General features: G+C 40.7%; 1 protein-coding gene across 2 annotated transcripts; it reads right to left on the bottom strand.

The window, feature by feature from the left end:
- Positions 1 to 23,642: 23,642 nt before the first annotated feature.
- On the bottom strand, positions 23,643 to 43,612 carry mapk6 (mitogen-activated protein kinase 6). 2 transcript variants are annotated; one of them, XM_063065977.1, is made up of 6 exons: positions 43,376 to 43,612; positions 36,901 to 38,122; positions 28,971 to 29,115; positions 28,479 to 28,643; positions 27,330 to 27,531; positions 23,643 to 26,102 (listed from the first exon to the last, which is right to left on the bottom strand). In XM_063065977.1, the coding sequence occupies exons 2-6, from the start codon at positions 37,453 to 37,455 to the stop codon at positions 24,983 to 24,985; spliced, it is 2,187 nt and encodes a 728-aa protein (XP_062922047.1). In that variant the 5' UTR covers positions 37,456 to 38,122; positions 43,376 to 43,612; the 3' UTR covers positions 23,643 to 24,982. The 2 variants fall into 2 exon arrangements, with proteins under 2 accessions (XP_062922047.1, XP_062922048.1); XM_063065978.1 differs by lacking the exon at positions 43,376 to 43,612 and adding an exon at positions 41,665 to 41,802.
- Between the last annotated feature and the right edge of the window lie 28,477 nt (positions 43,613 to 72,089).

Genomic DNA, 72,089 nt, shown 5'->3' on the forward strand with positions numbered 1-72,089 from the left:
AGGGTCTGCAGGTCACAGTAGAAAACACAGTCTACTGAGGGCAAACGTCACCTGTGATGGGGTGGGGGTGGTGGGGAGGAACTGTCAAGGGCCCGTGTCAGGACTGTGTGTGGAAAGGGAAGATAGACTATGAGGATAGAGAGGCCTGTGAGGGGATGGGAAGTGGAGGTGAAATGAAATGCAACTGGAAGCTCAGGATAGCCATTGGGGACAAAGCACAGATTCTCACTGATGTAGAGCAGGCACAATTGGGAGAACCGAACGCAGAGATGAGACAAGAGGAAAGGCAGTATCAGGTGCAACCAGAAGTGTGTTCAACCTCTGTCTTCTTCACTGCAGGTGTGAGGCCCAGTGTAATCTATAAAGAGCAACACCTCATATTCCATCTGGATAGTCATTAGCCCAATGGTATGAACATTAATCTTTCCAGTTTGAGAGAACTTTCTCCCAACCTTAGAGGGAACATTGACCACCAGCATCTATCCCACCGTTAAGAAACTCTTCAAGGGACCACTTGTATACTAAGACAGACTCTTGGCCTCACAATCTGCATCGTTATGGTATTGCACTTTATATGGCTTTTCGGTATTTTTCCGTAGCTTTTGCACATTACTTTGTATTGTTATCATTTTGCCTTGTTCTAGCTCGATGCGGTGTGTAATGATTTGATCTGTATGAGAAGTACGCAAGACAATCTTTTCACTGTATCTTGGTACATCTGGCAATAGTAAACCAATAAATAAGATGGTAGTTGGTCCCAACTCTCCCATTAAGACTCTTCTGCAAAATAATATCAAGATAAGCACTCAACATTGCTGGAAACGTTGTGGATGAATGAGGTTCTGATGTTATTTCCAGCAATGTGCTTCTACTGAACACAAGAAGGTTTGTTAAACTGTGTAATTGCATAGAGCAGTGGTGCTTCACACCATCGGGAAACATAAAGACATAAAGCAAAACAGTGTAGACCTAGGCTCTTCGAGCACAGTCAGTGTCAACACGGTGCCCACCCCTCTAGTCCCAATTGCTTGCATTCCATCAGTATCCCTCTGAGTATATGATGGCACAGTTACTCTTGATCAGCCCTGGGTTCCCTTGGTGGGGTACCTCCTCAAACCACAGCAAACTGTGTAGTGAACCCTAACCCACTGTGATGTAGAGAAGGGAGTCCTAGCAACTTAACCCATCAACAATAAAAAATGTGGCCGTATACATATAAGTCAAGTGATTTAAAGGAGCCCGCGGAGTCACTGGCATTCTCAAGGAACCTACATTTTTTACTCTTCCAGATATTAGGGACCACTCATTGGGAAGTGAAGCTGAAGAGCCCTTACTGAGTTGCCGCAGTACCATACGTCTTGCAGTGTTTATTTCTGTATCGTATTAGATGCAACAAATTCATAGCTTCACTGACACATTTGCATCTGTAGCATTCTCCTCTGCTTCAACTCATTCGCACCTTGGTTGCATCTCAATTTGACAGTTCCAACACGTGTCCTCCAGCTTTCCTCACTCTATTCCCCCTTGCCTTGTGGTCATCAAAAATTTCCCTGCTCACATCCTTATTCACAAATACTCCAGCAGGTTTTACAGATGAACTGTAGAGAGCGTTCCGACTGGTGTGGAGGCTTGAATTGACAAGTTCATAAAAGGCTGCAGTCTCAGCCAGCTCCATCGCGGGCACTAGGCTCCCCATCACTGAGGACTTCTTCAAAAGGCGGTGCATCAAGAAGGGACCCTCATCATCCAGGACACACCCTCTTCTCAGTGCTACAACCAGGGAGGAGGTACAGGAGCCTGAAGATGCACATTTGAGGAGCAGCTTTTTCCCCTCCACGGTCAGATTTCAAAATGATCCCCATGAACACTACCTCACTATTCTGATCTCTTTTTGCACTATGTTCGTTAACGTTTCATCTTGCAACCTATGGTATTTTTTAATGTATTGCACCGTGCTGCTGATGCGAAAGGATAAATTCCATGAGACATGCCAGTGATAATAAACCCGATTCTGAATTCTGATACTGACTCCTGTTCATCCATTCCTTTGCTTTCTAATTTACATTGGCTTCCTGTTGAACAATGACTGTTCATATTTTTCGCTGTCACATTTCCTCTCCCTGTTCCAGTAATTGCCCCCAGCTCCAGAATTTCTGAGATATCTGCCTCTTTCCAAATCTGGCTTATAGTCATTCCAGAATTTAATCAGTTCAATGCGGCAGCTATGCTCTGTGTTATGGAAATTCTACTTTTAACCTCTTTGTCTCTCAAATGCTCTTTAAAAATATTTTTAAATTAGGCATTTAGACGTCTCCCTTAATAACCCATCATATTATTTAGTGTCATCTTTCTTAGATGATGCACTTGTGAAGCGGCTGGAGCTGCAGGTCCATAAGCATGAAGACACACACCCGATGATTCAGGAACAGCTTCTTCTCCTCTGCCATCCGATTTCTGAATGGACACTACCTCACTACTTTTTACATTTCAATTTTGCACTATTTATTTAATTTAATTATTACATAGTAATTTAAATTTATTAATAATTAATATATAAACTGACTGTAATTCAGTTTTTTTTCTATTATTACATATTCCATTGTACTGTTCCTGTAAAGTCAATGAATTTCATAACATATGCCAGTGATATTAAACCTGATTCTATGTAATAATGGAGAAGCTTCATTAATATGTTTTGGACTTGTCCATGTCTTGAAAAATAATGGAAGGAAGTTTTTCAAACCTTTACTTTTCAAAGTCAATTTTAAGCCTAATCCTCTGACGGCCCTATTCGGCATTGTTGCTGGACAAGATATCAAGCTGAAGACATCAGATTTACATATTTTGGCCTTTGGCTCTCGTATAGCTAGGAGGGCGCTTTTGTTTAAATGGAAAGATGTTTCTCCTCTTACTCATGCTCAGTGGTTATGCGACGTTATATCGTGCTGAGATTTAGAGAAGATTTGTTGTTCAATTTCTGAATCTCCTCAAGACTTTCAAACATTGTGGGGACCTTTTCTGAATTATCTTCAAAACTTTCAAAACTCTCAATTCGTTGTTTAAATTTAGATGCTGGCTATTATTAATTTTTATGATACAAGAAGGTATTTTACCTTTTTCTCTCCTTAATAAACAGCTTCGGTCTTGGTAGGGATTAGACTTTTTTTTTGTAATAAATTAGTATATTTCAATATAACTTTGACTATCCTACATGAATACGGGGTAATGACATTGTTATTATGAATAGATATAATGTAATTGGTAGTTTTTTTTACCTTTACATATACTTTCTTGTACTCTGTATTCTTCTATGTAGAAACAAATAAAAATAATGAAAGAAACCTGATTCTGACTCTGATTCTGAAGCAGCCAGGGGTACTTTGCTACACTCAAGGTTCTACAGAAGGACTAGCTGTCAGAAGTCCACACTGCAGCCAAGGTGAACCTGAGGTGGAGGGAGTGAATGTTTAATTTGGAATTGGAATTGAAATTCATTTATTATTGTCACATGCACCGAAACATAGTGAAAAGCCTTTCTTGCATGCTGTTCTTACAGTTTAGATCATTACACAGCGCACTGAGGTAGAACAAGGTAAAACAATAACAGTGCAGAATAAAGTGTGACCACTACTGAGAAAGTGCAATGCATGTAAACAATAAGGTGCAAGATCATAACAAGACAGATCGTGAGGTTAATGCCCAAGCCTTGTTGTTGACATTTCAAGCTTCCTCAATGGTCTTAGAGCTGTACTTCCATGAGGAAGCCGAGATCATTCCATTTGAACGAGGCTTGTGCATGGTGTAAAGTCCGGAGTTGAGCAATTTGCTGCAGAACATCCAACCTTTGCAGGCAGAATGCTCATACAGCCAATGCATTTAAGTTTCTGGTCAATGGTGACTCTGAAGAAGTTAGATTAACCATATAACCAGTTACAGCACGGAAACAGGCCAACATGGCCCTTCTAGTCCGTGCTGAAAGATTAGATTAGATTCAACATTATTGTCATTATGCCAAGTACAGATACAAAGCCAATGAAATGCAATTAGCATCTGACCAGAAGTGCAAAAGAATAGTATTATTTACAAAATAACTGCGAATAAAAAGTAAGTGCTACAGCACACAAATATAAAATTACTGAGACAATCCAATATGGGTGCAATACTGCTCAGCGCTGTGATGTGAGTTTCAGCGGGGTCACAGCCTCAGGGAAGAAGCTCTTCCTGTGCCTGCTGGTGTGGGAGCGGAGGTTCATGTAGCGCCTACCGGATGGGAGGAAAGTAAGAAGTCCACAGTTAGGGTGAGACGTATCCTTGATAATGCTTTTCGCCCTGCCCAGGCAGTGTTTATGCTAGACATTCTCAATGGTGGGCAATTGGGTGTTGATAAACTGCTGGGCAGTTTTCACCACACGCTGGAGTGCTTTGCGGTCCGATACGAGACAATTGCCATACCACACTGAGATACAGTTGGTGAGTATGCTCTCAGTGGTACAGTGGTAAAAGTCCGTCAGTATCCTGGGACAGAGGTGAGCCTTCTTGATGCTTCGCAGGAAATAAAGGCGCTGTTGTGCCTTCTTGATCAGGATGGAGGAGTTCAGGGACCAGGTAAGATCATTGGAAATGTGGAGACCAAGGAATTTGAAGCTTGATACACGCTCCACTACAGCTGCGTTGATATAGTTGGGGACGTGAGTGTGGCTCCTAGCATGCCTGAAGTCCACAATGATCTCCTTGGTCCTCTGGGTGTTAAAGGCCACAGGTTGTTATCAGCACACCACGCGGCCAGGTGCTGGACCTCATCCCTGTAGGCTGTCTCGTCATCCCCTCTGATCAGGCCAACCACTGTGGTTTCGTCTGTGAACTTGATTATGGAGATAGAACCGTGTACAGGAATGCAGTCATAGGTGAAAAGGGAGTACAGAAGAGGGCTCAGCACACAGCCTTGAGGCACGCCGGTGTTCAGGGTGAGAGTGGAGGAGGAGAGGTTGTCTAACTTAACTGATTGGGGTCTGTTAGTCAGAAAGTCCAAGGTCCAATTGCAGAGGGATGAGCTGATACCAAGCTGACAAAGTTTGGCGATCAGCTTGGAGGGGATCACAGTATTGAATGCTGAACTAAAGTCAATGAACAGCATTCTGATATAAGAGTTGGGGCTGTCCAGGTGGGTCAGGGCAGAGTGAAGTGCAGTGGAGAGTTAACGGTGGGGAGACCCAGTGCTGGCAATCCTGCTGCATTTCGAGAGGAGGTCATTAAGTTCTGTCTTGTTGAAGCACTTATAGATACTACCTGTCACTTGTCAGTCTACAGCAACGTGCTGAACAGGTCTTGCTACATCTGCCTGTCATCAAGAACTGAAAGCACCTCAACAGTCAATGTCAGCAAAAATGCTAATTCCTGACCTTATCACTGAAGGAAGATCAGAGATAAATAACCTGAGGGCGGATGGACCCAGCTCACATCTCTGACAGCCACCTGCAGCAATTTCGTGGCTGGGGTGATTGGACTCGTACATCAGAACCTTTAGTGAGCGCTGCCATGTCTTTCTTCTGGATTCCATTGGCTTTTACTTTATCATTCCATACTCGTGCAGTAAACGGCAGCAGGGATGCCATGGGAGCATCCATTATGCTTTGCTGCATCCAGTGAACTTTGTCGTCCCACACCATGAATAATCAGAGTCAGGTTTATTTTCATCGATGTATGTCATAAAATTTGTTGCTATATGGCAGCAGTACAGTGTAATATATATAAAAAATACATAAGTACATAAATAAGAAATATATTCAAAATAAATAAATATTGTGAACGCGAGCGAGATGGTGACATTTATGGTTTCATGGATCATTCAGAAATCTGATGGCGGAGGGGAAGAAGCAGTTCCTAAAACATCGAGTGTGCGTCTTCAGGCTCCTGTACCTCTTTCTTGATGGTAGTAATGAGAAGAGGGTATGTCCTGGGTGATGGGGGTCCTTAATGATGGATGCTGCCTTCTTGAGGCAATGCCTTTTGAAGATGTCCTCATTGGTGAGGAAGTTATTGTCTATGATGGAGCAGGCTGAGTTTACGACCCTCTGCAGCTTTTTTTCGATTCCGTGCACTGGAACCTCCACACTGCACGGTGATACGACTAGTCAGAATGCTCCCTACGGTGTATTTGCAGATATTTGCTAAGGTCCTTGGAGACATACCAAATCTCCTCAGACTCACAATGAAGAAAGCCACTAGTGCGCCCTCTTCGTAATTTCATCAATACGTTGAGCCCAGGATGAATCCTCTGAGATTTTGACACCCTGTACCCTGAACCTCAGGCTCCTGTACCTTCTTCCTAATGGTAGTAATTAGAGAAAGGCATGCCGTGGATGGTGAGGGTCTTAGTGTCCATCTACCAGGCAGTGCTGGTCAAGGGTGGATCAAAATGTTCTGGCCTTTCCTTTTGCAAGTCTGCGTCGGATACTAAAAAACAAGGAGGAACTCAATGGGTCGGTGAGGACCCTGTGGAGGGAAATGAATAATTAATGTTTCAGGTCGAGATCTTTCATCTGCCTATTTCCCTCCACAGATGCTGTCTAACACACTGAGTTTGTTTTATATGCTTCGAATTCCAGAGGCTGCAGTCTCCTGTGTCTCTCCGTGATGAATGATGCCAATTTTTTAAAGATGGTGATGTTCTTCAGGCCTTCAGTTATTGTTTATCTGCTCTCCAGCACCTTCTGTTTCTATTTCATCTCCGAAATCCTCTGGTGTGGCAGCTCCTAACAATTCTGTCAGGGACAGACACATCAACGATAGATAAAGTGTTAACAACGATTTGTGATCTACTGAGTCTGGTATTTACTCATAACTACGAGAGATGACTGGCGTCCCATCCAGTAACTGATACCTTCTGGCTGCCAGAACCTGGAAAAATTAATATCAGAAGATAGAACATATCAGCACAGTACAGGCCCTTCGGCCCACAATGTTGCTGCCAACCTTTTAACCTACTTAATGATCAATCTAACCCTTCCCTCTTACATAGCCCTCTGTGGCCACCTAAGAGTTTCTCAAATAGTGAAAAAAAGTCTTTAGAAAAACCACACACACACACATTCCATATAAAGCATCCTAATCATTTTTACAGCAACTATCATATACAATTCAACCACCACCCCTACCCTAGTGGGCATTCCACACACCCACCACTCTCTGTGTAAAAAACCTACTTCTGTCATCTCTCCTAATTCTTTCTTCCAATCGCCGTAAAATAATGCCCCCTTGTATTAACCATTTCTGCCCTGGGGAGGTGTTTCTGGCCTTCACTCGATCTATGCCTCTTATCATCTTTTACGCTTCTATCAAGTCACCTCTCAGCTGCCTTCATTCCAAAGAGTAAAGCCCTAGCTTGCTCAATCCATCCTCACACGACATGCTCTCTAATCCAGGCATCTTCCCGGTAAATCTCCTCTGCAAACATGTTGCCGTACACAGGAGAGAACTAACAGCATGGATTTCAATAACTCCATCCGCCCCTCCATTAACTCTGTCTAGACATCCTACTGCCTCAGGAAAGCAACCTAGATGATCAAGGGAATGACTCGTCCCACCCCAGTCATTCCCTCTTCTCTCTCCTTCCATTGGGCACAAGCTTGAGAACACATACCACTGGCAACATTGAGGAGAGTACTTTGCAGACCAAAAGAATGCATCAAGCTATAAAGCAAGACCGAAGTCATCTACAAAAACCAATGCGGGCACTGCAGCAAATATTACGTTTGCCATACATGGAGAAAACTATCCACAAGGATCCACTGACATCAACTGGCTGAAAAGTGGCGTGACAACTCTCCCTAGTCTCCGTGAAAATCGAGAGGGGCACAAATTCGACCGAGCATCGGTGAAAGTCACAGCGCAAGCATACATGCAGCATGCAAATGAATTCCCAGAAGTGTGGTTTTCCGCGGAGAATTCCGTCAACAAACGCATCCTATTTATGAGCTGATGCGGACAAAATTCCCGACTACAACATACGACGTTCGGCACACGGCCAATCAGCAATGAGATTTCCTCCCCACATCACAACTGACCTTCTGAAATGACGTCCAGTCAGCTGATTGGAAAGTACATAAAAGCCCAACATTCAGAGGGCACACCACAATCAACAGTGCACTGATGATGTCTCCTTGCATGCTGATGAAACATTTGCAAGTAAATTGCCAAGATAGGAAAATAGCTCAACCTAAACACATACCGACAAGCTTAAGGTCAGGTTTTCTAACCCGCTCAAGTGCACCTCTTACACAATTATCGATCTCCCATAACTTCAACGTGCCCCTTGCACTTTTCTAATATCTTCTTTTCCCTTTTATTCTACTTCGATATGGAATGATCTGTCTGTGTGGCATGCAAACGGAAGCTTTTCACTGTATCCAAGTACATGTGACAATAACAAATTACCCAGAATTCCATGTTTTCAATGCAGTCGCAAGTAACACGCAATAGAGTCACAGAGTCATAGAAAAGTACAGCACAGAAACAGGCCCTTCAGCCCATCTAGTCCATGCTGAACCACTTAAACTGCCTACTCCTATCGACCTGCACCGGGACCATAGCCCTCCACACCCCCAACCATCCATGTGCCTATCTTGACTTTGCTAAGTGTTGACATCGAGCTTGCGTGCACCACTTGTGCTAGGAGCTCGTTCCACACTCTCACGACCCTATGAGTGAAAGAGCTTCCCCTCATGTTCCCCTTAAACTTTTAATCTTTCACCCTCAACCATGAAACCATAGAAACCATAGAAACTACAGCACAGAAACAGGCCTTTTGGCCCTTCTTGGCTGTGCCGAACCATTTTCTGCCTAATCCCACTGACCTGCACACGGACCATATCCCTCCATACACCTCCCATCCATGTATCTGTCCAACTTATTCTTAAATGTTAAAAAAGAACCTGTATTTACCACCTCGTCTGGCAGCTCATTCCATACTCCCACCACTCTCTGTGTGAAGAAGCCCCCCCCTAATGTTCCCTTTAAACTTTCCCCCCCTCATCCTTAACCCATGTCCTCTGGTTTTTTTCTCCCCTTGCCTCAGTGGAAAAAGCCTGCTTGCATTCACTCTATCTATACCCATCATAATTTTATATACCTCTATCAAATCTCCCCTCATTCTTCTACGCTCCAGGGAATAAAGTCCTAACCTATTCAACCTTTCTCTGTAACTGAGTTTCTCAAGTCCTGGCAACATCCTTGTAAACCTTCTCTGCACTCTTTCAACCTTATTTATATCCTTCCTGTAATTTGGTGACCAAAACCAGCACAATACTCCAGATTCGGCCTCACCAATGCCTTATACAACCTCATCATAACATTCCAGCTCTTATACTCAATACTTTGATTAATAAAGGCCGATGACTTCTGGTTGTAGTCCTCAGTGGAAAAAGCCCGCCCTCATAGCTTTGTATACCTCTATCAAATCTCCTCTCAGTTTTCTATTTCCATGGAGTAAAGACCTAACCTATTCAACGTTTCCTTATAACTCACGTCCTCCAGAGTCTTAGACTGAAACGTCGACTGCTTGTTCTCCTCCAAAGAGGCTGTCTGACTTGCTGAGTTCCTCCAACAATTTTTGTGTGTTGCTCAAGATTTCCTGTATCCCCTGTGCTGATGAAGGCTACTTTTTGTTTTCTGCTATAAGTAACAAAGCTGGACTTTAGGCTGTTATCAGCATCACTCTTTCTAAATATTGGGAATGAAAACATTCTGACATCTGCAAACTGTCTATGGATGCCTTAAGGAGTTCTCTGGGTAATTACTCTCATGTGAGTGAAGGGTATTATTTGTTTCCTTAAAAATCATGCAGCTATTTGTGGCACGTAAGGACAGCACATTGGAAAACAGACAAGGGTCGGGACTCGTAGCTTTCCTGATATGTTGGTATGAAATGTATCAGACTTGCAGAATTATCTGAAGAGATAACAGTTTGCTCAATTTCTCCCTCTCTAGTCTTGTACACCATAGTGCCAGAATGGCCACACAGTCTTACATTCAGCAGAAGATCAATGCAGAAAAGAAGATGTTAGAAATGACTTTCACTTTAAAATGACTGTGACCCATGACATTAGAAATGCATTTTTAAAGTCAGCTGCTTCCTATTGGTTCTACAACAGACTGAGTCAGAACATCCTTTTGACCCAATGTTCAGGATTGAACATTTCCTGTATCTATCTCCCTATAGCTTATAGTTTCACATTTCTTCATGGACCTACACTAAACGGACATCACCAGCAATGGAAGAAGTGGGAAGGACAGAAGCAGGATTGTCCTCCAAGATGATTAATATTATTGATACAAAAATTATATCCTTAACATTAATCATTCATTGTGCAATAGGTGTAATAGCAACGTGCCCCAGATGTATCTTCTAACTTAAATAAATAGATGATATGGAAATTGTACGTCATGGTTGAGTTCCTGTTACTATCTAATGAATGAGATAAATGCAGTTCGAAAAGTGTCCTTATTAGCCAATTCCATCTCTGTGGCGGTATCATTTTATACATCCTCTGTTACAACTGAATACTGAAAGTACAGAGTCACAAAACAGTACATCTCTGTGTGCGAGCTGTCTGAGGTAACATAGTGGTGATGTTTTACCAATTATGGGGTTTAGCAACAGATAAGTTACAGAAACATTGAGTTCTCTTTCCCAATAGCTTTTGGAAAGGAAGCAGTTTAAGCTCACTCTGTACTCCAGAGCTCTGACTTAAAACCAGACTCTCTAAATATAGTTGGGATTGCAGTTAAGTACAGAACTAATTTTAAATGGTTTAACTGATGATCTAAAGTCATTTGTAAATTTCCACCATCACTAAGACTGTAACTGCTTTATGGAGTTGGCCAGTGTTCAGCCTGGGGTCCACGCTCTGCACTTGCTCCCTCGAGTTTTGGTAATCCAATCTTTGAAACCTAGGCAACCTACACTCGCTTGTATTCACAATTGTTATTAGTAGATTTGTGTGTAACATTTCACAGCCTGGAGATTTGGAAATGTACCCTCAGTGGCCACTTTATTAGGTACACCTGTACACCAGCTCGTTAATGCAAATATATAATCAGCTGATCATGTGGCAGCAACTCAATGCATAAAAGCATGCAGACACGGTCAAGAGGCTCAGTTGTTCTGAGCAAACATCAGAATGGGGAAGAAATGTGATCTAGTGGCTTTGACCATGGAATGACTGTTGGTGCCAGGCAGGTGGTTTGAGTATCTCAGAAACTGCCGATCACCTAGGATTTTCATGCACAACAGTCCCTAGAGCTTACAGTGAATGGCATGAAAAACCAAGAAACTACGCAGCAAGCACAGTTTTGTGGGTGAAAATGCCTTGTTAATGAGAGAGGTCAGAGGAGAATGGCCAGAATGGTTCAAGCTGACAGGCTTGTTTGAAACTACTGTGCTTGGAGAAGTTACTTGGCTGGGTCCGTAAACCCCTCTGGCATCGATTGCCATACAGAAGTGGTTCCATTGACAGTGCAGGGGACTGGTTGATGGAAATGTCCACCTGAAGCTGGCATCCCCGTGGCGACGTAATCCAGTGCACGGATTGAAGCTGCTCCGTGACTTTTATCCCATTCAATTGAGCCTGACTAGAGTTCATTCCACGTTAAACGAATTTAGGAAGCCAATTCAGAAAACGGAAGTAAAAAAGTTGGGAGGCTCATAGTTCACCAATACATTTCCGATTTGCAACAATGAATGACTGTAATAATGAAGTAATCGTTTACTATTTGTGCAGCTCACAATAAAAATAATTCAATTGGCTGGAGCTATTAAGAATGAAGAAAATGTCAACTGCGCACATCTTACAGATGAAAAATACAAAATTAAACCCCAGTGGTTAAATAAGTTCATTCAGACAGCTGAGGCCCTGTATTATGAGAACTATTTATCTTGGTACATGCACAGACATATGGTACAGTCCATGTGAACACTGCAGTTCTTTAAAACTGCGTTGTGTTCCAACATTATTTTGCAATTTAATGCTCAAATTCTATTTCAGCTCGTAAAAAAGATTGAATTTTGTTGCTTACCTCTGAGTCTCACATGCTATATCAAGGAAAAACATTTCATACTTTCCAAAACTCTATTATAGTTTTCCATTAAACTGAAGCATCACAATATAATATTTGTCAAGGTGCATGACGGAGGGATAGTGGTGTTGTCAAATCACAAAATATTTCCATTTTGCTAATCCTTAAAAGATTTAAAAAAATGTAATTTATCTGCCTCAAACCATTAAAATCAATCAATGTTAAAACAACATAAAAATAAATCACAGTAATTTCAAGACAAAATAATTAGAATATTAATCATAAAACAACTTGGCTGTTCAGATCATTGGAATTAAATTTCAAATTCCCACTTTTCTAATACTTAAAAGATTTTTTCTACAAATACCACTTATCTGCCACAGGTAATTACAATCAACCACTATCAAAACAAAATAAAAATGAAATAACCTGATAATTTCAAAGAAAAAAATGAGGTATGAATCCTAAAATGACTTGCATGTTCAGATCATTGGAATTAAAATTCAGATTTCCACTTTTCTAATACTTAAAAGATTTCATAAAAATGCAGCTTTTCTGCCACAGATAATTACAATCAGCCACTGTCAAATCAAAATAAAAATGAAATAACCAGATAATTTCAAAGAAAAAAATGAGATATTGATCCTAAAATGATTTGGATGTTCTGATAACACACATCAAAGTTGCTGGTGAACGCAGCAGGCCAGGCAGCATCTCTAGGAAGAGGTACAGTCGACGTTTCAGGCCGAGACCCTTCGTCAGGACTAACTGAAGGAAGAGTTAGTAAGAGATTTGAAAGTAGCTGTGAGAGTCAGTAGGCTTATAGTAGACATCAGTGGATAAGCTGACTCCAGAGACAGAGACAGAAAGATCTAGAAAGGGGAGGGAGGTGTCGGAAATGGACCAAGTAAACTTGAGGACAGGGTGAAAGTTGGAGGCAAAGTTAATAAAGTCAACGAGCTCTGCATGCGTGCAGGAAGCAGCGCCAATGCAGTCATCGATGTAGCGAAGGAAAAGTGGGGGACAGATACCAGAATAGGCACGGAGCATAGATTGTTCCACAAAGCCAACAAAAAGGCAGGCATAGCTAGGACCCATACAGGTGCCTATAGCTACACCTTTAGTTTGGAGGAAGTGGGAGGAGCCAAAGGAGAAATTATTAAGAGTAAAGCTGTGAGAGTCAGTAGGCTTATAGTAGACGTCAGTGGATAAGCTGTCTGCAGAGACTTTCAAATCTCTTACTAACTCCTCCTTCAGTTAGTCCTGACGAAGGGTCTCGGCCTGAAACGTCGACTGTACCTCTTCCTAGAGATGCTGCCTGGCCTGCTGCATTCACCAGCAACTTTGATGTGTGTTGCTTGAATTTCCAGCATCTGCAGAATTCCTGTTGATTGGATGTTCTGATCATTGGAATTATGTAATTGTGGGTCAGAATGACAGTGGATTTAAATCATTTGGGACTGAGTTTTTTATTAAGTGAGGGTGGTTTGGACGGTGGTTTGGACTGTGGTGAAAGTGAAGGGAAAGCAGTTGATTTTCATGTCAAAACATCTTGGTAGTGGTAATTCTGTCAATTCTTCAGTACAATGGTTTATGCAATGAGTAACATGTGAAGCAGGAACCTGAGAGAAAGTGATATGGCCCATTTTTCCAATAATCTAAAAACAACTAATTTGGGTTAAAGGAGAGTCACAAATGCAAATTCAGAAAATAATTGAAAACATGACTTATTATAAACACAAGAAAGTCTGCAGATGCTGGAAATCCAAAGCAACACACACACACACAAAATGCTGGAGGAACTCAGCAGGTCAGGCAGCATCTATGGAAAAGAATAAACAGTCAACGTCTCTTCAAAAGATCCTTCTTTAGGACTGAGAGTAAAAAGTTTGGGGGGGAGGGGAAAGAGTCTAGCTGGAAGCTGATAGGTGAAACCAGGGAGTGGGAAAGGTGACGGGCTGGAGAAGAAAGAATCTGATACAGAATGGACCATAGAAAAGGAAAGAGGAGGGGACCCAGGAAGAAGTAATAGGTAGGTGAGAAGAAGTAAAAGGTTAGAGTGGGGAATAGAGGAGGAAGGGGGTGGATTTGTCTTCCAGAAAGAGAAATCGATATTCATGCCATCAGGTTGGAAGGCACCCAGCTTGCATCCTGAGGGTGGCCTTAACTTGGAACAAAAGGAGGCCTTGGACTGACACATTGGAATGGGAATGGGAATGGGAATTAAAATGTTTGGCCACTGGGAAGTCCCACTTGTGGTGGATAGTGTGGAGGTGCTTGGCGAGGTGGTCCCCCCAATTTATGATGGGTCTCATCAATGTAGAGAAGACCATATCTGGAGCACTGGACACAATAGGTGACCCCAGTAAAGTCGCGGGTGAAGTGGGGCCCTGAATTGAGGTGAGGGAGGAGGCACATTGGCAGATGTAACCCTTAGGCCACTCGCAGGGATAAGTGCCCGGAGAGAGATTAGCTGGGAAGGATGAATGGACAAGGGAATCACAGATCCCTATGGAAAGCCGAGGAGGGGAGAGGTAAAGATATGTTTACTGGTAGGATCCCTTTGAAGAAGGCAGAAGTTGCGAAGGATAACGTATTGGATGTAGAGGCTGATGGAGTGGTAAGTAAGGACAAGCTGGACTCTATCATTATTAAGGCGGCGGGAAGATGTGGTGAGCGTAGGAAATGGAGGAGATGTGGGTGAGGGCAGCATCAATAGTAGAGGGATGGAAATGCTGTTCTTTAAAGGAGGACATCTCTGATGTCCTGGAACAGAAAGCCATATCCTGGGAACAAATGCGGCTAAGGCACCGGAACTGAGAAAAGGGAATAGCGTTTTTACAGGTGATAGGGTGGGAAGAGGTACGGTCGAAATAACTGTGGGAATCAGTAGGTTTATAAAAGAAGTTGGTTGACAGTTTGTCTCCAGAGATGGAGACAGATATCGAGAAAGGGGAGGGAGGTGTCAGAGATGAACCAAGTGAACTTAAGGGCAGGGTGGAAGTTCGAGGCGAGGTTGATAAAATTGACGAGCTCAGCATAGGTGCATGAAGCAGCGCCAATACAGTCACCAATGTAGCGGAGGAAGACCCTCTCAACCCCATTCTCTTGCCTTCTCCCCATAATCTTTGACACCCTTTCTGATTTAGAAGGTTAGCATGATGCTATTACAGCTCAGGGCAATCAGGAGTTCAGAGTTCAATTCTGGTGCCTTCTGTAAGGAGTTTGTGTCTTCTCCCCGTGAACCTCATGGATTTCCTCCAGAAGCTTCAGTTTCCTCCCAGTCCAAAGACATACCAGTTAGTAGATTAGTTGTTCATTGTAAATTGTCTTGTGATTAGGCTAGTGTTAAATAGATGGGTTGCTGGGCAGTGTGGCTCATTTGCTTGAAAGGGCTGATCCGTGATGTATTTACAGTATAAATAAAAATAAAAAAAGAAACTATTTACCTCCACTTTAAATATACCCAATGACTTGGCCTTCACAGCCATATGTGGCAATGAATTCCACAGACTCACCATCCTTTGGCTGACAAAATTCCTCCTCATCTCTGTTCTAAATGGGTATGCTTCTATTTTGAGGCTGTGCCCTCCAGTCCTAGCCTCCCAACAACAGGGAACATCTTCTCCACATCCACTCTATCTAGGCCTAATTCTGCTCCTATACCTTATGGTCTTAAGTTCTAAAACAGGGATGGAATTACGAAAGGTTTGGTGAAATAACTAGGTTTTAAGGAGTGTCTCAAGAGGAGTGAGGTAGCAATAAATGTGAGATCCAGGGAGAGATTTACAGAGCTTGGACCTAGGTTACTGAGCCTACATTTGTCAAAGGTGGAACAACAGAAGTGGAGGTGAGATAGATCAGAGATGATGAGTTTTAAGACTGGAGAAAGAAGAGAGGAATAAACCCATGTCTTAATTCCAGATATCATTATTTGATTGTGTGGAAGGTTCTCCATAAATTGCATACAGTATTCTAGTATTATTAAAAAAAAATTTCAGAGATAGAGCATAGCAACAGGTCCTTCCAGCCCAACGAGCCCAAGACCCACATTTACATACATATAACCAAGTAAACTACTGAACTGTTCGTCTTTGGAATGTGGGAGGAAACCAGAGCACCCGGAGGAAACCCACACAGTCATGGAGAGAATGTACAGTCTCCTTATAGACAGAGGCAGGAATGGAACCCCGGTCAACAGCGCTGTAAAGCATTACGATAACCACTACATTGCCGTATTTCCCCATTTTTATCAGATTCAAAAATGCACCAATATCTCCCTGTGGGCATAAAGCAAATATGATGTCAGTTTCAAATAATAAGAAACTCAGATTGTCTTTGTCCTTTTCCCTACCTCAGTCTCGATTCAAATCTTTGAAGATTTTCTACTTGGTTGCTGCTTTCAAATTTTGTCTTTGTCATGGTGATTTCTCAGTCTCTGGTTTAAATTCCTTCCCTTCTCAAGAATAAATAAAGTTCTTTGATCAAATTTGTGTTGAAATATCTAAATTGTTTTGTCAGTAGTTAAACTTTAATGACATAGGAAGTGAGTTTTAATGCACAGGCACAAGAAGCATCAACGTGATTGAGTCTCATTTGCAGTCTGAAATGGTCTCGCAAGCTTTTCAGTTTAGTGCCCAGTTGGGGAAAGATCAATTGATATGGATCTTGCTTGTAATGTTCATATCCCATGAGCAAATTAATTAAAACTAAGAGTAGTAAAAGAACTGGAAAGCTAAATATGATCCTTCAGGAAAAAAATGGCAATCTTTGTTAATCATAGGAGATTTTTGCAGATGCTGGAAATCTTGAGCAACCCACATAAAATGCTGGAGAAACTCAACTAGTCAGACAGCATCTATAGAGGGAAATAAACCATTGACATTTTGAGCCAAGACACTTGGTCAGTTCTGACCTGCTAAGTTCCTCCACCATTTTGTGTGTGTTGACAATATTCATTAAACTAATCCAAACTATGAACGTTTGTAATTGAACATTACTAATCTCATTTAATTCCTCACCTGCATGAGATTACCTGGTTAAAAGGAGGTTACAGGTGGCGGAACATGAAACCTGGGACTCTGTACCTCCTTCTGCAACAGCACCTTTGATTTCCTTATAGGGAGGCCACAATCAGAGCGGATTGGTAATGACATTTCCTCCTGGCAGACGTTCAACACAAGGATGTGTGTTTAGCCTACTGCTCTCTCTACACTCGCGTGTGGTTAGGCACAGCTCAAACACCATCCATAAATTCCCCGATGACACCACTGCTTTTTGGCAGAGTCTCAGCTGGCAGTGAGGGGCTGTACAGGAGTGAGATAGATCGGCTGGTCGAGTGGAGATACGACAACAACCTTGCACTCAACATCAGCATCAGCAAGAACAGGGAACTGATTCCTGTGGACTTCAGGAAAGGGAAGTCAGGAGGACAAACACCAATCCTCATTACGGTGTCAGAGGTAGAAAGGGTGAGCAGCTTCAAGTTCCCAAGTGTTAACGTCTATCCTAGGCTAAACGCACGACGCAATCACAAGAAGGCATGCCAGTGGCTCTACTTTCAATGGAAATTGAAGGAGATCTGGTATGTCACCCAAAACTATAACAAATTTCTATAGAGGTACATTGGAGAACGTTCTGACTGTTTGCATCACAGCCTGCTTTGGAGCCTCTGATGTAAGAGGATCGTAAGAGGCTGCAAATGATTGTGGACTCAGTCAGCTGCATCACCAGCCATCCTCCCATCCATCGAGGACATCTTAAGGAGGCAGTGTGTCAGGAAGGTGGTATCATTCGTTAAAGATGCTCACAATCCAGGACATGTTCACTTCACATTACTACCAAAAAGTAAGAGGTGTAAGAGCCTGAAGACCCCTTCTCAATATTTTAAGGACATCGTCTTCACTTCCGCCATCAGATTTCTGAACAGTCCGTGAACGGATAAACAATATTTGTCATTCGCACTGTTTGTTTTATAACTTATATCACTGCTTACATGTATCTTGCACTGTACTACCGTTGTAAAGCAACAAATTTCATGTCATATGTCAGTGGTAGTGGTAATAAACCTGTATCCAATCATGAGTGTTTTCCTAAATGCTATTTTCAATTGCTGACTTGCAAAGGGCTCACGGTTAGAGCTGTCTTTAAGTAGGACAACAATTTGAATAATCATTTCAACTTTACGACTGTTCTAATATACACAGATCAGACAGGGTTCACTTGGCTTCCTTACATTAAGAAAGGTGCTCTAAGGCAGGGGTTCCCAACCTTTTTTTTATGCCATGGACCCCTAGCATTAACCAAAGGGTCCGCGGACCCCCGCTCTGTGGAGATTAACTGCACATTTATAGGTCATGCAATTAAATATGAGCAAGTTACCATTTTTTTTGTTTACTTGGTATCTCATTTATCAATTGCAAAATCAGGAGCAAACATGTTGCAGATTAAATGATGCATCAGTAAAGGGAGACATCTGCCCGTGAATCATCGGTTGCTTTGATTCAATTACATTTTCATCTTCTGATAAGACAGAACAAACTTTAATTTGCGTAGGTGAATGCATAACCAGCAGCCATCTGTTGATTTAGTCGGACTGCTAGTCAAACAAAATAGTGAACAACAGTGAAGGAAATTTAGTACAATTGAAAGATAAGCCAAAGTATGAAAACAAGGTCATTTACCAATGCTAGAGAGTGTCACCACTTGTTTACTGATTGCATTAATATTAGTAAGATAAAAAAAGTGGCATTTCAGTTTGAAAACATTACTTTCATTTCATCATTGCTGACAAACCACAAATACTTTTTGACATTACCAGCCACTGTTTAAATAACAGTAAAATCCAAGGCCATCACATAACATTTCTGAAAGTCTCATAAAAACTTTCTAATATAATAGAATGTGTTTTAATCAATTTTATATTTTTTCTCTGTGGATTCTCACCTTGTTATGATGAAGAGACTTGAGAGTTCCTGAGATCACGTGCGAGATATGGTCCAGAACTTAGCTCCTGGTAGGGTCACCAATTGCAGCAAGGTCCAGACAAACAGCAATCCAACCAAGACCTCAATGGTGGAGCTGGCTGAAGACGATGATATATCACAATGGCAGCAAAGGCTGCAGCAGTCAAGGGTTTAAAACTGCCTTGCATGTCATGCCACTGGACCCTGACCTCCAACTGTCTCCGACCATGTGGTGACTGCCTGTGCGTCAGCCTCCCCACTTTAAAAAAAGTCATGCACAGGCATTCTCCTTTAAGGAAATAACTCCTAAGGAGAACATTATACTGGACTTGAATGATTGCACTACTGTATTTTTTATATAGAGAACACTTTATCTGGGGGAGCAAATCATAAACACAAGAGATTGTGCAGATGCTGATGAAGAGTCTTGACCTGAGACTTAGCTGATCATTCATTTCCATGGCTGCTGCCTGACCTGCTGAGGTCCTCCAGCTTCGTGTGTGTGTCACTTTAATTGGGGGGAGTGGAATTGTCCCATTACTTTCCAACATATTAAATGAACCCCAGGCAGCTACAACAGAAGTACTTCATCAAAAAAAGCTGATGTAAAAGATTTAGAATTTCTGTACTGCAAAGTTAGGCGCTTCATACCATTAAAAATGTGCAGCCAACTTTGCTTGGAGCTGGGAGGCATCTTTCACCATACTGAATCTAGGGTTTATCAGAAATATGTTTAATTGTAACAGGGTTTTAATTTTAACACACGGAAATAAGGGAATTATTTGTTTTAAAATATTCTTGACGTACACTCTGTAGCTACTTTATTAGGTACCTCCTGAATGTTTGTATGTCTGTTACTGTTGTACACCCACTTCAACGTTTGATGTATTGTGCATTCAGAGATACTCTTCTACACACCACTGTTGCAACACATGGTTATTTGAGTTCTGTCACCCTCCTGTCAGCTTGAACCGGCCTGGCTATTCTCCTCTGACCTCTCTCATTAACAAGGCATTTTTGTGCACAGAACTGCCATTCACTGGATGTTTTTTTTTGTTTTCAGCACCATTCTCTGTAAACTCTGTGCATGAAAATCCCAGGAGATTAGCAGTTTCTGAGATACTCAAACCACTCCATCCAGCATCACCAATCATTCCATGATCAAAGTCACTTGATCACTGGTATACCTCAGCGACTTCTGACATGTTGGTGGCCAACAAAACTTTGCTAATCACTTTTTCTGGCAAACGACCGTTGCAAGTAAAGTCTGTAACTCCCCTTTAGACTTGGAAGCAATTCAACGTGGCAGAACCAAGGCAAGGAGAGGTGGCAGGCCCATCATCAAGTGTGGAAGAGTGTGTTAATCTTCTTTATATATATATTTGGTGTCTTTGTTTCATGGCTGCCTGTTAGATGAATCTCAAGGTTGTATAATGTATACATACTTTGATAATAAATACTTTGAACTTGAAATTTGAAAGTTACTTTGATCACATTTCTTCCCCATTCTCATGGCTGATCCGAACAAAAACTGAACCTCTTGACCATGTCTGCATGCTTTCATGCAAAGTTTACTGCCACATGACTGGCTGATTAGATGCTTACATTAACAAGCAGGTTAACAGCTGTGCTTAATAAAGTGGCCACTGAGTGTATGTTTAATTGTAACAGATCTTTAATTTCAATATGTACTTTCATCTTGGAGCTAAGGGAACAGAATTACTGTCACAAGCTGTGCTATTTCTGTTTTAAAATGTTCTTGATTTACATTGCAGCTTTCAAAGTCATGTTAAAAACAATTCCCATACATTCTAGGAATCACAGAATATTACTTCACAGAAATGAATCATCTGGCTCGTCTGTGCCAGTGACTTTCACCGCATGACATACCTAACAGTTTTGTTCTTCTTTTAGTGAACTAGTACTCGGAATGCTCAAGTTGTAGATTGTAATAAATTAACAAGAATTTCAGGAGATGCTCTTCAGTTCTAAAGCAGACTTCACTGCAAGTGTTTAATGTTCCACCTGGTCTGCTACTTCCTGGTATAAACATAGAATTCTCCAACTTCCGGTAATTCCCTCCCCCTATCCCTATTTCACCCCGCCCCCTCCCCCAGCTGCCTACCACCTCCCTCTACTACCCATTGTGTTTCCCCTATTCTTTCTTCACCTTTCCTGCCCATCACCTCCCTGCCTCTCTTCCCCCACCCCTTTATCTTTCCCCTTACTGGTTCTTCACCTAGAACCTACCAGCCTTCTCCTTCCCACCCTCGCCCCACCTTCTTTATAGGGCCTCTGCCCCTTCCCCCTACAGTCCTGACCAAGCGTTCCGGCCCGAAACGTCAACCGATCTTTTCCACGGATGCTGCCTGACCTGCTGAGTTCCTCCTGCGTGTTGTGAGCGCTGCTACTTTCCTGGTAAGTGCAATCACATTGAAGGGATCCAGCAAAATGCCAGTTATAGTAGCTGTGTGTGACACCTGATTATACTGGCATTTACATTACATTGCCAGTGGATGAACTCCATTAGCAAATGCATTAGTAGCTCATTGTCTAATGCCTTAATCCTTAAGCATGTTTTCTTTTAAAAAGGCAGAACCCCAAACTCCTCTTTGTCTTCCTCACCATGCCAGTGCATCTGTCATTTACCAATTGCAATCCTTTTCAGTTGTAAATCACTAAGGAAGGTTCGGGTGTATGAAAGCAAGCTCCAGAGGCTGGCATTGCTAAAGGCCAAGAAAAACTGGCCACGAGAGCAAAGTTCACTTAATGCTTAGTTGGTTGTGATGCTGGGTTGCATGAAATGGGGGCTGTTTATAGGAATGATACTGTATAAGAATACAGTTACTGTCATAGAATAGCCTCTCTCATAATTGGAGGCCAGTTCATGTAATTAAATTGCACTTCCAAATATATCACACACCACAGACAAGCAAGATGATTTCTACTATTTGAGTCAATAGTTGGCACCTGTTGGTCAAAATTGGCTGTTGTCCTTATGCAAAGGTAGGATAACCAAAATAAAATCTTACCTAGGTCCTCCCATATCATCCCCAATACCATAATAAGTATTCTATTCCCAGAATTCATCATTTCATAAGGAGCATTTTAATTCAGTCCTCATGAAAAATGAACACAGCTTCCATCAAATCTTTAATGTGGCCGATTTTATGTCACCACTGCAAGAAATTGAAATCACTGCAAGCAGTACACATACTTAGCCCAAAAATGCTATAGTGTAAACTTAAGGATGTTCAGCAGATTAAGGTTATTGAATTTTTTCCTTCTCCAAGGCCGGATACAAAAATCTGGAACTGACATCCCTCCACTTGTATTAAATTACTCTTATTACAATCTTCTACTCTACCTTCTCCTAGAGTACTTCATCCCTGCATGCATGCCCTTATGCCCTGGTGCTTCTCATCATTTGGCAACTTGTGTACAACTGCTTGCATCAGTATGAAGAACACCTCTCTGAACAAATTCGCAATCCAGTGTCTGCAGCAAGTCATCCCAGGGATGCTGTTCATTAGTCAACTGGGTGTCCCATCTCAGAATATCCAGTGCACAATATACACCTATTCTCAGAAGAAAGTAGATTGGGTCATTTACGGAATTTAACATTGTGCCCCAATACAAAATTACATCTCAGAATCAGGTTTAATATCTTCTGGTTTATGTAGTTAAATTTGTTGTTACACGGCAGCAGTAAGTATATTTGTTAAATTAAATAAGTCGTGCAAAAAAAGTGAAGTAGTGCTCATGGGTTCAATGTCCATTTAGAAATCTGAAGGCAGAGGGGAAGAAACTGTTCCTGAATCATTGAAAGATTATAAAATTCACCAGGTTAAAACAACCCAAAATCAACTTTAAAATCATGAAAGGCAATGCCAGACAATTCAGGGGAACATCAAAAAGAGAAAAAAATTACACAATTTGTATAAGGTAACCCCTTATACAAAGAAATTGGTGTAATGAGCTATTTTGTCAAGATTTGTTGGGCAAAGCATCCTCTTGTCATACAATTTAAGCAGCACTGTCTAATAGGCATACGTTAGTTCGTGAGACCATGGATTTGCGCCTTGCAAGGTTTCCAGGGCACAGACCTGGGCAAGGTTTTATGAAAGACCGGCAGTGGCCCCATGCTGCAAGTCTCCCCTCTCCGCGCTACCGATGTTGTCCAAGGGAAGGGCACTAAGGCCAATACAGCTTGGCACCAGTGTAATCACAGAGCAATGTGTGGTTAAGTGCCTTGCTCAAGAACACAACGCACTGAGGCTTGAACTAGAGACCTTCAAGTCACTAGACCCAACACCTTAACCACTTGGCCACGCACCAACACAAGCAGCACTGTAAATGGAACTTAAATGGCTATTCACTGAATGTTCAGTCACACACAAAGCTGTTAAGTTCAGCCTTTTACAGGATAACAGCAGAGCAGCCTCTTCCCAAAAACAAGTCTTCTAGTTGATTGTCATTTCTCACCAGTGAAATCATTTGTTCACTTAAATTTCTAAACAATTCAAAATATTTTCCGTATAACTTAATTCTTTGGTAGAAACCTTAGTGAACCTCAGGTAAGACAGCAAGTCACAAGTATTCAGGTTCTGGTTAATTTTATTTGTTCCATTTTTGGATTTGTTTGGGGGGGGAGGGAAGGGGCAAGAAACAGTTATACAGAAACTTGTATCTAAATTGGTAAAAGCAAATAAACTTTTCAGAAATAATTCTACATGCTATATTCTGAATCTATGGAAACCATGCTGGCTTGAGAAGTTACAAATTTAATAAAAATGTACAATAAAAAATAAACATGAGATTTCATTCATCTTACTGTAGTCTCTAGTATTAACTAACAGTAATGGCTGCAACTCAGGTATTTTCATGCTAGAATTCTAGCCTTTTAGGTTTTAACAAATTAAATATGGGATTTAAGACTTATTGGTGCATTTCCAAAACAATTTTGAAATGGTTTCTACATTGTTATTTGTTATCAAGCACCACTAAAATGTTCCAATTCCTATTTATGTAGTGAATGCTCTTTCCAAAACAAGCCAATTCTATAGATAGGAAAACTGAGAAAGTGTCAGGTTAAGATTTTAATTTTACACAATTAACCATAGTGCTAAACACAAAATTAGCTTCAAAATGCCTCAAATTCATTTTAAAGTCACAATGAAACTATAAAATTAAAATAAATACAGAAGAAATCTTACATCTGCTAAAATAAATAAAGTATCTGAACACTTTACTATGGAAAATGCATACCAGAAAGTTACAAGTACTGACAGCTTTTCAAACAGAATAACTGCTGGCTAAGTTCATGTGCATGCTGTGAAGCACTGTATGTGGCTCAAGGTCATCCACTCATTGCCGTTACCTTGAGGTAGATAACACATGCGTACCATGTTCTGCATTCATTGCTGGTTTTCCTGGCATCACATGTTTAAGAAACAATTAAGCTATCAGAAATCTTATATATTGCTGGGGAAAACAAATGCAATTTACTGCTTGGAATTTTAATTTTCAAATGAAATTTTAAAAAACTCATGCACGTATATTTTAACCGTGTGTTTGCCAAAATGGAAGCCATTCCATTTGTAAAACAAGTAGACTGTGCTTGGTGGTTTTTCTGTTTCACCAATAAAATGTACCCACTTGGCTTAGTGCATTTTCTCACCACTGTTTCAGTCACAATTTTCTGTGTTAGTCACCGTCTTTTTATGATGTACATTATTTTAAACTGTGCAAATGACATACAGGTTTACAAAAAATTAAAATGCAATGTTGCAATGTCAAAATAATTTGTCTTGTAAAAATGATACTATTCAAACCAAAAGCAAAAACAAAAGAAATTACAAAAATAAAAAAGATTCCAGACTTCATAAAACAAGACAAATGCACATAGTGAAGTATACAAAACAAATGTCTGCTGAGTGTTCTATTCAGTTCAAATGTTTCAAGATGCTACTATAGGTCTTATGAGGAATCTGAGGAGATGGTTTTGCAGCTGAAGGTGCTAAAGTATTCTGAATTGCTCTAGTTTTTAGCGGTGAATTGACAGGATTGTCAAATTGGGGAATACCAATGGACTCCAACTGCTTAGTAAATGGGATTTCCCCATTTCTGCTCATCTCTTCAGTAACCTTGTCCTCCTGTTTCCTGTCACTTGCTGGCTCAGATTCTGCTATTTCTACATCATCTTTTTTGTTGAATAATTTGTCTAAGTAGCTAGTAAATGTAGTTTTTTCCAGCTGTTCATCTTTCCTGCTATCCCAACAAACTTCTTCATCTTGAATTAGAAAACTTTCATCCCACCCACCATTTCCCTCAATTGAAAACTGGCATTCCCAAGGATTCTGGTTCCGGCACCCCAGTTGAGCCAAATTAGCCATCCCCTTCTCCTCTTTCTCCTGACTAACAGATTTGCAATTTGACAATGAACTTCTTAGATCCAACTGGGAAACTGAGCTGTTCAAGTCATTCAGCTTGTCTACATCAGGAGACTCTGGCTGCATACCCAATTTGATAGTGCTGGCCATAAAAGAATCAAAGTCAAACTCTCGAATTTTCTCTTTGTCCTTTTCAGCAATCTGCTGGGATGCCTCTACCAGTGCTAGCTGTGCTTTCACCAGTCCGTTCTTCTCACATTTTGACTTTCCTTTTTTATCTGGCTTCTCTCTGCTCTGCTCTTTCCAGTTAGATAGGTCCATAATAAGTTTGGGCTCATAATAATGGTTCACTTCACTCTCCCTCCACATCAAGTTATCCAAGTAGGATGGTGACCCCATTTTATAATTACAAGTATGACCACACTGCAGATCACAATATTTGTTTTCATGGTGATCTGGATGTGACCAAGAATGTTCAGTGGAAAAGTTCAAGTCAAATGCAGGATCTTCCAAATATTTTTCACGGTCTCCATCTAAATACTTGCGAGGGTCCACTTGCACTTCTTCCTCTTCAGTCATGTCAGACACTGCTCGCGGATCACGCTGAACATCATCTGCCTCAAAATTACTGTGCAAAGGCCAATCATGGTCTGATAATTCACTCTCATGGTATCTGAAATGAACAATTTAAGCAATGGCTCATTCAAGATGCAGAATATCTAAGATTGAAACATCATGTTGAAATATTACAGGCTGTTTTGTAATTGCAGCAAATGTTCCACAACTATTTTATAAAATCCATTAAAAACACAAGGTTAGACATTCACATGGAAAATTTTCATTGGTTTTAACTATCCACATATTTTAGAAGTGTCCTTATTTTGATAATTTAAAAATACCAAATTTCAGGTCAGTAGAGCAGATACATCTCGAAGACATGCTGGTAGGCTGATGCAAATGACTCTTAGTATAGATAGGTGGTAGGAGAATCAGGGCAGGTGGGGAGGTGAAAAGACTTTAGGGGGAGTTGATGACAGAGAGATAGAGAGACAGAGAGACAAATGGAGGAGTGATTGAAAATCCAGCATAGACTCAACGTGATGCTGTAAGGCAATATAAATATAACCACACAAAATTCAGTGTTAGTCGATCACAACGAAGACCTCATACTTCAAACATTTTCCTCAAGACAAGCTGAGATGTCAATGAAATAATGTTACCTCACTGAATGACAGCCTTTGAGGAACTTTAATAGAATACAAACCTAGTTTGCACTGAAACTACACTGCACATACTTAACTGATGGTCACAAAAAGTCAGGAGAAAGCCTTAACTAAACTCTTAACTACATCAGCTTGTCAGCTGAGCTGGCACAGATGTCAGAGATCCAAGTTACAGTGCAGTCATATCATTTTGTCTAATTTATGAAAGCATGTCACACTTCAAATACTAAACTCTTCATCACCCAGCTTTACATAGGCAACTGTTTTTCTTAATCAAAGCAAAGATTTTCCCTAAAAATTTTCTTTGTAAGGGTTCATCACTATGATTCAATAATACAGTGCCCATTATGAGCATAAAGGACAAAAACTTCAGTTAATTGTTGTAAACTTTACTGATATTTGATCCATAGTCATAAAGAAAATCACATGCAAATAATTCTGTAATACAAATTAGTCTGACTATAGAGTTAAATAAGGGGGAAAACTACTTTGCAATTTTGCATAAAGATAAAAGTTATTTTAATCCCAAGGGAATAATTTTTTTTTAAAAAAAGAGTAAGGATTCTGCAATTATGCGCTGGTCACACAGAAAACTTCTGGTTTAGCTATTGAATTAGGTTTCATAAAATAAAAAAAATTGAGAAATAGTACTTTATCACAAATAATCAAATCAGTACCTGTCCCAATTATAAGTATGGCTGTGACTCTCATCCATCAACAAAATGTCATCAACTTCATCCTCAATGTGAAAAGGATGGGTAGAGGTTGGTTCATCTGATGGGAAGGAATAAATACTCATGTATGGATGCGCCAAGGCTTCAGCTGCTGTCAGTCTGTCCATTGGATTAAAGGTCAAAATTCGCTCCAGAAAATCTAATGCTATTTTAAAAAGAAAAACAAATTGTAAGAGGATCATCAACTTTTCTTTCACCAGTTCACAAGCACACTCGCTCTGTTATTGTACAGATAACTACACTCACTGGCCACTTTATTAGGTACACCAGCTTGTTAGTGCAAATATCTAATCAGCCAATCATGTGGCAGCAACTCAATTCATGAAAGCATGCAGACGTGGTTGAGAGATTCACTTGCTGTTCAGACCAAATATCAAAATGGGAGAGAAATGTGAACTAAAGTACACCGACTGAGAAATAATTGTTGGTGCCAGATGGGGTGGTCTGAGTATCTCAAACTGGGATTTTCACACACAACAGTCTCTAGAGTTTACAGAGAATGGTGTGAAAAACAAAATAATATCCAGTGAGCAGTGATTCTTTGGGCGAAAACAGCTTGTTAATGAAAGAGGTCAGAGGAGAATGGCCAAACTGGTTCAAGATGACAGGAAGGTGTCAGTAACTCATATAACCATGTGTTACAACAGTGGTGTGCCGAAAAGCATTACTGAATGCACACCATGTCAAACCTTGAAGTGGATGGGCTACAACAGTAGAAGACCACACGGATTCCACTCCTGTACCTAATAAAATGGCCACTGCAACATAACTGTACAACAACTGCTGTGTTATTGTACTGATAAGATTAATTCCCTACACAGGAAACGGGAATTAAGTCTATCCCAAAGCTCCTGCAATGTCATTAATAACAAGAAGCTGCAAGCCAAAATTTACTCTTCAATTTCTTCCTTGTATTTCAGCCAAAATTAAATTAGCAGTTTGAGATTTAATTGCTAGGTTTCTAAATTATTTTAACAGAAAAATAATGGATACTTTAGATTTCCCTACAGTCTACAAAATAAGGCTAAATTAAAATAGGTTTAAATATAAAAAAATAAATAAGTTAATTATGAGAGCTTGTGGAGCACATACCTTCAGAACAGATGCCAGGGAGTAATTGTGGTAAGGGATTATGTGGTTCTGTCATATCCTTTTGTAAATAAACTGGGATGACACCCAAAAGCTCCTGATGGTCCTCTTCATGGATTACGGGGATGGAATTCAGAATCAACTGCATTTGCTCCAGCTCGTGAGCACCTAAACAGAGATTATGAAGCAATTTCAATATCTGAAGGGATAACATATGAAATTTTGTAAAACGCCTTTCAGAACTGTGCACAAGTAAGAGCAAGTGAGCTCAGAATTGTTCTATTAATTACTCCATTAATAGCATGAAATGTTTGGCTCCAAAATGTTATTCTGCTCACTTATTCATTTAGGATAAGTATCAGCTTCAATGAAACTTGTTTTATAAACAAATTAACAGCTTAGTTCAAAACAAAGTATTAAATGTAGACTAAAATATTACCTATAAAACTGGAATGCTCTTGCACTTTTAGCTCATTATCTTCCAGCAATACTGACCTGCAAAAAGCGTTTTCCCAGTCAGCATTTCTGCAAAGATGCAACCAGCAGCCCACATGTCGATGGCTTTGGTATAATTGTTAGGAGAGAGGAGAAGGCGTGGAGATCTGTACCACTTAGTAACCAATCCTTCAGAGAGATGGCCCTAGAAAAACAAAATGAACATTTTTTTCTGGCATGCTAAATTACCTACAAAGTGGAATATTAATAATCCATTCATGCAGCAGTGAAATTGGCTAATTTATAGGTGTGTACTATGCTTTCCCTACAAATTATATTACACAATCTATAGTGGAATCTAGAACTGCCATTTCTAAATTTTGGATACCACTTTCAGAAAACTGAATCTGTCTAGGAAATATGCAAACCTAAATCACTTACCACTTAATATTCTTAATGATCTTGGATATAAATAATGCCAATTGCTAGGGAGTTACTTATTTTCACACTGAATACAAACCTCTCTTCTATAATCATCTTGACAAGCTGTGTCTGCTAATACTAAAAATATGCTTGTAGTGTTCACTCATGGCTTATTTATGTTAAAGAAACATTTTCTTTCCATTTTGATGAACATACTATGCTTCTGTGGTTAGGGAAGTTAACTGTGGACTATTCTCGTCACTAAACCACGGCTTATAATTTTATGCAGCAATAATTCTGAAATATCAAAAGTAGACATATCACCATAGAAGAACACATCATAATTGGGTAGCACGGTAACATAGCGGTTAACAGAAGGCTATTACAGCACCAGTGACCCTGGTCCAATTCCCGCCACTGTCCGTGAGGAGTTTATACGCTCTCCCCGTGACAGTGTGGGTTTTCCTTCTGGTGCTCCAGCCCCACCCCGCATTACAAAGATGTTTGGGTCAGTTGGCTAATTGGTCACATGGGTATAATTGGGGGGCTCCGGTTAGTTGGTTTGGTCCAGAAGGGCCCACCATCATACTGTATCTTTAATTATTTTTTTGTATGAAGATTTTTTTAAAGAAACGTTTATTTTCTTTTACAAGGAAATTGCGATCAGTCTTTGCAAGAAATATTCCGAATTAGCTTCATGATCACTTGTGGATCATATACTGCTCATGCTGGCTGCAATTTTAAATAAGACCATCATGCATTTCTTCATTTCAAGCTATCAAATTAAATGTGCTTTGCCATGCAGCATCAGCATTACTCCAATTCATATTCCCCATAACTTTAAATTCATACATTTTCACTCTTCAAATTCACTTCAGGTTACACAATTATCCTCCTGCACAACAGATGACCAGTTAAAAAAAACTTAATGCAGCACTATTTCATCTTTTACAGCACATAACATAATATCTTGTGGCCGTGGGAAGTGCTGGAGGGAAAAGATCAATGATCTTTCATCCAGAACACTGAATTACTGAAAAGGAGTATATTATTCCTCCTGTTTTAGGAAGTTGTGTGGCAAGCATGAACACTCCTTCTCCTATGGTCTTAAGAATACATTTTTATCCCATTCATCAATCCTACCAACACTTTCTCCTTGCTAAAAATAGCCAACTGAAGTAACACATTTAGTGTTTTATGAATAAGAAATTCATCTCACATAGTTGCCACGACAGAAAGATCGAGGTAGATGGGTAAGACTTGTGAAGATTGGTGACATCTATCTACAACTAATTGAATTAATTAGCCAAATAGATTATTTTGCCATTTTTCTCTAAATACTCAATGACAGATATGGAACAATCAAGAGACAGGAGCTCAACATTACCCATTAAACCCTTGTTATATACAAAACCATAATAATTATGTTCTCTATACTTAGGTCAGAACAAAATTTTCCTGTATTTATCTCCCTTCCACATTTGCTCAGACACTTGCAAGGTGGACATGCAGATGGATCATAACCTGATCCTTACTAGTTTTCTTCAAATGAAAGGCATTGCAGAAAAATACCTACAAGAAGATCCTAAAATTTCCAATCAGCAAGTGCAGATGAAGAAGCAACCACAAGCAAAAGAGAAGTTCAAATCAAGACTTAAACAGTCTTTGGTAATTAACTTTACACCAGTCCTAAACAATGCCCAAAACTACATTAGACAAATATTGGATGACCTATTTTAGCTCAATTGTAATTGAGCACCTTTTACTCAGTGGGCTGTTGCATCAAGCCATACACAAAAAATGTAAATAATGTTTAAAAACTGCATTGCCAGAAATGAAACAAAAATAAAATTCTGGGAAACACTCAGCATATCAGATCAGCAGTTCCTGCTTGAAGTGAATGTCAAGTGAGAAAGGGCAGGGCTTGGCTGTGTATAGCAGAATTAGCACTCACCATCCAGGTTCACACATGAAGAATGGCCATTTCAGAAGTACTGGAGGGCCACTGCTTGTGGAACCATATCCTGGCACAAATTTCTGCCTTCAGGAGAGGAAGGGAAAGGTCTGGAGAAAACAAAGGGACCCTTGTACGTGGAATGTTTAGGAAAGACATTAGCCACATGTGCATTACCAACATTTAATGAAAACTTTACATTCAGGTATATATTTATATACTCACAGTATGTAATCATAAAATGTAACTAGGTGCATTTATATAGCTTATTTTTGGTGCCATGATGATGGTGGTGATTTGAGGTCATTATAAAATGGACTGATCTGACAATTGATTAGAAAAACTAAGTTAAGGAAGCCTATATCAAAAAAAATTACTTATAAAGAATACATTCAATCAATGATTTAACAAGGTTGCTGAGGAAATTACAGAATAAACTTGCATATTGCTGCAAGTTTCTCTCAGCAGGAACTAGAAATAAAAGTGTTTTAAATTTAACTTCTGCCTAATTCAAGATAAACAAAAAAAAGTCCAATTTCTCTTCAAGTGAGGACTGAAATCAGGCTCAGCTGTGATCTTGTCACTTACATTAAAACTCTAATCCAACAAGTTTGGAATTTTGCTGGTGCCACACAAGCAGATGATATAGACCATCAGATGTTACCCTTAATTCTCCAAATCATCTTTAATTTACTTTTTAAAAAATGTTACAACAATAAAATTTCAAAAGAACCAAGTAAGTTTAAAGGGAGCATGGAAAACAGAGCTGCAGTGTGTGGAAGGGAGCAGAGGAAATCAGCTTCTGGTGAGACAGATTCAAAAAGATTAGGATTTCCTAATAGCTGGCAGATATTAAGAGTTTTATGGTACTAAAGCTTAAATGGAAAGGTAACCATTAGAGGCAATATCTGAAGTGCATAAAATGTGAAAGAAATTTAGAAGTCAGGTGAATACAACAAGTAATCTCAACTTATTTTGCATAAATGTCAAAAACATTTCAGTGATATGCTTTTGGTTTTCAATAAGTTCAGCAAATAACAAAGAGCAGACCCCATTTTTAAATTATTACATTCAGGACCCAATTTAGAATTTCACTAAGAACTCTGCACTCCAAAAACTGAGAAATAAATAGCCAATCATATTCAGTCGTAAAAACTTCCACAGCAATAAAAACTCCATTAGCAGATCTGATACCTAAAACATCTCTTTCACACAAAACTTCACCTATAATCAGGACAAGCAAACATAAACCTAACCAATCTGGATATAACTAAGTTCGCAAGAAAACAGATGAAGAGACAATTAAATACAAGACAAAAATATCTGCACTGTTAACCAAATACAAATCATTCTATGAAAACTATTTCATAACTGCAGGATCAGTTTTAAGACTTAATACGTACTAAGTGCACAGTTACCATATTTAGGTAAAAACCTCCCAGTTTACACAAAATAGTGCTGGCTTTGAAATCATACTGTCAAATTCACTTCAACTCATAAAAATACCCCCTGCCACAAAATATAAATTCTAGGAATAGTTTCAATTCTTCTACAAATCCAAATACAAAGCAAACATGGACATTTTCTGACCTATGGGCACACACGTGGAGTAGATTCATCCCTGGAATATTTCCATAGATTAATCTCAAATTTTTACATATATTTATCACCTAAAGACAAAATTCCTGTATATTATCCTCCCACAAAGTTTCTTAATACCTGTAGTTACTATATAAAAATCTACTTAAATCTGTGGTTTATTAGGAAGAGGGAATAACTTCAAAGTTATGCAAATTTACCAGGATTAAAAGAATTACAAATACACAGGCCAGCTAAATTGTGATTTTCACACATCCAATTTATTCTGAAGGAAGAATGCCTGAAAACCAATGACATTATAGCGCAATTTCTTCATCTTATACCCTGAGTCAAAGACAGGCTGGTAATAATTAAAAGACAAAAGTTATCCTTTTATAATACTTATACAAAATAGTTTTAGAAAAGACTCCAGGTGAAAAAGCTCAGCTGGAAGAATGCCATCAGAACTTATGTCTGAAGTTAGAGTTCTGGGAAATTGATATTCAAAACTAATACTGAGAAAAAAAAAGAAAATTTGGAAGAGTCCACTGAATCTTGAAATAACACTTATTTAGGCAGATGTGTCCCCCCCCACCCGGCCCCAGCCATCTTAATGCCATACACTAAGTAAAAGTGACAGGGATTTAACTGTCATCCAAAAGACATTGAACTTAAACTTGAGAGACATCAAAACCTGTTACAAACTAGGCTGCATAGCATATCCCCAAATTAAACAGCAAATGACTGTCAATGAAAATATAATACCTCTTAACCTTTATTTACCCAAGGATGTATACAGAATAAGTCTTAGGTGCGCTGTTTTAGTTATCACTGCTTACCACTAAAGACTTCCCATAAGAAAAAAAAGTTTACATACTATGCAACTAAAGTAATATTTTATTCACTAATTAGAAGGAATATACATCACACAAAATGTCCATTTAGCCCAATTAGTACATGGAAAGTTTTATACTCCAATCCTCAAGCCTTTCCATATTTTGGTTCCATCAGAATTCTTCTTGCCTTGCACTGCTTAACTAGTTTTCTATGATGTTATTTATAGTTTTCCTTCAACATAGAAGATAGTTCCACTGATATTTTTTGTACTAGATAAATAAATTCTCATGAATTTCCTATGTGTTCTTTTCAATACAGAATTTTCAGGGTAACTAACTACAAGAGGCAGATTGCCCTCAGCAAAGACCACTTGAGAGACATCTAGGATACTTGCAGTCCTATCCTCTATCACTCAGTTGCTAAAACTTCATGCCACAAGATTGCCAATTGTTGTTTAGTGTATATTACAATCACATTCACACAAAGGAGAGAGCTTTGAACATTATGGCCCTGCTTCTTTGCTGCTAAACCAAGCACTGAATTTGAAATAAACAGAAGCTCCGTGAAGGCTGTTAAATTTATACAGTCTCCAAAATTAATACTTTAATATTGTTTTCCTAAATGAGCATAAGTAATGCAATAATTTTGGAATTATTACTTACAAATTCTCTTCCTAACATGTCAATGTACTAGCTATTCAGACTGAATGTTTTTGTTATTTTGATTTAAAAAACATTTATTTGGGTAAAGAAAAATTGACATTACCTAAAAGACTATAGACACTTGAAGAAAATAGTAAACGATATTGAAATGATAAGGGCCAAGCTTTATTGAATATAATAAAAAAGATATACTTTAAAAGGCTGACAGTGCTTAAAGTATAAAAGTCAATCTGTCCTCTTGGTGTGACCTGGTTTATTAAAAGGGTAGTGGAAGTTATAATCTCAGAACAATCTTCCAATCTCGATGAAAGTGGATTTAATGCCAGAGAAATGAAAGATTACTCGTTACATGCTCATTGAAAGAAATAAGCTTGACAAGTAGGTCAGTCACCCTAATGTTAATGAAAAGCAAACTTTTATACAGAAAAGGTCTGACACAAAATTGATTATTAACTCTTAGTTCACCAAATGACAGTCTGCAATAATTTACTAAAAGGCATTCATGCTTGACAAGCCTGATCAAATCCTTTAAAGTTTACTGCAGATACATGTTTGCGGTCAGAGCAATTAGTATTAAGTATGTGGACTTCTGAAAGTCAATTAGTAAACCAATACACAAGTCAATTTACAAAATTAAAACCCATAATACTAAATCAGCAGTAGCATTGTGCATCCAAAACTGGATGTAGGACAAAGTAGAAAATAGTGAAGTAATTTGCATACTATATTTGCTGCTGTTCCAGAGGTTATCAGGACCAGAGTTGCCCTTTCTCCCCAATACATTAATAGTTCCAGTTTGATTGCACACAGAATGCACTTCCAAAGGGCAAGTCAATGAATCAAGAAAACGCAAAGCAGATTTACGAAATCTGTTTATACAAATGAGGGGTGCTTAGTGATGAAGATGGAAACATGGCAATGACTCTCGGGCAAAAGTTAAGAAGTTCTGTTGATGTTTCAATTTCCTGAACGATTTTTACAGTGTTGATAACCAGAAGACACAGACATCAGGTGATTGAATGGCAACAGAATTGACACAAAGGATTGTTTTTTCTCCAAATATAAGTGGAGCAGTTGGGATCTGGAACCCATTCCTTGAAAAGGTCAGTTGATTCGGATTCTCATAGAAACACTCAATTGGATAAACACAAGGAGGGATTGTTCCTACATGGCTATATGGCAATGTCAGAGAATCAGATTTAATTGGACAGTTCTATAAAAAGTTAATATTAATATAATAGATTGAATAAGCTCTTTCTATCCTTATTAGCTGAAAGAAATCTAAAAGTCTGACTGAAGACTACTGCTAGCAGGGTGGTTTACATTTACAGATTACGCATTGCTTCATGATAAAATGGAATGACAACGGAAGAATTTAGATATTTCATTTACATATTTGGAACTGATACTAACTTTAGGTCAAATGCCAACATTTTCCAAGAGATGACAAATGGAATATCAACAAAGTCACGCAACATCCATTTAATTTTACATAATCCTTACTATAAAATACTGCTGCCAGAATACAATCCATTAGTTACATCCTAGAATATCTACAGCAGAAAATCCAATATCAAGACAATATTTATCATGTCAAAACTATAGATGAGAAGCAACAAATTAAGATTCTATGACCAGTGAAACTCTGACATCGGTTTTGGAACAACACTCCCAGTTTGTTCAAATATTAATTAGACTGGCTCTGCCATTTTTGAAAATAGATTTAAGAAGTATAGTAATCAAGATTAAATTATTTCAGGAAACTAATGTTTGTTTGTGTGATGCAACCGCATTTTTACTTCATTCACTTTATAAGATTTTAAACGAAAGCAAGAAAACATCTGGGAATTCAACTTCATACACATTGGAATACCTTGATTAAAAAGCAAAAACATTCTTAACTGTTAATAACAACCCAAGCTATGGGTTGGAGTATGGGGTTGGAGAAGACAGACTTCTCAGTGCAAGTGGAACCAATTAATTAGGATCTTATGCAAAAGGATTTTATTTACATTTCACTAATCCTAATTTTACTACAAAATTGTACAAAAGACAATAGCCGCCCTCTTCTTAAATCAAAAGTGGGATAAATCTTTCGTTAATACACAGCAGAATTCACAACTAAACTGGCAACTAAAAGCAAAATCACCTCATTCCCAATTTCCATTTTCTTAATGTCAAAAAGTACCTACTAGTTCTTTTAAAACCAAACCACAGTAATTTAACAATGGATTTTATTACAGATATTACCTCACTGCTCTAAAAACAATATTTTTGATGCACTAATGCTGAGAGCACAGGGAATAAACGCTGATTAGGACTGCCGCAAAGCTAAAGGGTTCTTTATGTAATTTCATCTTTAACTGTATTAGAAATTACAAAATGCTAGCATTTGCACTCAAGACAAATGACACACCACTTCTCCTTGAGCTATATTATGCACCCACTAAACATCATTTGCAAAACATCCAAACAAGGACAGCCAGCACTCTAACACACTATCTTATTCATTCATGGGAAATAAATTAAAACTTACTTTGTGAGAGTAATGGGGGTCCATGATGCGTGCCAGACCAAAATCCCCTATTTTCAGCACCAGATCCTCAGTGTTAATGAAGAGGTTAGCCGGTTTGAGATCTCTGTGCAGAACATTAGCTGAATGGATGTATTTTAGCCCACGAAGCAGCTGGTACATGAAGAGCCTAGCATGCTCTTCTGAGAATGGACTCTGTTCCAACAGCTTCGCTAGATCGGTCTCCATGTACTCTTGAACAATGTATACTGAATTCAGTTCTGTAATGGCACCCACATCATCAGACAACGGTATCCCACTTGGGCCCAAAATCTCAAACACCTTCACTATGTTATCATTGTCAAGTCGTCGGATGATTTTGATCTCTCGCAAGGCATGTTTGACACTCTGTGGGTCACTCAGGACAATTTTTTTGACAGCCACTCGCTTGTCGCAGTCATTATCCACAGCTGAGAAAACCAGGCCATTTCCACCATACCCTAGTGGCTTCAAGTCCATATACCGAGCACCCAAATCAAACCCATGAATGTTCATTAAACTTCCAAACTTTTCTGCCATGTTGGTAACCCTCAAACTTTCCTCTTCTATCAGATGGTTAATCCTATGTCAGAATTAGGCTATTTTAAAAAATTCACCTTCCACAATAAAAAAGTTCCCTATAGAGCAAGTCAACCCTAACCGATTCTGAGCTTCAAGGTCTTTTCTCTTTGAAATGCGTGCGCCATCCAGCCTAGCTGAGCAAGGTCAGCTCTGTTCCCATACAAATCCCTCCTTTAAAGAATGAACAGTTTGCAGAACAGAAATTCAGGTCTGACCTATGTCAGTAAAGGTTATGCTTCTAAATCAAATAAGGGCATCCCTGCAGACATTAAAATTAAACTAAAGTTTGATTGCAACGGAATGAACTTTGACAGACAGATGCATCCAAACTACTGTTGTAAACAGGTTAACATTTAACAGGGTGTGTGAGAATACATATATGTGTTATAAACCTCTATTGATATCCTCCTCATAGTGCAGATACATTCAGTGTAAGACTGGTCCTGAGCAGCGACATTCTACAGTGCTGATGAGCACTTTTTCTTTCCTTTATAATTATAACGTGGTCAAACAAAGAACTGGTGGCAGCTTTTCTAGCTCTAAAGATGACTCTTGTTAATGATCAGGTGGCTCCAGCTCACCGCAGTCACAATCAAAGCTATCATCCATTTTACACTTGGACAACCTACGAACAGAAACAGAAAAAGTGATTTAAGTAAAAGATCTCAACATTTTAGCAATAAACATTTATAAGCATGTTAAATAAGACTTAATTCTTTTTCTTTCAACTTTTCACTGCACTCACTTTTCAAAAATGAGAAAAGCAGTTTCAAATTAATGATATAGCATATGAGAGATTTTATGCATAGACAGCTCAGGAAGTGTCTTAGTACAGCAAAAGGCACCTATATACAATATTTTAAATTAATTCATGTCATTTTGTAATTATCACGCTTTATTATTTAGGTCAACAGTTTTGTCTACTATCAGGCATATTATGCTAACTGAATAAAGTTAAAATTGCTCCCGAAGTAAATCTCATAGCAATTGTGGGTTAAGTACCAAGCATAACAAATTCGCCAATTCAACACAGGTGTAATAATTGGAAGAATATAGAGTTTTTAGAAAACTGGTTTGTCAAATTTATTTTGAAGAAACAGAAATTATACTGAGTGAATTTCACATTATGCCTATTTTTACAAGTGTGCACTCTGAGTTGCAAAATAATTACACTTGTGAAATTAACTTCTACATATTAACTTTATATAAATCTTGAGTATCAACACATTTTTGGCTTATTACATGCCACAAAATAAATGGCACATAATGCTAATTCACAGCAAATTGCCTTTTGATAGCTCACTTTGATTATCCAATGTCACTCAGACATACAACTTTAAGTCTCTTCAGCAGGTGGAGTTCTACACTCAGTGTTGACTTTTAAATTCTCATCTCCCCATATTCCTCAATTGCAACTGGAGGTAGCGTCCATGCAATTGCCTGCATTATAACCACAACATTCATTTTCCAGATTTATGATTAACATACGAAGTTGACTGAGAACATCTTAAACACAGAAGGGTAGATTTCAGCAAATATTGCAAATTCTCAGATTATAATCTTTAAAGTAAAGGAGACTAATACAGATAAGAAACTATTACTCATATCTCTTGCTCTTTAAATTCCACGCTTACATTGGGATAGGGAAATGATGATTGGTGATAAATGGAATCATGGTTGGTGAAAGAAATCAAAGAAAAGAGAAAACCTCTGGTAAACACCATTGTATAGGTTGAATGTCATGACTTATTCAGAGAGGGTTAAAGTGGCTGTCTCTTACACAACCACTTGAGCTTAAAGTTGTTTCAGAGCTAGGTTAAAATACTTATTCAATTTGGACAACATACATCAGTCTCCTGTTTCAATTTTCTTATCAACAGATACGCAAGTTTTGGAAAATAAGAACACCTGCCCCCAAGACCAGAATATTACCAAACCTTCCATTACATTCTTCCAAAATTTTGAAAGTTTAGCACTTTTTAAAGACATCTTACATATAAAGCTGTAGATTTACCTATAATAGCAGCCTTGTTCTAGAAGTATATTGTTTATCTGATGCATAATTAAAAATCAGTTTTTGATTCTAATTTTTTATGCTATCTGCTTCAAATTAACCTATGTACACATACATTTGTTCAAACTGCAGCATACAAGCATGAGATAAAACCTTGATTTAAAATGCAATTAATATCAAAGGCTTGCCAGTAAATACCACAAATAAACCATCAAAAACAGACCATCCTCTACTGAAACACTTACTTATGTCATAGAGAAAAGATGTAATCACCAGATGTTGTAATTCATCACAGTTCAATACTAACATAGCACTTAATACAATATTCATAACTTTAATCTCAGATGATTAAACTACACTTCTACAATGCAATACATCTCAACCCAAATTTTAGCTACAAACTGCACATTAAAACACACAATTTTTTTAAACTTTTGATCAAAATGCCAGGCACTAGATTGCACAGTGAACTCTAATCATTTATTATGACATCAACCGGAAATAGTAATACCATCAAAAAGAACTAGATTTGTACAAACCACTTGCAGAAGTGAAACAATAATATTCTAAATAAACCACAGAGTTTATGTACAAAGGCTTACCCATGTAATAAATTGTAACTACTTTTCATTCAGATTTCATCAGTGAAATCCAAACTATCTTTCTTAACAGGAGCTGCTCATACTGACCAAGCTTTTTTTCTAAAAAATAAACTAGGAAGACATCATGCATAAACACCTCACTCAAAAAAAAGGGGAAAACCGCTCCTGCAATTACCTCACTAGGTGCTCTCATTTTCACTAAAGAATAATCAGCCAATTAGAAAACTACCAGAGGTAAAATAATCAAATGACCCAATAATTACTCCCCGTTGAACTTTGACTAAAAGACTGAGACACATGTAATCCAAACTCAATTAAAGTCCGGAAATCGAATGATAAATACAAATACTCAATTATTTCTGTTGAAAAAGTACGTAATCTCTATTTTTATCTTCAGGGACTGAATTAATTAAGGAATTTGAATAGGTACTTCGAAACACAACGAATCGTATTAAGGAGTAGCCATTTAAACCCGGCGTTTGCAATGACAGGAAACTCAACCGCAGCTTGCGAGAGAAATACCATACACGTCACATGAAATGGAGCCACGTCGCAGTTTGTGGGCAAGACAAATCATTGAGATATCACTTCCCTGGAAATATTACACATCGACTAGAGATCTAGAAGTTTAACTTTCGCATGACAAATTGACGTAGGGCGGTGGCGCATGCAGTCCGAAATCGGTTAACAATGAGAAACTACAGAATTAAGAAACCCAGACTTAGTCCACACTTGTTGCCGGGGGAAAAAAATACAGTAATTGCTAACCAAAGCCGTTCCCAATCTGTTTTGCATATCTGACGTGGAAACTCAAAGTGGCTAATTGCTGGAAAAGATTAACTTTTATTTTAACAGCCATTTAAAAGGCATGAATGTTAACTAAGCAGGATGGTTGAAACGAAAAGTACAAAGGACTATGCAGACCATGTTCCTGAACAATGGACCGGCCGCACACCAATGGTGTTGCATGTTTGCGCTATCTACCTGCGCTACTGCAGCAAAGGGTGGTATACACGCACCAACTAGCTCCACTTTGTAACTTTGCAGCGCCTACTTTCCATCTACCCCCCAATAAAGCAACCGCGCAAATCAACCGTACTACAGCAGCGGCAGACCGGCCGAACCGCGATTAAAACACGTCCCGCCTCTCCCGCTCGCCGATTGGCCAGAGTGCTCCCGAGAGTCCCACCTAAATCACAAGCCCCGTCTCTCAATGGTCGCGCAGCTGTCAATCAACGCGCCTCCTTCACCCCGGCTCGGAGATAGTGAATTATCAGACCTCCAGAAACAAAAGAAAAAAAAGTGGGGTTTCCTTTTCCCGGGGAGGGGGGAATTTACCACAGTTGCTGGACCGAACCGGGAAAGGACACAGCGGCGGTGAAACACCTGCCTTCTCCTGGGATGGGGAAGAGCGTGGTTTCCCCGGTCCTCAGCCCCGTCAAACAAAGGAAGGCGCGGCCTATACCGGCGGAGCGCGTCTCACTCGCCGCAATTACACGCATGGCAACCGGCGCCTGCCACTTCCCCCGGCCCCCATCGCCGCCGACTCACCAGGCGTCCTAACAGCATGAGAGGAAGAGTTTCGAGTGCGGCGGTAAGAGCCGCTTCCGTCGAACCACCGCTCCGGAGAAGGCGCAGTGCCCGACACCCACCGCCCACAGCGCGGCGTCACCGCTACCCGACAGGCCCCGCGTGCCCACCCGGCGGGAAGTTCAAACCCGGGCACCCTCCTGCCCTCCGTGCCCACCTTCGCAGTTATACGGCTCGTATTTTTTTTGTGTGTGTGCAAGTGCGTGCACATGATCGAATGAGTTCAAAAATGTAATAGTTATATAAACACCGAGCACTCCTACTGCTGTCAGTTGAAAGCCGACAGGTTAAAGATTCGAATGCAAAGCAAGGTGTTCATCTTAGACCTTGAACTGTTTCTGTTAAGTAGTGATTAATCTAAACAATGGCCATTAACTCCTTTTTTCTGCAATTAAAGGTGGAGTTGCCTCTCTTTATGGCTGCTGCAAAAGTTTTGCCCTGACCTGATCTTACTTTATTCTTCATACAAAGTTTGCTTTATTCTTAATACTTTATATACAATTATAGTAAAATTCAATTGGAAGAAATTTTGTTATGTACCCCGTGCTCTTCCCACTATACGACTAAAATCAGAAAATATCGCATATTGCCATAGTAACTACGGGCATAATAAAGTGACCGAACAATGAATTAAATAGTTATTGTTTCTGAAGTAATTTGACACGCTATACGTAATATTGCCCTGGGCAAATGTGACATTTGACTTGATCATAGACATCAAGGAACACTATCTAAAGGAGCTGATCTAAAAACAATGAACTCAATTCGCATCATGTAATGCTTGTGAATATATAAATAAGTAGCCTACGATCTAAAAGCGTTGTACATCCATTTCAGAAATTAGCTTGATTAATTAAGATACATTTCGTGCTACCGTACTTACTGCGATTATATTTCAAAATGATGCCGGATTAATTATGGGTAAACACGATATGAAAGAGATGTTGTTTGCAGTTTAACTTTATTTACATTAGCATATCCTCAGCGCTATTCTGCATACAACAAAAGCAAACAAAGTCTGCATACAACAAAAGCAAACAAAGTCTTTTTTTCATAAGTTCAGTAATTGTAAAATACTGCGAGGTAGCATAATTTATACTTGTTCGGCTCAGCACCTCTGAAGGTGCTTTCGGGCACAATTTGGAAGGGGATACGAAAGAAATTAAAATATACATTTAATTCTCTTGCATGGAATATGGGAAACTAAGATTTATTAGCTGTAATTGCTTATAGGTCAGGTAAATTAACTGCTTGTTTAAAGTTAACAGGGCGATTTCGCGCAGACGGGGGGTGGGGGCACCAATTTCTCATCTTGAATAGCAAATAGGTGCAGAGTGTATTCTCTTATAGGTGAAACCCAATCAATATTGCAAAATGAAGCAATCTATCCGGCATATGGACAATATTATCGCTTCAAGTTGTCAAGCCTGATCGCACATCAGGCCAGATAACAGTGAACAAATTGTAACATCTCGCTCACCACGAACGTTAATATGCGCATTCTTAAGAGAAACTACGCGCTGTAGCGGTAGAATGAAACATGTAGGAACAATTCTATTGAACGGACGACAGCAGTATTTTCTGACATATAGCTTACCGAAGCCAAAAGTCTACATCTTCCTCCGTCATATATTTAAAAACCGGCAAGTTTGTCATGAAGGAGCTTACTTACCATGTTTGGCGTTTGACAGCGGTACGAAAGATCTGGATCCTATTTACTTGAGTAATCAAGCAACTGGGGAAAATGAATCCACGTTTGTAGAAACCGAACAATCTGGGTACTTTTACTGCACTTACTTAGCGTAAGTCAAAGCCATTCTGAAGGCAGCTAGCGCCGGTCGAATTTAAATTGCGCTTGCATGCGGTTGTGCTGTGTTTTTTTTCACACAGCATCAGAGGCGGTGCTTGTATCAGTTTCAGTCTCAATGTCAACTTCCAATGACGCATCGAGCTCGTAAACAGAGACCGAGCCCACAGTTTCTGGTCTTGCACAATTACCACTGCCAAAAAGATAACAAACACCTTTCTACCAGGGCTTGTTTTGTAAATTAACGGCAAAGTGGAGGGCAGGAGGGGTAAACTTTCACTTCCCTTCCCCCACCTCTTCAGGGACCCTAAACCAGCGAGAGCCGGCACTGCAGATATTTATTTCGGGTTTTATAGGTCATGTTGAATAATCCACACCTCACTGTATGGAATTACCCCTTTCCGATTGGGTTTCACGCAAGCGGTGGACGATTTCTAGTCACTACTCTAAACTGTGCGAGACATGTATTCCCCTCCCGCTGGTTATAAATAATCTAGTGGAAATTTGGTAGACGTGCTCCTACTTAAAACGGAACATATAGGTTTTAGATAATTGAATACTTCGGTGCGTAGCAGTGGAGGGGTTGGACCGCCTTCCACTGCGCTGGTTCATTGCTGAATTTGCGCTACATTTATGGCGCAGTAAAGTTTTTTTTTAATATATAACAGGAGTACACAGGGTCCGCTGCAAGTGGGCACACCAAGTCCCGGAGATGACCTCAAGCGCTAAAGCTGTGTCCCTTAACCTGATGGTGAACTGCCTGATTTGAAGCAATTAAATTGTCCGCTGCTGCCCGTCCTATCCCAATGCCGCGTTGCGATTGACAATACATGTCATTCGGAGGATTACTGTATTCCGTTCCTTTAGCGAATTAGTTCCAGCAGTCATCTGAGATTTGTCTATTCCCGATTTTTTAAAAATTGTTTTGGGTAAACGGTAGCTTTAATGTAACAGCGGGAACATTTTGTCAGAATCATAGATTCAAACACCACAGATTCAAGCCTTTCGGCCCACCATGTCCCTGCCGACCATCTAAATTAATGTCATTTACTAGTGGGAAATAATACAATAGTACAGCACAGGAACGAGCCCTTCGGCTCGCGATGTTTGTGCCGACAATTATGCCAAATGAAACGAATCCCATCTGCCAGCACACGATCTATTCCCTGAACCCACCATTCATGTCTCCTGCATGCCGCTATCGTGCCTTTTTCCAGCGCCTCCCCTGGAGCGCATCGCAGGTACCTATCACACTCTGTGTAAGACAAATTCCTGCCCAGGAACATCTCCCTTAAACTTTCCGACACTCAACAGAGTAGGATGATAGATTCTTGATTAGTAAGAACATCAAAGGCTACGGGGAGAAGGCGGGAGAATGGGGCCCGGAAAGACAATAAGTCAACTGTAACGCAATGACGGAGCAGCCTCGATGGGCTAAATGGCCTAATTCTGCTCCTAAACCTTATGGTTCGTTCATTCGTTATGTGACCTGTCGTATGACGTGGGCGATCATGGTCTTTCCGTGACCATGATTGTGCTTGGCAATTTTTTTCTACAGAAGTGGCTTGTCATTGCCTTCTTCTGGGCAGAGTCTTTACAAGAAGGGTAACCCCAGTCGTTATCAGTACTCTTCAGAAGTTGTCCGCCTGGCGACAGTGGTCTTGTGACATCTGTAACTGTGAACTTCCCACTAATCGGGACATTTATAAAGACAGGTGTGTAAAAAACGGCCCGAAGGATCATTCGCGACCCCAGTCACCCCAACCACAAACTGTTCCAGCTGCTACCATCCGGGAAGCGGTACCGCAGTATAAAAGCCAGGACCAACAGGCTCCGGTACAGCTTCTTCCACCAGGCCATCAGACTGCGTAATTCATGCTGATACAATTGCATTTCAACATTATATGGACTGTCCTGTTGTACATACTATTTATTACAGATTACTATAAATTGCACATTGCCCATTTAGAAGGCGATGTAACGTAAGGATTTTTACTCCTCGTGTATATGAAGGATATAAGTAATAAAGTCAATTCAATGCACCGGCTGCTCATACGACCATCTACCGCCTGCTCCCGTGGCTTCACGTGACCCTGATTTTTTTTTTGGAGGGAGGTGAGGGAAGGCTGAACGGGTGCTACACCTCGTCCAAGAGTGACCTGCAGGCTAGTGGAGGGAAAGAGTACCTTACATCTCCTTTGGTCAAGGCACATCTCCACCCTGCCACCCACCTCTTATGGCCTTATAGCTATGTCCTCCAGTGTTTGACAATGGGCATGTACCATCTTCTCTATCTATGCCGCTCATAATTTCATAAACTTTGATCAGGTCTCCCCTCAGCCTCTGATCCTCCAGAAAAAGCAATCCAAGTCTGTACTTGACCTGTAGTCATCCATACCTTGTAATTCAAAGTCTAGATACTTTGCTAGGCACCAGTGGTGCTAGTAAATTCACTGTTATGTCTTTGAGGGGATTTCAAGGGAAACTAAGTTGAAGTAACAGAGATTTCAGACCCATTTGATAGAGCAGATCAGTACTTAGAGATCTGGAAAGTGCCAGCTTCAACCAACTGTTCTGCAGATAAGAGACTAGAGGATATCTTAGTCTTTCATCAGTGCCAAATTAAGCCTGTAGTCTATGGGTTATGCATGAGGTTTCCATGTTACCTGTCAGGGTCATCTACTCTATCCACTGCTTCTGGTGTGGCGTCCTCTATAATAGTGTGACTCAACGTAGATTGGGGGACTTCCTCATTGAACATCTTCACTCTGCCCACCATAAAAGGAGGTCTTTCGCTAGCCACTCATTTTAATTACACCCTCCATTCCCATTCCAACATGGTGATCCATGTCCTCTTCTACTGCCATGACGAGGCCTCTCTCAGATTGGAAGAGCAACACCTCGCCTTCAACCTGACAGGATGAACATTGATTTCTCCAACTTCCAGCAATATCTTCCCCTCTCCCCCTTCTTCCACATTTTCCATTCTCCATTCTGGTTGCCCTTCTACTCTTCTCATTTGTTCATCACCCCCTCCCTTCGTTGCCCCTCCTCCACATTCTCCCATGGTGCACTCTACACTTCTATCAGATTCCTTCTTTTACCTCCCTCCGCCACCCACCTCTCTTCCCCGCCACCTGGTTTCACCTATCACTTATCAACTTGTACCCCTTTCCCTCCACCCACCTTCAATATTCTGGCTTCTTCCCCCTTCCTTTCCAGTCCTGATGAAGGGTCTTGGCCAGAAACGACAACTGTTTATTCCTCTCCATAAACACTGCCTGACCTGCTGAGTTCCTCCAGCATGTTCTGCTCTATGATACCAAACTTCCAAATACAGTAAACAGTAGATGTGTCTATACTAGCTTCTGAGCTCCACCTTGCTTTGAAGAACACAAGAAATGGATGCATGAATTGGCTACTTGCTCTGCTATGCAATATCTGATTTAATGTCGCACCACCTTCATCTGTGATCACCATTTCCCCGAAATCCTCAGTATACAAAGTATTATCATTTCCAATGGGCTGAATCCTACAAAACTGCTGGCATTTCATCATTCAGATGGAATTAGTCCTGGGCTTCGGCACACCCACCGTGAGTCTGGGATGTAGTCATAATGGGCCCTTTGTCCCATCATGTTTATGCAGACTATCAAATAAACATGTATTTCTGAGCAGTCCATGAACTCATGCACATGACTGTATGTGTCAAAGTGGAGCAGACAGCTAGTTTGTAAATCCATCCCGACCAAAGGGTGATGGAATGTCCTGGGAGGGGTGTGGGACAAGTGGCAGAGAAGGTGTACCAAGGGAAGGGGGTGGCACAGGTGCAGATGCACCCAGCCCCGAGACACCAGGCAATGTCATTTGATTCCAAGCAATTAGTTTGGTGAGCATTATAGAATGTGCTTCACTCTCCCTTCCCCTTTTCCCACCCTTGATTCCCGTCTCCCTGCCCCCTTCCCACTCTCAGTCAACAACAGAAACCCAAATCAGAATCAGGTTTATCATCACCCATGTATGTCATGAAATTTGTGGGGGGGTTTTTTTGTGGCAACAGTTCAATGCAATACATAAAATTACTACAGTACTGTGCAAAAGTCTTAGGCACCCTAGCCATATACATATATGCATCTAAGATTTTTGCACAGTACTGTATATATTTATTTTTGTAATGTGATATTAATTTTTATGTCTGGCTCTATATTGCTGAAGGAAACCAACAAATTCCTGATGTATGTGAGTGATTACGAACATGATTCTGATACTAATCCTGCTTTCTAGCACTTCCATCATAGCCTTCCATCCTTTATGACACAGGCAGCACACTAGCATAGCACAATTCCCACTGCTGATGTAAGGAGTAAGGAACATACGTTTTCCCTGTGACCGTGTGCGTTTCCTACAGATGCTCTGGCTTTTTCCCACATTTTAAAGATGTATGTGTTGGGGCTAGTTCATTGTGGGCATGCATTGCTGGTGCAGGGAACATGGCTACACATGTGGGCTGCCCCCAGTACATCCCTCGACTGTGTTGGTTGTTGACACAAATGATCCATCGCATTGTACGTTTCGACGTTTTGATACGCATGTGACAAACAAAGCTCATCTAAAAAGATCTAATTCTGACTTGTTGATTGATTTGGCCTGAGTGTTGAATCAGTCAGTTTACCCCACCACTTCATAGAAAGTCCAAAGGCTAGATGTAGTCTTCATGGAGTTTGAAACTAATACACTGAAGATCCTCCCTCAGCTCTTGTAATAAATATGACATGGGATTTGAGTTGGCATTAAACCCGTTGGAGATTATAGGCCCATTGATCCAAGGCAAAGGGGAATGTAATTGAATGGTTTTATTATTCATATTTATGTACATTTTAATATACTTTATTTTTATTTTTTAATATCATCTTTATTCCATATTTAAAACTTTTAAGTACTTGAAAGACATGTATAACATATCCAGAATAAAATTCAAACTTGAAGGGATGCGAAGGCAATCAGAGACGACCAAATTTGATAAGTATTTAAGATAATCCCATAAATCTGCTCATCTTTTGCTGTTATCCATAAAGACAAACCAGGAAAGTCAAAATAAAATTTATTATCAAAGTACATACATGTTACCAGGTACTACCTTGAGGTTCATTCTCTTGCTGCAATTTACACAAACATAAGGAAATATAATAGAATTTCTGAAAAACTATGCATAAGCAAAGACTGACTAACAACAAATGAACAAAAGACAAATTGTGCCAATAAGAAAAATAATATGTAGAATATGAGTCATAAAGAGTTCTTGAAAGTGAGCTTGTAGGTTGTAGAAACAGTTCAAAGTAGTGCTTGAATGATGTTATCCATGCTGGTTCAGGAATCTGATAGTTACTACTACTATTACTATGACGTCGACTCAGGCCTAGGGGGCCGGCGTCGGGCACGATGATGGACTCTCCACTTCTCCCTCTCCCTCATCAGTGTGTTCAGTTCATCTACATTAGCCACCCCACTGTCTTCTAGAAGCGTGTTGACCATCGTCTTGGGAGGGCGCCCAGGGTTCATCCTCCCGTGCTTGGGCTCCCATATGATGACTAGGCTGGCAGGTAGCTCGGGGTGGCATAGACAGTGCCCCGCTAGTTGTAGTCTTCTCACCTCAATTTTAGTGGAGAGCATCGGTAGGTTGTTATAGCTGATAACTGAAGGGTGATAACTGTTCCTGAATCTGGTAGTATGAGATCTAAGGCTTCCATACCTCCTGCCCGATGGTAGTAGCAAGAAGTGAGAATGGCCAGGATGGTGGGGGTCCCTGATGATGGATGCTGCCTTCTTGTGGCAGTGCTGCATGTAAATGTGCTCAGTGATGATGGAGGGCTTTGCCTGTGATGGACTGGGTTTTTATCCACTACTTTCTGTAGTCTTTACCGTGCCTGGGCATTGGTGCTTCTTATCAGGAACATCTCCACAGTATGTTGCATCAAAAATCAAGATTATGATATGAAAAGATCAGACCTTTCGGCCCACAATATCTGTATAGGGTACAATGCCAAATTAAACTCATTCTCTTCTGCCAGTACGTGGTCCATATCCCCCTACTCCCTGCATATTGATGTGTCTACCTAGCAATCTCTTAAACACAGCTATTGTGCCTGCTTCCACTACTCCCCACAGCAGCCAGTTCAGCCCCTTATCGTTCTCTGTGTTAAAATAAAAAGCTTGCCCCACACATTTCCCTTAAATTTCCACACCGCTTGCCCTCTCGTGTCGAAATTTTAATCCAAGAAAAATGGTGCCAGATGTATACTCGATCTATTCCTCTCATAATTTAGTAAACTCGAGTCTCCCCTCACATGCTCCAGAGAAAACAATAGACAATAGACTATAGGTGCAGGAGTAGGCCATTCGGCCCTTCGAGCCAGCACCGCCATTCGCTGTGATCATGACTGATCATCCACAATCAGTATCCTGCCTTATCCCCATAACCTCTGATTCCGCTATCTTTAAGAGCTCTATCCATCTCTTTTTTGAAAGCATCCAGAGACTTGGCCTCCACAGCCTTCTGGGGCAGAACATTCTATATATCCACCACTCTCTGGGTGAAAAAATTGTTCTTCAACTCCGTTCTAAATGGCCTACCCCTATTCTTAAACTGTGGCCTCTGGTTCTGGACTCACCCATCAGTGGGAACATGCTTCCTGCCTCCAGCGTGTCCAGTCCCTTAATAATCTTGTATGTTTCAATAAGATCCCCTCTCAGCTTTCTAAATTCCAGAGTATACAAGCCCAGTCGCTCCAATCTTTCGACGTATGACAGTCCCACCATCCCGGGAATTAACCTTGTGAACCTACGCTGCACTCCCTCAATGGCAAGAATGTCCTTCCTCAAATTTAGAGACCAAAACTGCACACAGTACTCCAGGTGTGGTCTCACCAGGGCCCTGTACAGCTGCAGAAGGACCTCTTTGCTCTTATACTCAATTCCCCTTGTTATGAAGGCCAGCATGCCATTAGCTTTCTTCACTGCTTGCTGTAGTTGCATGCTTGCTTTCAGTGACTGATGTACAAGAACAGCTTTGTCCAATCTCTCTTCGTGGCTCGGGCCCTCTACTTCAGGCAGCATCCTGGTAAACCTCTTCTGGTCTCTCTTCAAAGCCTCCACATCCTTCTTGTACTGGGGCAACCAGAACTGAAAGCAATGCAGTGCAGCCTCAGAAGAAGGAGATTATTCTGAACTACCATGCGCTCTGGCTGGTAAAAGAACAACAAGATGTTATAGCCTCACCTACCAAGTCTGCAAAAAGGGAACAGTTGACAAAGCTTATATTACCTCTGACTTTGGTTTTCTTGTTTACTTCTGTTGCTGCTTTTCTTCATGAGAACTGACCCTCTTGGGAGATAGGGGGAGGAACTTACTGACAGTAGAGACATCTGATCAATCTTGTCACACACCAGTAATATTCATTTTGATGTTCAATGGCAGATATGATTCACAGGAAACCCCACAAATTAAACCACTAGATTGCAGCCACTTTACTTCCTCATTACTGAAATCATTATCTTAATATTATGAATACATTGCAGAAAATGTCCTGACAGACCAGTTCCCATGCAATAATTGTGTCAATGAGAAAAGAACTAATAGGATTTAGCTGCATTTTTTCTAAGAATTAATAGAAAAGGTCATTACATTGATCCTTTTCCTAGAAACCCCCCTTTTCATGGAACCAATTATAACTTTAAAGGCATTAATACAGATTTCTAAAGAGAGTTTGTTTTCATGTTTGCAATTCTTTTAACCAATTGGCGTTCACTCTAAATCATTTCAAACTGATCATTTTCCTGTTCTTTTGTATGTGGCAGATGATTTCATTGCTTCCCAAAGCTGTAATATACACATTTAAAGAAGAACTAAACCCAGCTAAGGCAATTATTTTGATTTATAGGCTCACTGTGCAGCAGCATTTTTCCAGTAATTGCTATTTCAGCATTTTCTGCTGTTGTGTATTTCAATATACTCTCCAGGAAATCAAAGACATCCTCCCAGAATTTGGCTGTGGCTTGGCACGTCCTTAACATATGTATATGATTCTTATCAAAATGGGCATAATGCCTTTAAGTACGACATAATTAAATATTTATCCTTTAGAAGGGGTCAAGTATACTTCTGTAACACCTTCAACTATTATAATCTTGGGCAAACATTAATACTTTAATATTTGGAAAGCCAGTGCTAATGTTTGGCTAAGATTATTCATGGAAACCTTCACATCTTTATGTCTTATCATCATTATGTCCTTGAACATGATGAAAAAAGTATCTTAAAGAATTCTGTAACACTATTAAATTCGGCACAAATCCTAGTTCCCGGTATATGTAAGATTATCTTTGAAATTTCTCAGAGAAGAAGTAATTGGGGGCGTTCCATCATGTTCCGACTCTGCCACAATTTTTTCCAGTCACTAACTCCTTCCCTATCACTGACAGTTGTTTGAGGTTGAACTGGACTGCTTGTGACTTGCTCAAATTAAAAACGTACAGCTAAGCACTTACTTTCATATTCACTCAGGCTATTTAATTTCTCTGGAACATGATCAACTCCTTTCTTGTATTAACTCCTCTGATTAAAGTAAATGATAGTGTGCAGACTTGACCAGTACCATAAGCTATCCAAAAATTTTATAGCGCTTTGTCTTAATTTTGACCTTTCTTTTCCTTACCACTCGTGTACTTGTTGACCTTCACTGGGTCCCAGTTTACCAATTGTTCATTTTTAAAACTCTCATCCATGTTTTCAGATTCCTTCTCAAGATTACCCATCCCTATCTTTTACAATGAGCTGAAAGATACGTGTTCCTCTGTTTTAAGGCCGATGAGCATTCTGTCTTTAATTGGATCAGAGCTGGTCCACCTTCATATCTTCAGCTGCTAAGGCTGCTCCAAACTTTGGATTTCAACCCCAAGTCTCTTTGCTCCTTTATTTTGTTTTCCTCCTTTAAGAAACTATGTAAAGCCTTTTCTCCCTCTGTCCCTCTGAATATACCTCTTGCCCATCCTCTGGGTCAACCCCCCCCCCTTGTCTTTCTTCCCGGACCTCCTGTCCCATGATCCTCTCGTATCCCCTTTTGCCTATCACCTGTCCAGCTCTCGGCTCTATCCCTCCCCCTCCTGTCTTCTCCTATCATTTTGGATCTCCCCCTCCCCCTCCAACTTTCAAATCCCTTACTCACTCTTCCTTCAGTTAGTCCTGACGAAGGGTCTCGGCCTGAAACGTCGACTGCACCTCTTCCTATAGATGCTGCTTGGCCTGCTGCGTTCACCAGCAACTTTGATGTATGTTGCTTGAATTTTCAGCATCTGCAGAATTCCTGTTGTTCTAATTAAAACTTTGCTCATTTGTCAGATTATGGAACATAGACTAGTACAGCACAGAAACAGGCCCTTCAGCCCACAAAATTATGCAAAACTAGTAATTAAATGCCAAACTAAACTAATCTTTCCTGTTTACACAACATCCATTCTCCGCACACTCATGCACCTACCTAAGAGCCTTCTGCAAGCCTCTATAGTATTTGCCTCTACCTCTGCTCCTGGAAGCACATTATGGCCACCCACCACTCTCTACGTAAAAAAATACTTGCATCACACATCTCCTTTGAACTTAACCCCTCTCACATTAAATGCATGCCCTCTAGTATTAGACATCTCAATGCCTGGAAACAGGTACCAGATGTCTACCCTGCCTATGCCTCCCATGAACTTTTAAACCTCGATCAGGTTTCCCTCAGCGTCTGTCACTCCAGAGAAAACAACCTGAGTTCTTCCAGACCATCTCTACAGCACATTGGGAGAGATACATCTCTACCAAAGGAGGTGTAAGGCGCTCCTTCCCTCCGCTAGACTGTAGGTCACCCTTGGGCAAGGTGAAGCACCTGCTTATCCCCTCCGATCAGCCTCACGTGAAGCAAGGGGAGCAGATGGTGGATAGTCATATGAACAGCTGGTGCCTATCACAAGTCCTGGTTATGCAACCACGGACACCAGGCAGACAATCTCTGAAGAGTATTGATAATGGCTGAGGTCACCCGTCTTGTAAAGACGCTGCCAAGAAAAAGGCAATGGCAAACCACTTCTGTAGAAGTTTTTGCCAAGAACAACCATGATCATGGAAAGGCCATGATCGCCCACATCATATGACATGGCACATAATGATGATGACAAAATGCCTTCTTTACCACCCTATCATTTGGTGTAGTGGCCTAAGCACTGGACTTTGAAGTGAATGGTCCCGAGTTCAAATCCAGCCGGCTCCTTGCATGCTTTCCATCCCTGTGGGGTTGAGCGTTGAGCTAGCAACTCTGCCTCGTAAAAGAACAGTCAAGTCCTACGGAAGTGGCAAAAATGCCACCCAGTGTCACCCAAGGCACGAAAAGAAACAACAATAGCATCCGCTCTGTCAACCTGCGCAGTCTCTTTCAGGGAGTAATGGACTTGTACCCCCAGCTCCCTCTGTACACCAATGTTGTTAGGGTCTTGCCAATAACAGGGTATTGTCACTTCACTTTTGATCAACACCCCACGTTTGGCTGTATTAAACACCGTCTGCCCATATCTGCAACTGACCTGCATCCCTCTGTATCCTTTGGCAATCTTGTACATTACAACACTACCACTCTTGGTATTGTATAAGGCTTTCGTGGCATTATGAAAATACTTGGGGTGTCATGGTAGCCTAGTGGTTATCGTCATGCTATTACAGTGCCAATGACCTGGGTTCAATTACTGCCGCCGTCTGTAAGAAGTTTGTGTGTTCTCCTCGTGACTGTGTGGGTTTCCTCTGGGTGCTCCGGTTTCCTCCCACATTTCAAACTTGTATGGGTTAGTAGGTTAGTTGGTCAAATGGGTGTAATGGAACAGTGCAGGGTCATTGATCTAGAAGGGTTGTTGCCATACTGTATCTCTAAAGAAAAACAAATGTTGCAAGCCAATGCTTCTGTGAGCCACCTGGGCATTCTTTGCTACGTGATGACCATAAAAGCTAGAGGTGGGAGTAAGCTATGAAGTCCAAGCTTGTCATTTCATAAAGATCATGTCTTAAAATCTGGGATGTGTGAAATAACACATTGTGTTTTGTCTGCTCAATCACTGAAATCAATAGAGAACTGAGAAATGTAGGTGACAATCCAGAGGCACTGTCTGACCAAAGTTCCATTTTTCTCAGGGAATACAGAATATGTGATCATTTGCAATATTTCAAATGTGAGTTCAGAATTCTGTTTTCTTTAGACTCTTAAATAAACCCATTCCCAAAGAAATGAATGAAAGATTCAATTCATACCTTATATAGTGTAATTGTTGAGAAACATGACATTGTTAATGTCAAACTAACACATACCACACCTAATACTGACCTTAATAGAAGCCAAATTTGAAAAGTTGAGGAGAAAGAGTGGTTGAACTTAGTTAGGATTAAAGGATGTGTACTGAAGAGATACTGAACATAAGGGAGCAACAGCTGAATGCATCATCATGAAATCATGGGAAAATTGTGGCACAGAAGGAGATCATAAGAGCTTTGTCTGGATTGAGGAGAATAATCTCTAAAGCCCTTCCAGTTAAATATTGATTAGATCGGAAGAACCAGTTGATTAAAATATAGGTCACTCTGGGGAAGTTCTGTAGAACGTTATTGGCTTGGGCTGATTATGATTTGCTATTTCCATCAATCCTTTGTTTGAATGGATGTTGTGAACAAAAACACAACATTGTCAAAAATGACATCAAGGCGGTGAACATTTGAATGAGAAGATCATGTTGTTACTTTACAATGAAGTGTGTGTGTGTGAAAACTCTGTGGCTAAGTGCAGAATAATAATTAAAAGTTGGGCATATTAGACATTTTGTCATTAAGGTGGTGTTTAGCAACAAGACAATCAATTTATTTGCTTTTTTTTTGCTCATCAAGATGAGGTATATCAGTATTAGGGAATAATACACCTCATTAACAGGTGTACAAGATTAGCAGTAGAAAGGTATATGGAATATAAGGACACTTTATTCTGTCTGTTAAGATGTTTCATGCTATTTAATCTCAGAACATGACCTCATACTTTCCTAGTATCAAAGGTTCTACTTACCATGCATTGGTTATTTGCATTGCCATTGTATGAAATTACACATTTGGATGATTGTTGATATTAAACTATAGGTGGCTTTGTTTTGTGGATCCATTTCCTCTTGGGGTCAGGCTTGCAACTACCCAGATTTATCTCATATGGAATATGAGATGGCCCTGGACCTGTACTCACTGGGGTTTAGAAGAATAAAGGGTGGTGGGGGTGGGGAGGGGCGCAAGGCCTAGATAGAGTGGAGGTGGAGAGGATGTTTCCTACAGTGGACGAGTCTAGGATCAGAGGGCACAGCCTTAGATGAGATGGGCATCCCTTTAGATTTTTTAGATTATGAAGACACGCAGTCCTCTTTTATTGTCATTTAGTAATGCATGCATTAAGTAATGATACAATATTTCCTCCGGTGTGATATCACAAAACACAGGACAGACCAAGACTGAAAAAACTAACAAAACCACATAATTATAACATATAGTTACAACAGTGCAACAATACCATAACTTGATGAAGAAGTCCAGGAGCACAGTAAAAAGTTCAAAGTCTCTCAAATGTCCCACATCTCACGCAGACGGGAGAAGGAAGAAAAACTCTCCCTGCCATGCTCGACCACAGTCCGACTCTGAGTCATCCGAAAACTTCGAGCTCTGATCAGCTCTCCGACACCGAGTACTGAGTGCCATCTCTGTCCGAACGATTCAACCTCAATCTCGGTCGCTAACAGCAGGCAAAGCCGGGGATTTTGAGGCCTTCCCTCTGGAAGATTCCCGACCACGCAGTAACAACAGCAGCTAACTGGCGTTTCAGAAATTTCTCCAGATGTTCCTCTGTGCTTTCACGTCTATCTCCATCAAATCAGAATTGTCCACGGCCCCTATTTAATGGATACAATATCATTTTTCACCGGAGGGCTGCACACGCGCGGAGCACTGCACTCTCTGCTCCCGCCGTGGAGGAGATAAGGAGCAATGAGGAGGAATGTCTTTAGCCAGAGGGTGATGAATCTGTAAAAATCATTGCCGCAGATAGCGATAGAGGCCAAGTTATTAGGTATATTTAACGAGAGGTTGATAGGTTCTTGATTAGTGAGGCTGCCAAAGGTTATGAGGAGAGGCCAGAGAATGGGGGTGCGAAGGATAACAAATCAATCATCATGGAAAGGCAGAACAGACTCAATGTGCCAAGTGGCTCAGTTATGTTTCTATATATTATGGCCTTAAGGAATGATTAGGTATCTTGCTAAGTGACGTAAATGCAAGGAGTTGCTATAATTAACGGAAAAATCCAGTTTTCATTTTGAGAGTCGGGCTGGGGTCAACCCTAGGTTCTGAAGAGATGAAAGGACAACATGCTTCTTCATTATATCCAGCAGTGGAGATGAAAGTGAAGCCTTTTAGTGCTGATGCAATGTCGGGATGGCATTTAATGGACAGTCGAGTCACAAAGTTATTGTGGCATGTAGCTGCTTTGAGTGAGGTTGCAAACGAGCTCCATTTAGGCAGCACATGTGGGAGTCTCTTTGGCTCGGTCTCTTTATCTGCTGGCTCTGGAGGAGGAGCAGTGTAGATTGAGGGGGAATCTGAGAGAGATTTAAAAATTGTCATACACGTGGAATGAAGCGTTTTTCCTGTGGCAGAAATGTCCATAATTAGATGTTATATGCTTAGGGTAGGAGGTACAAGGTTTAGAGGGGATATGAGGAAGAATATGGAATATGGAATGCACAGTCTGAGTGACTGGTGGAGGCAAAGGTTCCTGTAGCACCTCAGAAGAATTTAAATCACTAGGGCATGGAAGGCTACAGACTAAAAGGATTAGTATCGGCAAATGCTGGGGGTTAACCTTGCGATAGACTGGGGTCCTATCCGGGTGGGCGGGAGGGAGTCTCGTACCCTCAGTCGCTTCTCGCCATGGAAACCGGCATAAGCACTGGCCTGATGGGCCACAAGGCTCGGGACAGACTTTAACTTTTTTTAATTTGATGGTTAGCATGCCATGATAGGCCTTCTTCTCTGCTCTTTGACTCTATAACTGTGTTGTCAGAAATTAGTACTCGAAGTTCAACATTGGAAATGCAAGCACTGGTAATTCGATGTTGTAAAAGGAAGCAAAACATTAGTCCACTCCTTGTGGCAATCCTTTTGAGGCCAGTGAATGTCTTACACTTTTGCTGAGGTCACAAGCTGGATAATATTTTCTTTTACTTTCAACTGGAACTCCAGAGTAAATGGCCTTCTCAACTGTTCTCTCCAGCGCCCCTGCCAGCAGAAGCTCCTAAGCTGCTTCATGGAAGGGGGTATTCTCTTACAGGAGCCGTGTTGGTGGGTAGGGGTTGAATACCAATGGCCCTAAATATGAGAAACCAAAAGAACATTGACAGTCAGTGAAGCCATGTCCTTGGCTTAGCCAGCTGTCACACCAAATAGAAACAGGGCATATTGCTGAATGCCTCTGACAATCAGGAATATTAAACAACAATCAATATTATTGAGAACAATTAAAATGTTGATGGAATTTAAATTAAACAAAATTCAATGTTCAAAGTATAATTTATTATCAGAGTACATACACGTCATCACATAAAACCCTGAGATTCTTTGTCTGCGGGCCAAACTTAGCAAATCTATAGAACAGTAACTGTAAACTGTAAACATCAGGAACTGTTAACTGTAATCAAACTGTGCAGATGCAGATACAAATAAATAGCAATAAATAATGAGCATGAAATATCAATATAACTGAGTACTTAAATGTGTGTAGCTACTCTCTTTTGTTCAAGAGCCTGATGGTTGATGGTTAGTAACTGTTCTTGAACCTGGTGGTGTGAGTCCTGAGGCACCTGTTCCTTCTACCTGATGGCAGCAGCGAGAAAAGAGCATGGCCTGGGTGGTGAGGATCTTTGATGATGGATGCTGCTTTTCTACAGCAACATTTCATGTGGACATACTCAATGGTTAGGAGGGTTTTACCTGTGATGTACTGGACCGACTCCACTACCTTTTGTAGAATTTTCCACTCAAAGGCATTGGTGTTCCCATACCAGGTTGTAATGCAGCCAGGCAGCACACTGTCCACCGTACATCTATAGAAGCTTGCCAAGGTTTATAATGACATGTCAAACCTCCACAGACTCCTGAGGCAATAGAGGCTCTGTTGTGCCTACTTAGCAAGATGACACTCAGGGTTTTAGAGTTACTGACCCTCTCCATCTCCGATCCTCTGATGATTACTGGCTCATGGACCATTGGTTTCCCTCTCCTGAAGTCTACAATCAGTTTCTTGGTCTTGTTGACATTAAGTGAGAAATTGTTGTTATGACACTACTCAGCCAAATTTTCAATCTCCTTCCTGTATGCTGATTCATCAACCCCCGTGATACAGCCCACGACAGTGGTGCTGTCATCAAGCTTGTAAATGGTGTTGGAGCTGTCCTCAGCCACACAGTCACAGGTGTAAAGCGAGCAGAGCAGGGGGCTACGTACGCATCCCTGTGGTGCTCCTGTGCTGGTGGAGATTGTGGAGGAGGTGTTTTTATCAATCTGAACTGACTGGAATCTACAAGTAACTAAACCATGAACAAATTAGGTGAAAACAGTTAAAAATTTTAAGCAAACTTAATTCATTTAAAAATAGTGAATTATCTAACACTTAAGTCCCTCACAACCATTCCCTTCCATCTGAATGAATGGAGTCACTGTTCCTGCCCTCTACCCTTAACCCAGGTTCAGCAGGCAGATTCACCAGTGCAAGAGGCGGGGAACTGGTAAAACTCCATGCACTCTCTCTAGACTCCTTGAGGAGTCCAGGACTGGGGCCCGGTCAGAACAAAACTAACAAAGTACACCCAGCTATTTCAGAGCTTCTGTTTTTATGCAGGAATACTGAACTTGGATTATGCAGAGTTCTAGGAGGCTGCACTGACATTTCCCCATAAACTCTAAAAGGAGTTTCAGAAACAGAAGACAACAAAAATAAATGGCCATGTTCTATGATTAACACATGATACCAGGAATATCTTTCAGTATTGTCTTCTTGCACTTTTCTTCTGGCTGGCTATATATAGTAAATTACAGGAACCTTTGAAGCATTGATGTACAAAGGGTCCTTGGTGTGCAAGTTCATAGCTCCATAAAAATGATGACACTTGTGGAGAGGGTAATGAATAAGGCACTTAACTCCAAAGTTCAAAGTAAGTTTTATTAGCAGAGTACATATACGTCACCACATACAACCCTGAGATTCATTTTTCTGCGGACACACACAGCAAATCTACAGAATAGTCACTATAACAGGTTCAATGAAAGATCAACCAGAAGACAACAAACTGTACCAATGCAAATATAAATAATTCGCAATAAATAATGAGAGCATGAAATAACAAGATAAAGAGTCCCTAAAGTGAGATCATTGGTTGTGGGAACATCTCAATGGATGGGCAAGTGAGTGTAATTTTCCCTTTTTGCTCAAGAGCCTGATGGTTGAGGGGTGGTAACTGTTCTTGAACCGATGCAGTGAGTATTGAGGCTCTTGTATCTCCTACCTGATGGCAGCAGTGAGGAAAGAGCATGGCCTGGGTGGTGAGGATCTCTGATGATGGACGCTGCTTTCCAACAACAGTGTTTCATGTAAGTGTGCTCAGTGGTGGGAGGGCTTTATTTGTGATGCACTGGTCCAAATCCACTACCTTTTGTAAAATTTTCCGCTCAGAGGCATTGATTGCTTGTCTTCATATGCAAGGGAGTTGAGACACCATGTTTCAGTTGTACAAGACTTTGTTTAGGCTACTCTTGAATTATTGTGTGCAATTTAGTTTATTATTACATATAGAATTGATAATAATTCTCTGCATAATCCAAGTTCAGTATTCCTACATTAATATAGAAGTTCTGAAGTTGTTGGTTGCACTTAATTAGTTTTATTCTGACTGGACCCCAATCCTGACTCAACGTTAAAAGTTCGAAGTAAACTTATTATGAAAGTACATATATGTCTCTATATACAACCCTGAGATTCATTTTGTTGTGGGCATACTCAATAAATCTATAGAATAATAACCATAACAGAATCAATGAAAGACCGTCCAACATGGGCATTCAATCAGATTGCAGAAGACAACAAACTGGGCAAGTACAAAAAGAAAACAATAATAAATAAATAGGCAATAAATATCAAGAACATGAGATGAAGAGTCCTTGAAAGTGAGTCCAAATGGTTGTGGGAACATTTCAATGGTGGGGCAAATGAAGCTGAGTGAAGTTATCCCCTTTCGTTTAAGAATCTGATGGTTGAGGGGTAATAACTAGACTCCTCAAGGAGTCTCATGATAGTTCATCAAGTTTTACCAGTTCTCCAGTCACACTTGTGAATCTGTTTGCCAAACACGTATGACAAATATGTACAAAAAACATGTATTAAAATAAAAGTTACCTTTATTTGAAAAAGAAGAGAAGTTTTCACAAAAACATTGACTAGAGCGACTTGTAGAAGTTTGGGCTTTTAATTTATCTCAAAATTGTTTGCCTAATCAGAAAAGTCTTGGAAGTATGACATGGTGTCTGTATAATAATATTAATAATGCACAATGGATTAGCTGAGTGTGGCTTAAGATAAATGGACTTTCTCAAGAACGGAAATTCTTGCAACAGTGCTTTGAAGTATTAAATGTTTCATGTGGATGAAAGGAACATAGGTGAAAGAAAAATGGAGGGTTCTGGGTTGTGTAGGAGGGAAGGGTTAGATTGATTGTGGAGTAGGTCAAAAGGTTAGCACAACATCATGGGCCAAAGGACTCATACTGTGCGATGCTGTTCTATATTCTATGTCATGTGGCACCATGGTTAAACGACCCCTTTGAAGTAGAAGAGTAGAATACTAATATCCAAAGTATAATGGTCATAATTGGCAGTTCACATGAGGGAGTCACTCCTAATGAGGATCCAAAGGGTTATATGGATACCATATCACCAGAACCTGATCATTATGATGAATTTGTCCGACTAATCTGGAAAGTAGCGCAGCAGAACATACCTAGAGGCTGCAGAATCAAATATATTCAGGGATTGACTAGTGATATCAAGCAAAGTTATGATGAGTATGTCAACTTATACGACCAAGACCCATTTGGTCAAAACACAATTGAAATGGGAGAGTCAGTTCTGTCCCTATTGAGCCAAGAGAGACAACAGCATTGGCGGGAACTGATAGAAAACACAGACATGACCAAGAACCATAAGAAGGCATGGGCAACTGCTTGGAAACTCAACTCAGACAATAGATCACCACAGAGAATTGCTGCCATAACACCCAATCAGGTTGCCCACCAACTGATACTAAATGGTCGACCAAATAACAAGGAATGGACGCAAAAGAAAAAGCAACATCAGGAGATGGAGTCAGCTCTCTCAAACGGGAATAACAACTTCCCACCTCTCACCCTAGAAGAATTAAAGGATGAAGTATCACAGCTAAAATCCAACAAAGCTGCTGGCATAGATGGGATTCTAAATGAATTCCTTAAACATCTTGGACCTAAAGCACTCCACTGGCTTCTGTCCCTTTTTAACTGTTGCCTAAGATCATTAAAAATACCTAAAAAGTGGAGAAGAGCCAAAGTTGTTGCTCTCCTGAAACCCAGTAAAGAGCCCCCAACATTCCTAAATATTACAGACTGATTTCCTTGTTCTGCACCCTCTATAAACTCCACGAGAGACTCATACTGAAAAGAATATCCCCCTTAGTCGAAGATCTTCTAACACCAGGCCAGGCCGCTCTTGCTGTGGTCAACTCCTGAACTTAACCCAGTATATTGAGGATGGCTTTGAAATGCGAATACAGGGGTAGTATTCGTTGATTAACAGCAGCATACGACACTGTGAATCACAGAGGCCTTCTACTGAGATTATCTAAATTGTTAAGGAATGAAACCACAGTCGAAGTATTAAGAAACCTCTTAGAAAATCACAGATTTTATGTAGAAATGAATGGAATTAAGAGTAGGTGACGTCCACAAAAGAATGGACTACCACAGGGATCAGTCCTGGCACCTCTACTATTTAATGTTTACACAAATGATCAATCTTTCCTAACATATGCAGGTTTATCTATGCAGACGACCTATGCATAGGAACACAAGCTAACTCCTTCCATGAAGCTGAAGTACGACTTACAGCAGTCCTCGAAGCAATGAAGCTGTATTATGAAAAATGTTCTCTGAACGCAAATCCATCAAAAACTCAAGTGTGTACATTCCACTTGAGGAATCGAGAAGCAGCTCGGAAACTCAAGACCTTCTGGTGTGGGAAGGAGCTCGAACACCATCTGACTCCAATTTACTTGGGCATCACACTGGATAGGACGCTCTCATTTGCCACCCACATCCAAAAACTCCGAGGGAAAATTGACTCTCGCAATTCTGTCTTGAAAAAATTAGCAGGCACAAAATGGAGAGCTAATGCTCACACACTTAGATCAACTGCCCTAGCACTCTGCTATGCACCTGCAGAATACTGTGCACCTGTGTGGGGCAGATCAGCCCATGCGAAGAAAATAGACCCGTTGCTTAACGAAGCCTGCCGAATAATCACGGGCACACTGCGCCCCACACCCACTAACATCATTTACAGACTTGCAGGTGTTGCTCCCCCAGAGATCCGAAGACACACTTCAACAAAAATTGAAAAAGGTAAACAGAACTCAGATCCACAGCACCCACTACACCATCATGTGCCAGTTTCCAACCGCCTAAAATCAAGGAAAAGCTTTGCACAGTGGAGGAACTACCACATAGAACATCCCCCCAGACGTACAGGATTGACCTCTTGCAACAAACAGAAGCCAGAACCCCACCAAACAATACAGTGCAAGACCCCGCAGAAATGTTACCAGACGGGGCACTGCTTGACAGACGGAAGTGGTGCGCTCTCAACAGAGCGAGAGCGGGAGTTTGTAGGACGGGAGACAATATGGTGAAGTGGGGTTTAAAGACCAGCGAATCCTGTGAGTGTGGCGAAAGGGTGCAGAACATTGAACACGTTCTGCGCAACTGCCCACTCTCACCTGATTTAGCCGACACTGACCTGCTCAACGTCAACCAAACAACACTAGAGTGGCTGGCTGTCTGGTGTGACAAGCTATGATGATGGATAAAAGATAGGCTTAAAGATATACAAAAGTGAGAAATGAGAAATAAAGAAATGATAACAGGGAAAGAGAGACATATTACCTGAAGGCGGTTTGATATAGCAACCTGCTGTAAGTGCAAAACAAACAGAAGTAATGACCAATGTTGGGATATGTGAAACACTGTTAACTAGGGCACACTTGATTAATGTCAGTTGAGGAAGTTTATACATTGTTTTTAAGTATTCATGCATACAATTGGCATTTTGTCAACTCTTTAATATTCTCACAAAATAGACACATATGATCCTTGATGAAGGGTCTCATCCCAAAATATTGACTCTTTACTCTTTTCCATAGATGCTGCCTGACCTGCTGATTTCCTCCAGTATTTCGTGTGTGTTACATACGATCCCTGACAGGATTGAGTTCAGAATGAGAATCAGGTTTATTATCACCAGCATGTGACGTGAAATTTATTAACTTAGCAGCAGTAGATCAATGCAATACATAATATAGAAAAAATGAAATAATAAATCAATCAATCAATTACAGTATATGTACAGTATGTTGAATAGATTAAAATGTGTAAAAGAGAAATACTGTGTATTATAAAAGTGAGGTAGTGTCCAAAGGTTCAATGTCTATTTAGGAATCTCATGGCAGAGGGGAAGAAGCTGTTCCTGAATCACTGAGTGTGTGCCTTCAGGCTCCTATACCTCCTACTTGATGGTAACAGTGAGAAAAGGGCATGCCCTGGGCGCTGGAGGTCCTTAATAATGGACGCTGCCTTTCTGAGACACCACTCCTTAAAGATGTCCTGGGTACTTTGTAGGCTAGTACCCAAGATAGAGCTGACTAGGTTTACAACCTTCTGCAGCTTCTTTCAGTCCTGTGCAGTAGCCTGTCCATACCAGACAGTGATGCAGCCTGTCAGAATGCTCTCCATGGTACAACTATAGAAGTTTTTGAGTGTATCTGTTGACATGCCAAATCTCTTCAAACTCCTAATGAAGCATAGCTGCTGTCTTGCCTTCTTCATAGCTGCATCGATATGTTGGGACCAGGTTAGATTCTCAGGGATCTTGACTCCCAGGAATTTGAAACTGCTCGCTCTCTCCACTTCTGGTACCTCTGAGGATTGGTATGTGCTCCTTAGTCTTACCCTCCCTGAAGTCCACAGTCTGCTCTTTCGTCTTACTGACATTGAGTGGCAAGTTGTTGTTCCACCAGTAGGCATATCTCACTCCTGTACACCCTCTCATCACCACCCGAGATTCTACCAACAATGGTTGTATCAAGGTGTGGAACTAGGAATGTTAACTTTCTAAAGGAAATTTTGCAAATGCTAATAGCACAGAAAGGATGCATATGATATGTAGACGATCTTTTTTGTTTCCAGCACTGTCTGCAGGTTTTCTTTTGGGCTTTTATTTTATAATGACTGCTGTAGATTCACAGATTATCAGGAAAATGTTTCTTCTCTGAAATGTGCTGCTGAACATTTTTGTTAAAAACAATCTGGATTTACAATGATTCAGTACTGCCCAGGGCTGATGTGGATAAACCTATAAAGAAAGGGCCACTCCCAGGCACCTGAATAGATCTTTTCCACCACACACGCAATTGGATGTGACTGATACTAGTTAGAAACTGCTCAGCAACAGTCTTCTATCCCAATTAGGCGGCAGAGAGTCCCAAATAAATGAAGAGGATCGCGTTAATTTTCTCGATTAGTTTCTGTTCTTTAAGATTTGTCCCAAATAAGCAGCTACCCCGATTACCAATGGACCAATAAACTTGAGTCCACTGTATTTGATTCTTTGGAATATTTTAGGGTAGAAAGTTGTCTTTGAAGATCATGGATGGACAAGGGAAGAAAGAGTAAGAAGGGTTTTATCTCATACCAAGGGCAACAGACATTTTACCCAACATAAAATCACATTCTCTTACTTTCAGACTTTCAGGAATTTTCTTTGACATAAAAAGAAGCTGATATCTTCTTTTGAGTCTGAAAAACTCAAACGAAGTGGATAGAATTGGCTCCAGGATTAAAAATTTTCTGTGAAGGCATTATAGCTGAAATCATCTTCATAGCTGTTGATACCAGTACTATGAAATGACTGCCTTCTGTAGATGAGACGGATTAAGCGTGTTCCAATTAAAATTGTCTATGGGTAGTCTTCACATCAAGTCGGTGTCCTTTCAGAAATATCTGCGTCAAAAATGTGCATGCTATATTGATACAAGCTGTATAACCACAGTAATCATACAATGCTCCTTCTGCACTGATTCGCAGCCCAGCCAAAAAAGGGGCCTATTACTTTAGGCTGCAGGGGCTTTCACCATCTTGTTAACTCTGCTACTGCAGCTAAGACCTTTATTTTTTCAAAAGCCCGTACTCACACTGCAATTTCACAATGGTTAATTCAAATGGAACCCAGCACTCTCCATACTTATACAACATGTAATTTCCCAGAGAGTATTAAGTGCTCTTCTAGATAAGCAGAAACTCTAATCTTCAATACCTTTTAACCTTTTTGCTTTATTCTACTGAATTATTTTCTTTGCATAATTAAAAATTTTTTTTTTCGTTCTGAGAGAGACTACAAAATTCAGCATTGCCATCCATCAGGGGAGGAAGGGAAGAAATTCCTTTTGGGAACCAAGTGAGGGAGAAATGATACCAATGGCCAGAGCCACAACACTTCATTCCTTTTTTCCAACCACTGGAATACCGCCGATCCCAAATTTCGGTCCAAGGAATGGTTCTGCAGATATGTACTTGAATCTTTAGAGTGCAATAGAAAACAAGTGACCTAGAAATGGGGACTGGCATGTTTTCCTGTCGTGATATGTTCTGCATTTGAATTGGAGCGCCTTTATAAAATCCGACGTCTGACTCTATCCGAACACTGAATGAACGTCTTAAACCTTTCATCACAGATCAGCGTGACAAAATTATCAGTCTGGAGATGAAGTTAGTTCATTGGTCCATAGTGGGTCTCTGAGGCTGATATTGTAAGGGTTCTGGAACTTTGTGAATATTTAACTGGTAATAATGTAAGGTACACGTATAACTTATATGCAAGGTTTTGCTACCAGGTGTGTGGCTGCAGTGGATTTACAGTATGTCAATTTGTTTGCACTCCGCATCACCATCACCCTCTTCCAAAGCACAAATATGGGATTATTTCAACAGGTGCCCAAACCAGTACCAGTGCTGCAGGACACCTGTGACGTGAGCCCAGTATAATCTTACAATGGTCCTTTGGTCTGAGTCTGTGGCAACTACCAAGAACGCATTTACACTAATCCTACTGAAGTTCCACGTTATTCTCCACATATTCCCATTATCAACAATGGGCCACCGGCACCTTGCTTAGCTGCACGCTGTGGCTGTTAACCTACCAATCTTCTGGGGGCTGCGGGAGAAAGATAAGGAAACCCATGTAATCTCAGGGAGAAGTGCAGACTCCACACAGACAGAAGAGGAGGTCAGCATTGAACCCAGGATTGTGCAGTTACGGAAAGCTCTGCTTTGATAGCTGCTCCACAGTGTAGACTCCCATCGTGAATGGGAAGTCTGGGAATTGCAGTTGTACACACACATGTCATGCAATCACTTGGCTTTGAATGGTATTTAGTTATTTATTGAGATACAGCACAGAATAAGCCCTTCCAGCACCTTGAGCCACACTGTCCAGCAGCCTCCGATTTAGCCTAAATAGGGGGCAATTTACAATGACCAATTAACCTACCAATCAGTACGTCTTTGGACAGTGGGAGAAGACTGGAACACCCAGAGGAGACCTGCGCATTCGCGGAGGGAATGTACAAACTCCTTACAGACAGCGGCTGGAATTGAACCTGGGTTGCTGGTGTAAAGCGTTCTACTAACCACTACGTTACCGTTGCTGTCCCAATGCCCACTCAACAGCCTTCCCAATCCCAGTTCTTTGATTTCAACAAAAACCACCACAGCACCTTTCCTCTTTCCCCCAGCCCTCATCCAATCTGCACCATTGCTAAATTCGATGGCATCGTTGCAGGAAGTAGAAGCGTTTCTAACCTACTTGAATATTTTACTGTGGAGCCCGGTTTGTCTCTGTATAACAGCATTTCCAAGAGTGAGTGGCTAAGGCAGACAAAACAGGAAAGAGATGACGTTCCCATCCCCACTCGTTACCCAGTGAAACAAACAAATGAAAATTATAGGGAAGGGTAGGATGTGAATTCCTGCGGGATTCACAACACATCTGCTCTTAACGTTAAAATTCACAGTCAATTTATGTGCACTTGTACTAATTGGGGTGCACGGTCCATTGCCATAATAGGATATCGGTGTCTCCTGAGAGGAAGAGAAATGGCCAGAGGTCAAAGAGGAAGAGGGGGAGAAAACTCACATTTACTTTTTTTTCCATAAAACAGGAAACTTTCTTTGGTCTCATATTATGAAACCCAGTTGCTGAGGGCAAACTGGGAACAAAGGCAGTCCTGAACTACTGGCATCATGTGGCCCCATGAATAAATAATGGCCTCTTTGATCTGACAGTTTGCAACCAAGCATGAAATGTAATTTTCACCCTTATTACCTGACCTCCACATGGAGGTGTATATTATCTCAGTGCTCACAGGCATTTGAAGAGTGAAGAGATTGTATTTATTAAAAAGAGAAAAAGAAGTTTTGTATAATCTGTATATACAGTAGAACATCGAATGTTGAACAGTACAACACAGGAAAAGGCCCTTTGGCCCACAATGTTTGCCAAACCAATTCAATTAGTAATCAAATGACTGACTAAACCAATCTCTTCTGCCTTCACAATGTCCATTTCCTTCCACTTTCCTCAAGTTCATGTGCTTATCTAAACCTCTCTTAAAAGTCTCTAATGTCTCTGCCCCTACCATCACCCCAGGCAGTGCATTCCAGGCACCTACCACTCTAAGATCTTTCCCCCTCACATCTCCTTTCAAATTACCCCCTCGCACCTTAAATGCATGCCCTCTGGTACTAGACTCCAAACTTTGGGAAAAGGTATTGTCTGTCTACCCTATCTATGCCACTCATAATCTTATGAACCTCTAACAGATCTCCACCCAGCCTCCGCCGCTGCAGAGAAAACAACCAAAGTTTGTCGAACCTCTTGTCATATCACATGCCTTGAAATTCAGGGAACATCCTGGTACCCCACTTCCACACTCTCTCCAAAGCCTTCCTATAATGGGGTGACCAGAACAGTATGCAATGCTCCAGGTGCATCCTAATTAGAGTTTTATAAAGCTGCAATATAACTTTTTGACTCTTGATCTCAATGCCTCAACTAATAAAGGCAAGAATGCCAAATGCCTTCTTACCACCCAATCAACCTATGTAGTTACTTTCAGGGAGCTATGAAATTGGACCCCAAGATCCCTCGGATCAACAATACGTTTAAGGATCTTGCCCTTAACAGTGTATTGTCTCTTTGCAGTTGACCTCCCAAGGTGCAACACTTGACATTCGTCCAGGTTAAACTCCATCTGCCATATCTCTGCCTTTGTCTGCTACTGATCTGTATCCTGTTGTATTATCTGCCGGTCTTTTACACTATCCACAATGCCACCAACCTTCGTATCATCTGGAAACTTACTAACCTACTCATCGACAGTACAGTTTCAACCAGGTCGTTCATAAACATTACAAACATCAGAAGTCCCAGTACAGATCCCTGTAGAACACCAAGGAACACTAATCAGTAAATAAATGTATATTTATATATATATGAAACAGCAACCATATACACCCATTTAGGGCTTATGGAAGTCCCAAAGAACTTTGCATCTGATTAGGTGTCTTTTGACCTTAGTCACTGTTATGCAGGAAATTAAGCAGCCAATTTGCTCACAATTCCCAACAAGCATCAATTCGGTAATAACAGTTCTACTGGCTGTTGGTAATATTGCAGAAGGGCCTGGATCAATTCCGTGGAAATGTCAAGATGGCGGAACTGGAGCTGGGGACTGGAGCATGGGCCTGGTGTGTGGTTGGAACTGAGGGTCTAAGTGGGACCAATATGCGGTTAAATGGGATTAATGCATGATTCGTGTAAATCAATGGTTGGTGCAGAGAAAAGTTAACAAATTTCACGACGTAGGCCGGTGATATTAAATCTGATTCTGACTCACTGGCCAAAAGGACCTGCTTCCACACTGTGTTTCTCTATGACTCTCTCTGTGGGCCAGGTTTGCGACGCAGTAGCGACACTTCACGGTGCCAGCTGTAAGGTCAGGGTTCAATACCTGCCTCTGCCTGTAAGGAGCTTGTATATTCTCCCCGTGACTGTGCAGATTTCCTCTGGGTGCTCCAGTTTCCAGTTTATGGTCATGGTTAGTGAGTTGTGGACATGCTATGTTGGTAACAAAAGCGTGTGGATGTTTGCAGGAAGCCCAGCACAATCCTCACTGATGCATTCCACCATATTTTTGGATGCACATGTGACAAATAAAGCTAATAAAGATAAAGCTTATAAAGCTATGAAATCGGAGCTGGAAATTTCAAGGTGGACCAGGTGTGTGGTGAGAGCAGGGATCAGATTTCGAGTCAGGAATTCAGATGGAGTCGGGGATTGGATTGCGAGCTGGGTGCAAGTTCAGTGCCTGGGGTCAGTATGTGGGGCCTACTGTGTGGCTGATCTGGGGCTCCTGAAACAGGGGTTGGATGTGCAGGAATCAGAAGCTTGAGCAGGTTTGCTGTGGGAGTAAGGGAACAGGAATGGGGCCTGCTACGAGGCTGCAACTAGTGACTGGGTGAGTAATGAGGAGGGAGGCAGCAGGTAAGGGTGAGATGGTCATAGCCAGTTCAAAATTAACAAGGCTGTGGACCCCGCACGGTCATCCTGAAGCGGAACAATAAAGATCTTCAGTCTTAAATCCAAAATCTCATTATCTACATCTCGGAAGAGGAGGATATTGCAAAGATTCAGTGAACATGACCACCCGCATGGTAGGTGACCTGTTCGACTGTGGCGTCTACAAAGGAGTCTCTCAGCTCTCTACCACAAGCAAAGTAATCTCAAGGCGCTCCTCAATCAGTGACGATGAAACTTATCAAGATCTTCAATGAGCTAGCACATCCTTGGCTTACTGGAGGAAAAGCGAATATGTGAATCAAGACCTCAGACTTGATACAAAGTTCATGGTCTACCAGGCAATGTATATTTCAGAGGTAGGTCTGTTGCAGATATCTCAAGGCACAGACAAAATACTACCAATGATGTCTTTCTAAAATCCTCCAAATTCATTGGAGGGATAAGCAAAACAACATCAATGTCCTTTCCTGGGCCCACATGGAGAGCCTAATTAAACCCAGACAGCTATGTTAGACATATTGATTACATTCTCAAAACCAGAGACTCTAGTCTGAGCTCAGTTGCGGGAAGAGATTAGCAGGGGCAGGCAGAAAGAACATTTCAAAGATGCACTCAAAATTTCCTTGAAGAAGAGCAACATCACTACCAACACCTGAGGACTCTGGCCAACGACCGTCCAAAGTGGAGAAAGTCATCATTCAAAATATTAAGATCCTTGAATCCATGCAGAAGTGGCAACTTTTCATAAATGACACGCGTACACCTACTATCCCATCTGTGGAAGAGTCTGCAGTTCCGAAGTCAGCCTCATCAGAGTCAAAGTAAATTTGTTATCGAAGTATGTACATGTCTCCATAAACTACCTTGAGATTCATTTTCTTTTAGGTATTTGCAGGAAAAATAAAGAAATACAATAGAATTTATGAAAAACTATACCTAAACAAAGATTGACAAATTGCCAATGTGCAAAAGCAAACAATTTATGCAAATAAAAATAAATAATACTGAGAACATAGAGTGAGTCCTTAAAAGTTTGCTTATCTCTTCATAGGTTGTGGAATCAGGTCAGAGTTGAGGTGAGTGAAGTTATCCAGGGTTGTAGGATAATAATTGTTTCTGAACCTGATGGTGTGAAACCTAAGGCTCTTGTACTTTCTGTCCGAATACAGTAGCAGAAAGAGAGCCTGGCTTGGATGATAGGGGCCCTTGGTGATAGATGCTGCTTTCTTGTGGCGACACTCCTTCTAAACGTGCTCAGTGGTGTAGCTTGTAATGTTTACCTTTCCATATGTTTTTCAAGCAGAAATTTCAGAAATAATAAAAAAAACACTCCTACTTGGTATGAAAGACCATCTCGCTATGATATTAAATTAAGAAATGCAGGAAACCACATCTGTGGTTTTAATTTCTGGTGTAAACATCCCAGCTGCTGGGAGCTTCCCACTAGCAGCTGCAGTGCAGTCTTTCCGAGATCACAAGATCTGTCCTGTCG

This window comes from Mobula hypostoma, chromosome 13, assembly GCF_963921235.1.
Source record: "Mobula hypostoma chromosome 13, sMobHyp1.1, whole genome shotgun sequence".
NCBI lineage: Eukaryota > Metazoa > Chordata > Chondrichthyes > Myliobatiformes > Myliobatidae > Mobula > Mobula hypostoma.

Excerpts from the sequence above, each read along its gene's own strand:
- mapk6 (XM_063065977.1), bottom strand. The coding sequence starts at position 37,455 with ATGGCAGAAAAGTTTGGAAGTTTAATGAACATTCATGGGTTTGATTTG. Across the intron at positions 28,644-28,970 it reads TGGGAAAACGCTTTTTGCAG|GTGCTCACGAGCTGGAGCAA; the intron begins GTCAGTATTGCT and ends ATCTCTGTTTAG. Across the intron at positions 26,103-27,329 it reads CATACTTATAATTGGGACAG|ATACCATGAGAGTGAATTAT; the intron begins GTACTGATTTGA and ends TGTTCATTTCAG.